Below are 70,433 nucleotides of genomic sequence, written 5' to 3'. Positions count from 1 at the left end.
GTGAACTCGAAAGTTTTCATGAGTCATACTCTTCTGGTATTTTGCCAGATAAAAAATTTCCACACTGCAACTTCATCAAACGCGAGAAGTGAATGAAAGGTTATGCATTGAAGAAGTGGGAGTCGACCTTGAACTTTGTGTTCATGCCCATGGACACGATGTATACCTTATCATGGAAGCTTCTCTTAAAATAATTGTCCCCTTGTAATAAGTTCATCTGGTATCCGTGGACGTCGTTCCGACCATGTTCTCCTTTAAATACCATTTCTCGTACAAGTTTAAGCACTTGTCTTCTGTAAGAGCAATACCCCAGTCCAACCTCTACTTTGGTTTGTCGTCGAGTATTACCCCCTGGTATCTTGAGATTATCACGGAACTGCATAACTTCTTATGAGTTCTCCATCAAGTATTACATTCACATGGATTCCAATTTTTCACGGGCTCCGAGTTATTAAACACTCAAGGACATCGATAACTGAATCGAGTCCGCATCATGATTAAACAACTCTTAATAATCTCCTTTGTTTACGAGTTCGTACCCGATCATGTCATCCCTAGCCTGCTCGGCTATGTTATTATCGTGCCGATTTTAACTGTGCTACCTGGTCTTTATTCCCGGAGCACCACCTTCGACGCTGAGCTAAGCTTACGTCGATTTTCCTCGTCATATCATTTCGCCTTGAACAGCAAGCTTGATTTCGAGTTTGTGTCGTACCCCTGGTTCCAATAACTTTTCGCTTCATCATTCCTTTGACTTGATGTCATCGCCGATCGATTACCTCTTCATAAATTCTCGCTACAAATGTGTCGTGAACATCATCAACATTCTGAGCTCTTCCAAGATATCTATCGAATTCTGGATGAGAAATACCATCCTTGCCCTCGATGATTTGTTTTATCATCGACCATTTTATTGCCTTCCATTCAACACAAACTTGTTCGTGTTTTGTGTTGTACCTTGATTTCCTTGCTATCTAGCTTATGATATGTTCTACCTTGGAGTATTACCATCTTTTATGTCAAGTATGTCGTAAGAATTTCACCACCTCGTATGACATCTTGGTACAGTGATACTTCTCCCCATCACCATTCTTTCTTGGTCCCCGTGTTGTTTCTGAAAGGAATACCGACCAATGGTCTGTGATGTGTAAATTCTAAACTTCTAGCAACCCTATTGCTTTGAAGTTATTGGTCTATAGCTTCATTCTACGTCTATGGCTTAATGAATCATCATTCGAACATTGATTGTGCTACCTAGCCCATATTTCGGGTGCACATTTCAACCAATGTTTAACTGTGTATGTTTTCCTCGAGCATACATCATTAAGTCATTCGATCTAGTTAATGTTATCTCCTTGTTCACATAGCGGTGGAAATCCACATTTTGGAAATCTCAATGGATTGTCGCTGAGACAATCAGCCACCTCCTCATCCTCTCGTTGGTATACTGATGGACTCTTGTTTCGGAACTCGCTTCCATAGTTCGTTTCCCAAGAATCTTACAATGTCATCTCGTCAATTGGTGTTGCACCTTTCTTCTCAGGCATCCTGAGTCTGAGTTATCCTGACACCAATCAAATCTGAATCTCGGTCAGATATGATGGTTGGAACATATTTCCAAGAGTTATAACATTGGCCTATTTATGACCCGGTAAGGTGATGACATGCCGAACACACCTGGCCGGAGGACCTATTGTTATAAGCTTTCCTTTCAGCAAGGTTATCTATTCTTCCATGAGGAAATTGTAAGACTTATTCTATAAGTTGTTCCTGATGGATCCTTTTTGTTTCCAAATTCTGATCTTCACCTGTTGACCATGTCAATGCTATCTCAAAGCATGTTTATGGTACTCCGATTTTCAACAAGAACATTTGAAGCCCAATACTCAATGTTTCTTGCTCAATTATCCAAACACCGCTGTATGGGTTATGTCATGAAATTCCTCTCCCCTTACCTAAATGGTTTTCTACTTTCTATCCTGTCATGGATATGATACGCTGCTTGTCCTTGGGAAGGATATACCCTTGAAATATGTGTTTAAACACATTTTCCTTTCCATTCTTCTGTTTAATCTGATAATCATATTTTCCTTTCCATTGTTTGGTTTAACCTTTCTGGTGATCTATATGATCTAAGCAGTAATATTCTCCTGCTTATGTAAACACCTCGGTGTACAACTCTGTCAGTAAGACCCTGTTACTATTGTTGAGGACATTTCGGTAGCCACCGATGGATGAGAACTTGCCTATTGGTCCGCCTCGTTTCAACGAGCAGGAAAATAGTTCTCTTCGTCCCTCGCCCTTGGTACCAACGTGTTGCCGACATAACTGACAGGGTACTCTCTGACATGCCTTGCTATCATGACCGTGCAAGATGTCACTGCTCCAACAAAAAAAACCACATGGTGGGCCCATAACCCACAGTTCCATAGGATCGGAACCTGACTCTCTTGTACACCCCCTGTTCCCAAGGTTATTTCTCATGTTTGGCTTCGTATGTAATTCACGTGCCACCTTTCGTGAGATCATCAATTTTGGTATCAGACACAATACTTATTCCCGTTGCTTTGAACCCTACAGGCATCGAGCGATTGCCTGCCCGCTCGAAACTTCCCCACGATACCTCCTTACTTTGCTCTCGATATTGTCTTAAATTTCCATTCGAGAGTTACTTTCTGCCACCTTCCCCGATGTTATCAACCAGATAGTCAACCATTCAGAGGTCTGTTATTCCGAAGTTACCCCTTGTCCTTCGTAAGCACGATGGAGTTCCCGAAGAAAGGATGCCAGCTTCATCATGATTACCTTAAGCATCAAAAATGAAGACCTCAACGTAATGGATCGACCTCTTCGGGAAGAGCAACCAAGACCGAGAAGAATCGTTAGAATTTCGTAACCAGGACTTTCCCCCTTACACCCCTCTTAAATCTCGGGACGAGATTTCTTGTAGTGGAGGAGAATTGTGACGCCCGGATAATTAGGCTACAGTAATTTCCTGCTAATGGGGCCACATCACCACGATCACTGTTGTTATTCTCCCGATGATTCAATCCCGTTCAAATTCAAAATTCAAAATCAAGGCAAACGATAAAAGTTTTCAAACATTAAAACTAAAATGTTCAAATTGGAACAAATAAATCCTAAGTAATAATGGAGGAGAAACCACACTTTTATAAAATGTGTAAATACTCTAAAATGAGCAAAACAGCAGCTAAAACCAATAATTAAATGCTTTTTATAATATATAAAATGTTAAACTAATTTATTTGGGAGCCCAAGTTATTGTGACAATAGAATAAGTAGTAACACTATTTTAGGAACTAATTTAGCATTTTATAAAACTATAGTAAATAGAAAGTGAGATAAAACAGTAAAAAGGAAATAGATAAAAGAAAACCAAACCAATAAATAAATAAAAAAGACCCCCGGGCCAACCGACCCAACAGGTCGGCCCAGTCAGCCACCAGGCCAGCCCACCCCGTCGCCTTATCCCCGCACCCCCCTCCTGTGACCTAAAGCCACGTCCCACTCTCCCCCCCCCCCCCCCACGACTCTTCCTCCCTCGCACGCTCCCTCCCCTTGTTTCCAGATCGGGCGCCCCTGGCACCGATCGATGCCGCCGCCCACGCCCGACATCCTCCCCGCCACCTCAGACTACGCCGGGAGCACCGCCTCCGCCGTCTTCGTCAACTACAAGGACGTATCGGAGCTCGGGACCTTTGCCTCGCGCCGATCGAGCCGTTCCCTTCCCCGGATCGCCGTCACCCGCCGCCGAACCTCGTCGCCTTGCCGCACGTCGTCCCCGTCGTCCTCACCACGCCCCGCTGCCTAAGACCCTACAACCCCGGTGAGGCCCCCCGGCCTCTCCTTCTCTCCCCGCGTCGTCGCCCGTTACCGCCCCATCCCCGCCGTGAGTCTCGTCCGCCCCCCTCTTCTCTCCCCGTCATCGGATCCGGTCCGCGCTCGCGCTCACCACGCGCCCGCACGCGCGCGTCCGTGCTCACCGCGCCCGCACCGCGGCCGTCGTCGCCCTGCGGGCAGACGCGCGCCCGCGCCTCCCCGCTAACCCAGCTGCGCCCTCTTCTGGCTGCCCCGCTCTCGTCGCTCACCTACCGCCGTGCATGCGTCCGCCTCCGGCGCTCACCCCCCCCCCCCCCCGCACCGTCGCCCCGCTCCCCCCCCCTCCCACGATGGCCCTGCCGCTGCTCCACCGGAGCTCCCCGCCGTTCGCCGCCCCGCGTGCCCAGCTCGCCGGCACACCGGCGCCCGCGCCCGCCAGCCGCCCCGTCGGGTGCGCCCCCGCGGGCCAGCGCCCGTTCGGGGCTATGCCCGTTAGCGCCCATGCCTGCTATGGCCTTTGGGCCAATGACACAAGGGGCCCACGCCCCTGAACGTTTAAAAACAAGAGAATTAAAAATATATATATATATAAATATAATAATAATAATAATAATATTTTAAAAATAATTAATTAATTAAAGAATTAATTAACCTAATTAATTTTTTGATTAATTAAACTAATCTAATAACTAAACTAATTAAACTGTTAGTTAATTAATTAATCAGTCAATGACAGGTGGGTCCCGCACGTCAGTTTGACCCAGTCAACGCCCTGTTGACTGCTGACATCATGCTGACGTCATGATGACGTCAACAGGCACTATTCTGGATAATGTTGAATTAAATAAATTAAATACATTCTAAAATGATTTAAAACTTTAGAAAATCATATAAAATAAACCGTAGCTCAGATGAAAATACTTTCTACATGAAAGTTGCTCAGAACGACGAGACGAATCGGGATACGCAGCCCGTTCGTCCGCCACACATCCGTAGCATAGCAAACCTGTAACATTTCACCTCCGGTTCATCTGTCCGAAAACGCGAAACACCGGGGATACTTTCCCGGATGTCTCCCCCTTCACCGGTATCACCTCATACCGCGTTAGAACACGTCTAGCTCTGCCTGTTGTCCTATTATGTACTTGCTTGCTATGTATTTACTGTTTCTCCCCCTCTTCTCTTCGGTAGAACCCGTGACGATGCTGATGCCCCTGTGATCGACTACGTCACCGACGAACCCTCCTTCTTGTCTGAGCAACCAGGCAAGCCCCCCCCCTTGATCACCAGATATCACCTATTCTTCTCTATACTGCTTGCATTAGAGTGGTGTAGCATGTTACTGCTTTCGGTTAACCCTATTCTGCTGCATAGCCTGTCATTGTTGCTACAGTTGTTACCTTTACCTTCAATCCTACATGCTTAGTATAGGATGATAGTGTTCCATCAGTGGCCCTACACTCTTGTCCGTCTGCCATGCTATACTACTGGGCCGTGATCACTTTGGGAGGTGATCACGGGTATATACTATATACATTATATACATGACACATGTGGAGACTAAAGTCGGGTCGGCTCGAGGAGTACCCGCAAGTGATTCTGATGAGGGGGCTGAAAGGACAGGTGGCTCCACCCCGGTAGAGGTGGGCCTGGGTTCCTGACGGCCCCCGACTGTTACTTTATGGCGAAGCGACAGGGCAGGTTGAGACCGCCTAGGTGAGAGGTGGGCCTGGCCCTGGTCGGCGTTCGCGGATGCTTAATACGCTTAACGAGATCTTGGTATTTGCTCTGAGTCTGGCCATTTGGTCTATACGCACTAACCATCTATGCGGGAGTAGTTATGGGTATCCCGGCGTCGTGGTATCAGCCGAAGCTCTTTTGACGTCAGCGACTGAGTGGCGTGCGCCGCATTGGACCGTAAGCTCGCGCTTGTATTAAGGGGGCTAGGTCTGCTTCCGGCCGCGTACGCAACATGCAGGTGTGCATAGGGCGATGGGCCCAGACCCCTGCACGCATAGGTTTAGACCGGCGTGCTGACCTCTCTGTTGAGCCTAGGTGGGGCTGCGACGCGTTGATCTTACGAGGCCGGGCATGACCCAGAAAAGTGTGTCCGGCCAAATGGGATCGAGCGTGTTGGGTTATGTGGTGCACCCCTGCAGGGAAGTTTATCTATTCGAATAGCCGTGTCCCTCGGTAAAAGGACGACCCGGAGTTGTACGTTGACCTTATGACAACTAGAACTGGATACTTAATAAAACACACCCTTCCAAGTGCCAGATATAACCCGGTGGTCGCTCTCTAACAGGGTGACGAGGAGGGGATCGCCGGGTAGGATTATGCTATGCGATGCTACTTGGAGGACTTCAATCTACTCTCTTCTACTTGCTGCAAGATGGAGATGGTCAGAAGCGTAGTCTTCGACAGGATTAGCTATCCCCCTCTTATTCTGGCATTCTGCAGTTCAGTCCACTGATATGGCCCTTTACACATATACCCATGCATATGTAGTGTAGCTCCTTGCTTGCGAGTACTTTGGATGAGTACTCACGGTTGCTTTTCTCCCTCTTTTCCCCTTTCTATACCTGATTGTCGCAACCAGATGCTGGAGTCCAGGAGCTAGAGATCCCGAGGATGATGCTACATGGAGTTCGGCTTCGAGGAGTAGTTAGGAGGTCCCAGGCAGGAGGCCTTGCCTTTTCGATCGTTGCTACTTTTGTGCTAGCCTTCTTAAGGCAAACTTGTTTAACTTATGTCTGTACTCAGATATTGTTGCTTCCGCTGACTCATCTGTGATCGAGCACTTGTATTCGAGCCCTCGAGGCCCCTGGCTTGTATTATGATGCTTGTATGACTTATTTATGTTTTAGAGTTGTGTTGTGATATCTTCCCGTGAGTCCCTGATCTTGGTCGTACACATTTGCGTGCATGATTAGTGTACGGTCAAATCGGGGGCGTCACAACACATCATTATAAGCCTTGCAAGCAATGTGACTAATGAGTTAGTTGCGGGATGATGCATTACAGAACGAGTAAAGAGACTTGCCGGTAACGAGATTGAACTAGGTATTGAGATACCGACGATCGAATCTCGGGCAAGTAACATACCGATGACAAAGGGAACAATGTATGTTGTTATGCGGTTTGACCGATAAAGATCTTCATAGAATATGTAGGAACCAATATGAGCATCTAGGTTCCGCTATTGGTTATTGACCGGAAGTGAGTCTCGGTCATGTCTACATAGTTCTCGAACCCGTAGGGTCCACACGCTTAACGTTCGATGACGATAGGTATTATGAGTTTATGTGTTTTTATGTACCAAAGGTAGTTCGGAGTCCCGGATGTGATCACGGACATGACGAGGAGTCTCAAAATGGCCGAGACATAAAGATTGATATATTGGACGATGTTATTCGGACACTGGATGAGTTTCGGGGGTCACCGGATAAATATCGGAGTGCCGGGGGTTATCGGAAACCCCGGGGGGAACTAATGGGCCTCTATGGGCCTTAGTGTGAAGGGAGGAAGGGCCAGGAGGGGCTGGCCGCGCCCCCCCCCCCTTGGGTCCGAATTGGACTAGGGGAAGGGGGCAGCGCCCCCCTTTCCTTCCCTTCCCCCTCTTCCTTCCTTCCCCCTCTCTTCCTCTTGGTGGATTCCTACTAGGACTTGGAGTCCTAGTAGGATTCCCCTCTTGGGGGCGCGCCCTAGGGGCCGGCCGGCCTCCCCCTTACTCCTTTATATACGGGGGCAGGGGCACTCTATAACATACAAGTTGATCTTTTAGCCGTGTGCGGTGCCCCCCTCCACAGTTACACACCTCGGTCATATCGTCGTAGTGCTTAGGCGAAGCCCTGCGCCGGTAACTTCATCATCACCGTCACCACGCCGTCATGCTGACGAAACTCTCCCTCGGCCTTAGCTGGATCAAGAGTACGAGGGACGTCACCGAGTTGAACATGTGCAGATCGCGGAGGTGCCGTGCGTTCGGGACTTGATCGGTTGGATCGCGAAGACGTTCGACTACATCAACCGCGTTACTAAACGCTTCCGCTTTCGGTCTACGAGGTTACGTGGACACACTCTCCCCGCTCGTTGTTATGCTTCTCCTAGATAGATCTTGCGTGATCGTAGGAATTTTTTTGAAATACTACGTTCCCCAACAGAGACCCCCGAAGCTTCGTGGAAGGACCAGAAGGTGAAGGAGTAGGGCACAAGACACCGGGGCGCGCCCGGGCCCTTGCCCGTGCCCCGGTGGGTTGTGCTCACCTCGAGGCCCATCTTAGCATGAAACCAATGCCAAAAATTCCTATAAATACAGAAACCCCCAAATGTTAACCTAGATCAGAAGTTCCGCCGCCGCAGGCCTTTGTAGCCACCGAAAACCAATCTAGACCCTGTTCCGGCACTCCGCCGGAGGGGGGAATCATCTCCGGTGGCCATCTTCATCATCCCGGCAGCCACCACGATGAGGAGGGAGTAGTCCACCCTCGGGGCTGAGGGTTTGTACCAGTAGCTATGCGTTTAATCTCTCTCTCTCGTGTTCTTGAGATGTCATCATCTTAATGTATCGTGGGCTTTGTTAATATAGTCAGATCATATGGTGTTTTCCCCTCTCTATCTTGTGATGAATTGAGTTTTCCCTTTGAAATTTCATTTTATCAGATTGAATACTTTTATGGATTTAAGAGCACTCGATATATGTCTTGCAAATGAATACTCGTGGTGACAATGGGGTATTATTTTGATTCACTTGATATATGTTTTGGCACTCAACTCGCGGATTTCCGAGGTGACATTGGGGTAATCTACGCATAGGGGTTGATGCACGTTCTTGTCTTTGATTCTCCGGTAGAAATCTTGGGGCACTCTTTGAAGTTCTTTGTGTTGGATTGAGTATTACGAATCTGAAATTATTTGGTGTTATTTTAGTACGAACTCTTGGATAGATCGATCGGAAAGAATAGCTTCGAGGTGGTTTTGTACCCTACAAACGATTTCTTCTTATGTTCTCCGCTAGATAGGAAATTTGGGGTGATTCTTCATCGCACTTTGAGGGGTGGTTATATGATCCAATTATATTAGCACTATTGAGAGATTGCACTAGCGAAAGTACGGACCCTAGGCCTCATTTTCAAGCATTGCAATACCTTTTTTGTGCCCATTTATTATTTGCTACCTTTCTGTTTTTATTTATTTCGATTATAGAAATATATTTCTACCATCAATATTACGCTTTTATCACCACCTCTTCGCCAAACTAGTGCACCTATACAAATTACCATTGTATTTGGTGTGTTGGGGACACAAGAGACTTTTTATTATTTGGTTGCAGGGTTGTTTGAGAGAGACCATCTTCATCCTACACCTCCCACGGATTGATAAACCTTAGGTCATCCACTTGAGGGGAAATTGCTAATGTCCTACAAAACTCCGCGCTTGGAGGCCCAACACGTGTCTACACGAATAAAGTTGCATAGTAGACATCAGACAATGGTCAAAATTATCCTTAGTGGAATAAGGATATGTTTCTCGGTTATGGAGGTGACAAAGAGTTCGTCGTAAAGGGTTATGTCGATGTAAGCTTTAACACTGATCCAGATGACTCTGAGTCTCAATCTGGATACATATTGAAAGTGAGAGCAATTAGCTAGAGTAGCTCCGTGCAGAGCATTGTAGACATAGAAATTTGCAAAATACATACGGAATGTGGCAGACCTGTTGACTAAACCTCTCTCACAAGCAAAACATGATCACACCTTAGTACTCTTTGAGTGTTAATCACATGGCGATGTGAACTAGATTATTGACTCTAGTAAACCCTTTGGGTGTTGGTCACATGGCGATGTGAACTATTGGTGTTAATCACATGGTGATGTGAACTAGATTATTGACTCTGGTGCAAGTGGGAGACTGAAGGAAATATGCCCTAGAGGCAATAATAAAGTTGTTATTTTAAATTTCCTTATTCATGATAAATGTTTATTATTCATGCTAGAATTGTATTGACTGGAAACCTTAATACATGTGTGAATACATAGACAAAACACTGAGTCCCTAGTGAGGCTCTACTTGACTAGCTCGTTGATCAAAGATGGTTAAGGTTTCCTAACCATGGACATGAGTTGTCATTTGATAACGGGATCACATCATTAGGAGAATGATGTGATGGACAAGACCCATCTGTTAGCTTAGCATGTTGATCGTTCAGTTTTATTGCTATTGCTTTCATGTATGTCAAATACATATTCCTTTGACTATGAGATCATGCAACTCCCGGATACCGGAGGAATGCCTTGTGTGCTATCAAACATCACAACGTAACTGGGTGATTATAAAGATGCTCTACAGGTATCTCTGAAGGTGTCTTGTTGGGTTGGCGTGAATCGAGATTAGGATTTGTTACTCCCAGTATCGGAGAGGTTCTCTGGGCCCTCTCGGTAATGCGCATCATAAGAAGCCTTGCAAGCAAAGTGACTAATGAGTTAGTTGCGGGATGATGTATTACGGAACGATTAAAGAGACTTGCCGGTAACGAGATTGAACTAGGTATGAAGATACCAACGATCGAATCTCGGGCAAGTAACATACCGATGACAAAGGGAATAACATATGTTGTCATAATGGTTCGACCGATAAAGATCTTTGTAGAATATGTAGGAGCCAATATGAACATCCAGGTTCCGCTATTTGTTATTGACCGGAGAAGTGTCTCGGTCATGTCTACATAGTTCTCGAACCCGTAGGGTCCGCACGCTTAACGTTTGATGATGATTTCGCATTATATGAGTTATGTGATTTGGTGACCGAGTGTTGTTCGGAGTCCCGTATGAGATCAGGACATGACGAGGAGTCTCGAAATGGTCGAGAGGTAAAGATTGATATATAGGATGATGGTATTCACACACCGAAAGTGTTCCGGGGGGTACCGGGTACATATCGAGTCACCGGAAGGGGTTCCGGGCACCCCCGGCAAAAGATGTGGGCCTCATGGGCCAAGAGGGGAAACACACTGATAACCCACAAGTATAGGGGATCGCAACAGTTTTCGAGGGTAGAGTATTCAACCCAAATTTATTGATTCGACACAAGGGGAGCCAAAGAATATTCTCAAGTATTAGCAGTTGAGTTGTCAATTCAACCACACCTGGATAACTTAGTATCTGCAGCAAAGTATTTAGTAGCAAAGTAATATGGAAGTAACGGTAACCGTAGCAAAGGTAATATTTTTGTGTTTTGTAGTGATTGTAACAGAAGCAACGGAAAAGTAAATAAGCGAAGAACAATATGTGAAAAGCTCGTAGGCATTGGATCGGTGATGGAGAATTATGCCGGATGCGGTTCATCATGTAACAGTCATAACATAGGGTGACACAGAACTAGCTCCAATTCATCAATGTAATGTAGGCATGTATTCCGAATATAGTCATACGTGCTTATGGAAAAGAACTTGCATGACATCTTTTGTCCTACCCTCCCGTGGCAGCGGGGTCCTAATGGAAACTAAGGGATATTAAGGCCTCCTTTTAATAGAGTACCGGAACAAAGCATTAACACATAGTGAATACATGAACTCCTCAAACTACGGTCATCACCGGGAGTGGTCCCGATTATTGTCACTTCGGGGTTGCCGGATCATAACACATAGTAGGTGACTATAGACTTGCAAGATAGGATCAAGAACTCACATATATTCATGAAAACATAATAGGTTCAGATCTGAAATCATGGCACTCGGGCCCTAGTGACAAGACTTAAGCATAGCAAAGTCATAGCAACATCAATCTCAGAACATAGTGGATACTAGGGATCAAACCCTAACAAAACTAAGTCGATTACATGATAGATCTCATCCAACCCATCACCGTCCACCAAGCCTACGATGGAATTACTCACGCACGGCGGTGAGCATCATGAAATTGGTGATGGAGGATGGTTGATGATGACGACGACGACGGATTCCCCTCTCCGGAGCCCCGAACGGACTCCAGATCAGCCCTCCCGAGAGGTTTTAGGGCTTGGCGGCGGCTCCGTATCGTAAAACGCGATGAATCCTTCTCTCTGATTTTTTCTCCCCGAAAGTGAATATATGGAGTTGGAGTTGAGGTCGGTGGAGCGTCAGGGGGCCCACCTGACATGGATTCTTCTTCCAGTATTTTTTATATTTTCCAAAAAGACGTTCTGTGGAGTTCCAGGTCATTCCGAGAACTTTTGTTTCTGCACATAAATAACACCATGGAAAGTCTGCTGAAAACAATGTCAGTCTAGGTTAGTTCCATTCAAATCATGCAAGTTAGAGTCCAAAACAAAGGCAAATGTGTTTGGAGAAGTAGATACGACGGAGACGTATCAACTCCCCCAAGCTTAAACCTTTGCTTGTCCTCAGCAATTCAGTTGATAAACTGAAAGTGATAAAGAAAAACTTTTACAAACTCTGTTTGCTCTTGTTGTAAATATGTAAAGCCAGCATTCAAGTTTTCAGCAAAGATTATGACTAACCACATTCACAATAACTCTTAGGTCTCATGTTTACTCATGTCAATGGCATAATCAACTAGCGAGCGATAATAATAAATCTCGGATGACAACACTTTCTCAAAACAATCATAATATGATATAACAGGATGGCATCTCGCTAGCCCTTTCTGAGACCGCAAAACATAAATGCAGAGCACCTTTAAAGATCAAGGACTGACTAGACATTGTAATTCATGGTAAAAGAGATCCAATCATAGTCATACCCAATATAAATTAATAGTAATGAATGCAAATGACAGCAGCGCTCTCCAGCTAGTGCTTTTTAATTAGAGGGTGATGACTCAACATGAAAGTAAATAGATAGGCCCTTCGCAGAGGGAAGCAGGGATTTGTAGAGGTGCCAGAGCTCGCGTTTGAAATAGAAATAAATAATATTTTGAGCGGCATACTTTCATTGTCAACATAACAACCAAGAGATGGCGATATCTTCCATGCTACACACATTATAGGAGGTTCCCAAACAAAATGGTAAAGTTTATACTCCCCCTCCATCAACAAGCATCAATCCATGGCTTGCTCAAAACAACGAGTGCCTCCAACAAGCAACAGTCCCAGGGGGAGTTTTGTTTGCAATTATTTTGATTTAGTTTGCATAAAGCATGGGACTGGGCATCCCGGTGACCAGCCATTTTCTCGTGAGTGAGGAGCGGAGTCCACTCCTCTTGAGAATAACCCGCCTAACATGGAAGATATGGACAGCCCTAGTTGATATATGAGCTATTCAAGCATACAGAACAAAATTTCATTTGAAGGTTTAGAGTTTGGCACATACAAATTTACTTGGAACGGCAGGTAGATACCGCATATAGGAAGGTATGGTGGACTCATATAGAATAACTTTGGGGTTTAAGGGATTGGATGCACAAGCAGTATTCCCGCTTAGTACAAGTGAAGGCTAGCAAAAGACTGGGAAGCGACCAACTAGAGAGCGACAACAGTCATGAACATGCATTAAAATTAATAGACATTGAGTACGAGCATGAGTAGGATATAATCCACCATGAACATAAATATCGTGAAGGCTATGTTGATTTTGTTTCAACTACATGTGTGAACATGTGCCAAGTCGAGTCACTTAAATCATTCAAAGGAGGATACCACCCCACTATACCACATCACAACCATTTTAATAGCATGTTGGCACGCAAGGTAAACCATTATAACTCATAGCTAATCAACCATGGCATAAGCAACTATGATCTCTAATTGTCATTGCAAACATGTTTATTCATAATAGGCTGAATCAGGAACGATGAACTAATCATATTTACAAAAACAAGAGAGGTCGAGTTCATACCAGCTTCTCTCATCTCAGTCAGTCCATCATATATCATCATAATTTCCTTTCACTTGCACGACCAAACGATGTGAAGATAATAAGAGTGCACATGCATTGGACTAAGCTGGAATCTGCGAGCATTCAATAAACAGGAGAAGACAAGGCAATATGGGTTCTTGGTTAAATCAACAATAATGCATATAAGAGCTACTTCAACAATTTAATCATGATCTTCTCCTATCGACCCCCAAAGAAAAGAAAAGAAATAAAACTATTTACATGGGAAAGCTCCCAACAAGCAAAAGAAGAAGAGGAAATCTTTTTGGGTTTTCTTTTTAATTATTACTACTACAGCAAGAAAAATAAACTAACTAAAAGCTACACTAATTTTTTTTGGTTTTTCTTAAGGTTTATTAAACACACAAGAAGAAAACAAGAAAAGAAAATAAACTAGCATGGATATTACAATGAAAGAGTATGAGCACTGTCGTGGAATTGTCACGGCAGATGTCCTCGAGCTAGGACTTAGTCGTGGAGCCATCGCAGCTAGGAAGCTTGAAGGGGTTAAACGGGACAAGGAACACGAAGATTATACTGGTTCGGCCCCTTATGGTGAAGGTAAAAGCCTACGTCCAGTTGAGGTGGTATTGATTAGGGTTTCGCTGACCAGGGAGCTTAACTGCTATGCCTGGCTCTCGTGAGATCTTTTTTTGTCCCTAAACCGCCACCGGGTCGTCCCTTTATATAGAGAGGCTGACGCCCAGCGGCTATCAGAGTCCCGGCCGGCTCATAAGAGTGTCCAGCTCGGACTCTCAACTATCCTTGCCTTACACTACAAGTTCTATCATAATGGCGGTTGTAACTACGGGCCTTAAGCCATCTCCGGGTCTTAAGCCCATCTTTGGCCCACCGTCTCCAAGCTTGGCGCCGGGCTTCAGGCGATGACCATTATGAGTAACCCGGCCCCTCCTGGCAGGTGACTCTAAGGTTTATATCCTCAACATTAGGACCCAGATTGATTTGAGCCGGCTCACGTCAATCTTCAATCCTTTCGACAGAAAATCTCCGGCTTATAATTGTGTGAAGGCCATAACCCGCCGTGACGTCATCTTCTGGATTCCGGGTAACCCGTCGTGACGTCATCTTCTATTAAGTCCATTTTTTACTCCACCATATCCGCAACAGATCTTATCTTTAACTGCCGTCCCAAAAATCGAGGCGTTGTTACGGTGAGATAACCGCGCCATGGCCTCCTCGTTTCTCGTGCCCACTTATGAGCCTCACCTTATAAATAGCCCGGCCCGTTGAGCCTCCAGCCACTCGTCTTCCTCCTCTCGCCACTGTTCTCCCGCTCGAGCTCCATCGCCGCCGCCACCGCGGGTCTCCTCGTCCTCACCAACTCCGGCCGCTGCATCAACCTGTCGTGTCCAGAGAAAAACGGCGGCGATCTCCGCGACTCACCAGCACCCGCAAGCCATCGCCACTCCATAGAGTAGATCCACATTAGGTTCTTGCTGTTCTTCCCGTGTTCTTCACAGTTCTTCGCGAGTTCTCAGTAGATTTGATTTTTACCACCTTTGTTGATCTTAGACTGTATAGAACTGCTGCGGTAGTTGTTTCACGCCCGTTTCCAATGTACATAGATCTCCTTTTACTGCATAGAGGCTCCGTTCGAACCCGCAAACTTCTTCTGCGTCTGTTTTTAGGTCTAGAAACTTTCCTCTTTAGTCGACCATTTTGATCCAAATTAGTTATTGCGATGTGTGAAACCTATTTTCACCATACTTAGTAAAAACTGCATCTGTTGAGTCATGGCGGCTTACATGTCCGGCTCAAAGAAGCCACGCGCCGTAAAATTTTCCGGCTCATTTATGATAAAGCTGTAGACAATTGAATTACTCTCAATACCACCAGCGGCTTATATAACCCGATGCATTTAGCTATATGTCATTAGGCCCCTTTCATAAGCCGCCACTTTAAACATTGAACTGTAAATTTCCTCCGGCTTATAATTAAACCGGACATTTCCTTTTATCATAGGCTTCCGACTTTCACCATGCCTCCCAAAGCTCCCAAAGCACCCATCACATGCAACTGGATGAGGTCCAACGTCACTGACGAAACCTTAGCAGACTTTGTGAAAACGGGTTACCTACCCAAGAAGGACGTCATGTCTTACCGCGCCCCTGACCCGTCAGAGGAGAGACCACAGCCAAGGGACGGGGCGGTGGTAATATTTGCGGATCACATGAGCCGGGGCTTCGCACCGCCCGGCTCAAAGTTCTTTAGAGATGTGCTGAATTTCTTTGATCTGCGGCCACAAGACATAGGACCCAATTCTGTGTCAAACATATGCAACTTCCAAGTATTCTGCGAAGTCTACCTTGGAGAAGAGCCCAGCCTTCTGCTCTTTAGAGCTATTCTATTTGAACCGCCAGAATGAGTGCGCCAACGGACCAAGCCTGGAACTTGGTGGAATCTCTATTCAACGCCGGAGAGACTGCCTTTTTCCTTACGCCGAGCCGCCAAGCCACCCAAAGGACTGGAACCAGACGTGGTTCTACTGCCAGGACACTTCGCCGGCTGACGAGAGCCCGCTGCCCGGCTTTCGTCCCTCGCGCCTGGAACCAACTCACCCTCTGTCAGACAAGCTATCACAGGCGGAGCGCCAACCTCTGATCCCCACCATCAACAAAATCAAGGCTCTCCTGGGAAATGGCCTCAATGGAATTGATCTGGTCCGGGTCTGGATCTCATGGCGGGTGATCCCCTTGAGCCGCCGACCCGGCTTAATGTGTGAATACACAGGCCCGAAAGATGACCCCCTGCGACATAGCCGCAACGATCTTCCTGAAGACGTTGCTGAAGACATGACCAAGGCCCTCTTGAATGAGAGCCTGGCAGACTGCGGGAGGACCGGCTTGAGCCCCTTCTGCAAGACCAACCCGGCTCCAGCGGTAAGCCGCTGATCTAAACATCTTATTTTCTCCTTTAAATAGTTTGCCTCTGAACCTTAAGAAATCTTCATTGTACTTTTTCAGGCTGATGATAAATTCTGGAAGGTCAAGTATGACCATGAGGCGGCCAAGAAGGCCAGGAAGGCTAAGAAAGCCGCCAGGAGAGCCGCTCCCCGCAAGAAGGGAAGCAGGCCTACTGCTTCAGATCTACTCCAACTAAGCGACAGCTCCGAGTCAGAGGTAACCCCTGCACCTGCAAGCTCTTGTTGTATTTCTTGTTTATTTCTGTCCACCTTATCCATACTATTCATCAACAGGATGACACCGGAGCAAGTAACCCGGTGATTGAAGAGGTAATGACACTTTCCTCCGACTCGGAGTCCTTGCCAAGGCTGAAAGTCCGAAGAGTAACCCGGAAAGTAAGATTTTCACATCCTTTAGCTTATCAAGATCCTCAATTTCTTTTGAAGCAACAGATTCATGAGAGCCGGCGGCACACCCGGACCAACAAGGATGTTGATCTCTCCTCCGGTTTACCTGAGGCGTCAAGGAAGCGCCGGATCGAGGTTATCTCCAACTTATATCCTTTTCATCCTTTGGCGGGTGTTATACGTTAACCGCTCAATTCTTCCGATTCGAATTATCAGGAAACTTCACCCTCCTCTGGCGACTCTATGCAATCGAACCTTCCAGCTTTCAAGACAGTACCCGGGTAATGATGATCCTCTCTTGTTGTGCTTATCTTTACTCATACTTTTGTACTAACCTTTTTGTCCTTTCAGTGCCCAGGCAAAGCTCAGCAAGAGGGCGAAGAAGAACAAGCCGGTCGAAGAGCCGGACTTGCCTGAGCCGGAGGTTGCAGCTCAAGAACCGCCAGTTGCCTCTGCTCCTGAAGCCACCGCTCCAACCAACAAGCCAATCGCAGAGACTTCTGCTAACCCGGAGACCTCCATCCCGGCTCAGCCGGCCGATGACCCGGACGTGGTAATCACCCGGACGGAGTTTGTTGAGCCGGGGAGACCTACTGCGCTGGCCAAGTGCTCCGCCAAGGAAGAGTTGCTAGAGCGCCGCCGGGCCAATCTGGAACCAACTATGCTCACTTGAGCATCGGAGAGATCGTCTCCGGCTATGTTAGTCAGGTGCACAAGAGCCGGGATTTGGAGATCGACATGGTGAATCAGATACAGCAGAAGTCTGAGGTACCACTCTATTGCTTACCGCATAGTTATCTTTACCATACTCTAGCCCCCAAGTCTACTACTTATGATAGAATATGTTGTAGACTTAAGTTCCGGCTTACTTCCATGAACCGTTAATTTGTAGATGGAAACTTTCAACATGCATTAGCCCCCAAGTGCCAAGTGTCTTTGCTTGGAAAGTGCTTGGGACTTTAAAATCGCATAATAATTGTTCGGGCTATAACCCGGAAATTGTGCAGGCCGCTTGCAAAAAAATTGAAACTGATATCTCTGAGCTGAAGAGCCGCCAGAAGACTCAGGAAACTGAGACCCGGAAGGCCAACGCCAAATTTGAGTCCAGTATTGCTGCTCAAGAGAAGTTGAAGAAGAACTTTGAAGCTGAAAGGAAAACTTGGGCCGAAGAGAAAGCTACTCTGGTGAATCGGGCTGAACAGGCGGAGAAGGCTCTGTCGGAGAGAACAGCCGAACTCTCCGGCTTAAAACGCCACGTGTCACAGATGGTCGCCGCAATCTTCGGTAAGTCATTCCACCGGCTCTCGTCAAGTTTATAATCTTGATGTCTCATAACTCCCATCATTGCCAGCGGCTTATCTTACTCTGTTAAACAGGCCCCAGAAGCGCCAACCTCAATCAGAGCGTGCTGACCAAGCTGAAGGCCGTGTACACCCTGGTGGAGCAACTCTACACCGGGTCACAGCGCGCCTTGGCCGTGGTGGCCCTATCCAATGAGGTTCCGACTCACCTGGCGGAAGTACTTCGCCGGCTGGCCGTTCTTCCTCAGCGTGTTCAAGATCTGCGACGGGCCTCTACAAGAGCCGGAGCCATAGCTGCTCTGAGCCGGGCCAAGGCTTTCCTTCCAGAGCTAGACCCGGCGGACATTGCCCTTGGCTACCCCAGCTTGAAGGAAGATGGCACCCCTTTCGACCAAAAGGACTTCGCTGCTTGTGTGAGGATCGTGCGCCCGGTGGCCACCCTGATTGGGAATGACACTGATCTGACCAAGTACCAGCCGGGCTACGATGCAGAGAATCAGAGGATCCCCACTCCGCGTTATGAAGCCATCAGCTTAGTCCCGCCGACTCGTAAGCACACCTTTGCCCCGGACATTAACCCAGACGGGTTAATTGACGAGGAAGCTCAGTTTGAAGCTTTGAGCGGCATTGACTGGAAATCGTCAACCTTCCAGGTCTTGGGAACAGCCGGAGGAGCGGAGAGGGATGAGCCGGAAGCTTCAACTCGACAAGCATCTTAACTTGTAGGCGGCTTATGACTACATCTTTAAAACAATGCCTCATCTTTTGGACTCGGGGAGTCTTGTAATAGAGTAGGATCAATATTTTAACTTTGTCGTGCCATCGTGCACCTGTTGAATGCTTAACTCCATTTGAAGTGGCTTCCTTATATTCTTCCGGGTCATAATTGATCATTCATTTTCCTTAAGCTCAAATAATTGTCTTTAACTATCCTGCATAGAAAAACAAATCACAAGTCTCCTGGCGGTTTACCATACTGAGAAATCATCGTCTCATATATATAACCCGGAATATGAATCTAAGTCACCCAAGACCGGTCCTCAATTAAATCCTTGATATAACCGTAATAACATACTTACAGGCCTTCAAGTCCGCTTCTGGTTTGTATAACCCGGATAATAAGGTTGGTACCTCAACTCCGGTTTACCTGTCTTGATAATACTGATTGCGTGTAACTAACCTTGTGAATCAAAGTTAAGTCGGCGGAATAAGAACCGCCGTGTACACTGTTGATACAACCAGAAGAACTTGTTGTAAGCCAAAAAATCAAAACTTAGGGGCTTCCGGTTCGAATACGACCAGAGACCCGTCCCAAAGGGGTTAAGCTAAGATTCGAATGCGATCACATAGCCCCCAGTGGGTTTGACGATGCCAATCAAGAGGGTACCGACAGCTATGTTCTCTTGGGTTCGAATACGACCCATGTTTGAACAGGAAGCCCCCAAATGACCTTGAGAATTGTTTAACGACGCTGATTCGAATACGATCCACGTCGGTTCCCAAAGGGGGTTGAGCCATGATTCAAATATGATCAAGGAAAACTCCCCAATGAGCTCGGCACTTTGCCAATCAAATGGGTATCGACAGCTATGTTCTCTTTGGTTCAAATACGACCTATGTTTGAACAGGAAGCCCCCAAGTGACTATATTACGTACGGCTAGATTCGAATACGATCATAAGCCGGATCCACCTCCAAGTTACCATGTGATCTTGTAATGGAAACAACACATTTACCTTTGTAGGAGAAAAAGGACAGAGGCCCTGCTTTATTGCTTATCATAATATATATGTACATTACGAGAGAGCCGGTGGCTCAAGTGTAATAAGGCCGAAGCTGAGCTATGTTCCACGGCCGACGGGTCTCCTCCTCCGACTTGCGTGAATCTTTGTGCTCCCGAATGTCAATGAGGTAATATGACCCGTTGTGCAAGTTCTTGCTGACTACAAAGGGTCCTTCCCAAGGCGGGGATAGCTTGTGCGCATCTGTTTGATCTTGGATGAGCCGGAGCACTAGGTCACCTTCCTGGAAGACCCGGGACTTAACCCGGCGACTGTGATAACGGCGCAGGTCTTGTTGGTAAACCGCTGAACGAGCTGCGGCCACGTCACGCTGTTCGTCCAACAAGTCAAGAGCATCTTGGCGCGCCTGTTCATTATCCGCCTCAACATAAGCCGCCACTCGAGGCGAGTCATGACGGATGTCACTGGGGAGGACTGCTTCTGCTCCATAAACCATGAAGAAAGGCGTGTAACCCATAGACCTGTTAGGAGTAGTGTTGATGCTCCATAACACGGAGGGTAACTCCTCCACCCAACAACCCGGCGTCCGTTGCAAAGGGACCAAAAGCCGAGGCTTAATGCCCTTCAAGATCTCCTGATTAGCTCTCTCAGCTTGACCATTGGATTGAGGATGAGCCACTGATGAAACATCAAGTCGAATATGCTCTCGTTGAGAAAACTCCTCCATGGCGCCCTTAGACAGATTGGTACCATTGTCAGTTATAATGCTGTGTGGAAAGCCAAAGCGAAATATCACCTTTTTCATGAATTGAACCGCTGTGGTCGCGTCACACTTGCTAACTGGCTCTACTTCAACCCACTTTGTGAACTTGTCAACTGCCACTAAGAGGTGGGCCTTCTTATCCTTGGACCTTTTAAAAGGCCCAACCATATCAAGCCCCCAGACTGCAAACGGCCAAGTGATTGGTATCATCCTCAGCTCCTGAGCCGGCACATGAGCCCGTCGTGAGAACCTTTGGCAACCATCACATTTACTGACCAAGTCCTCCGCATCAGCATGAGCCGTCAGCCAATAAAAGCCATGACGAAAAGCTTTGGCCACAAGGGATTTTGAGCCGGCATGATGGCCACAATCCCCTTCATGAATCTCACGCAAGATCTCTTGGCCTTCCTCAGGGGAGACACAACGCTGGAACGCTCCCGTAATACTGCGGCGATGCAACTCACCATTGATAACAACCATTGACTTAGACCGTTGGGTTATTTCTCTGGCCAAAGTTTCATCCTCAGGCAAATCTCCCCGGGTCATGTAAGCCAGATAGGGCACTGTCCAGTCCGGGATGATGTGGAGAGCCGCCACCAATTGTGCCTCCGGGTCAGGGACAGCCAAGTCTTCCTCTGTAGGCAACTTAACAGAAGGGTTATGCAAGACATCCAGGAAAGTATTAGGCGGCACCGGTTTTCGCTGAGAGCCCAGCCGGCTTAAAGCATCACCCGCCTCGTTCTTCCTGCGATCGATGTGCTCTACTTGGTAACCCTGAAAGTGTCCAGCAATGTCATTAACTTCACGGTGATAAGCCGCCATAAGAGGGTCCTTGGAATCCCACTTGCCCGATACTTGTTGTGCCACTAAGTCCGAGTCGCCGAAGCATCTTACCGGCTCAAGCTCATCTCCTTAGCCATCCGAAGACCATGGAGCAAGGCCTCGTACTCAGCCGCATTGTTAGTGCAAGGAAACATCAACCGTAGCACGTAATGGAGCTTGTCACCTTTAGGGGAAGCCAATACAACTCCAGCCCCCGAGCCCTCCAATTGCCTGGACCCATCGAAGTGAATAGTCCAATATGTGTTATCCGGCTTTTCTTCGGGCACTTGTAACTCTGTCCAATCGTTGATGAAATCCACCAAGGCTTGAGATTTAACCGCAGTGCGTGGTACGTACTTCAGACCATGAGGCCCGAGCTCTATAGCCCACTTAGCCACTCTTCCTGTAGCTTCTCTGTTCTGGATGATATCTCCAAGGGGAGCAGAACTAACCACAATGATAGGGTGACCTTGGAAGTAATGCTTAAGCTTCCGGCTTGCCATGAACACACCGTAAACAAGCTTCTGCCAATGTGGATACCGCTGTTTGGACTCGATGAGCACTTCACTGATGTAATAAACCGGGCGCTGAACCGGATGCTCCTTGCCCTCTTCCTTGCGTTCCACCACCACAGCCACACTGACGGCCCGTGTGTTAGCAGCTACATACAGCAATAAAGGCTCCTTGTCAACCGGAGCAGCAAGGACCGGGGGCTCAGCCAGCTGTCTCTTCAAATCCTCAAAAGCAATATTAGCAGCATCATTCCAGACAAAGTTATCAGTTTTCTTCATCAACTGGTACAATGGCATGGCCTTCTCACCCAAGCGGCTTATAAACCGGCTTAAAGCAGCGATACGACCCGCCAGGCGCTGGACGTCGTTTATACATGCCGGTTTAGCCAGAGAGGTGATTGCCTTGATCTTCTCCGGGTTAGCTTCAATACCTCTGTTAGAAACCAAGAAACCCAAGAGCTTGCCTGCAGGAACACCAAAAACACACTTGGCCGGGTTAAGCATCATCTTGTAGACCCGGAGATTATCAAAGGTTTCCCTCAGATCGTCTATCAAGGTTTTCTTTTCCCTGGACTTAACCACAATATCATCCACATAAGCATGAACGTTGCGCCCAATCTGGTTATGAAGACAGTTCTGCATGCAACGCTGATAAGTCGCCTGTGCACTCTTGAGCCCAAAAGGCATAGACACATAGCAGAAGGCTCCAAAGGGAGTGATGAACGTCGTCTTCTCCTCGTCCTTAACTGCCATTTTAATCTGATGGTATCCAGAATAAGCATCCAAGAAACTTAAGCGCTCGCAACCCGCCGTAGCATCAATGATTTGATCAATACGGGGAAGCGCAAAAGGATCAGCCGGACATGCCTTGTTTAAGTCCGTGTAGTCCACACACATCCGCCAGGTGCCGTTCTTGTTGAGCACGAGCACTCAGGATGGAGGTCTCCGGGTTAGCTAACCACTCTGGGTGAAAGACTTCAACAATAAACCCGGCCGCCAAGAGCCGGGCCACCTCTTCACCAATGGCTTTTCGCCTCTCTTCATTAAACCGCCGAAGGAATTGCCTGACCGGCTTAAATTTTGGATCAACATTGAGAGTGTGCTCAGCGAGTTCTCTAGGTACACCTGGCATGTCAGAAGGTTTCCATGCGAAAATGTCCCTATTCTCACGGATGAACTCGATGAGCGCGCTTTCCTATTTTGGATCCAGATAGGCACTGATGCTAAACTGCTGAGATGAATCACCTGGAACGAAATCAACAAGTTTAGTCTCATCAGCCGACTTAAATTTCATTGCCGGCTCATGCTCCGTAGTCGGCTTCTTCAGAGAGGTCATATCTGTTGGGTCAACATTGTCCTTGTAAAATTTTAACTCCTCTGTTGCACAAACAGACTCTGCATAAGCTGCATCGCCTTCCTCACACTCCAAAGCCACCCTCCGGCTGCCGTGAACCGTAATGGTCCCATTGTGACCCGGCATCTTGAGCTGTAAATACATGTAACACGGCCGAGCCATGAACTTGGCGTAAGCCGGCCACCCAAATATGGCATGATACGGACTTCTTATCTTGACCACCTCAAAGGCCAATTTTTCCACCCTGTAGTTGTACTCGTCTCCAAAGGCCACTTCCAACTTGATCTTGCCAACTGGATAAGCCAACTTACCAGGCACCACACCATGGAAAATAGTGTTTGACTGGCTGAGGTTCTTATCAATCAACCCCATACGACGGAAAGTCTCATAATAGAGGATGTTGATACTGCTGCCTCCATCCATGAGCACCTTAGTGAACTTATATCCTCCCGCCTAAGGAGCCACCACCAAGGCCAAGTGACCCGGATTATCAACCCGAAGGGGGTGATCCTCCCTACTCCACACAATAGGCTGCTCAGACCATCTTAAATAGCGTGGAACCACCGGCTCAACAGCATTCACAACCCTCTTATGAAGCTTCTGATCTCGCTTACACAGACTGGTGGTAAATACGTGATACTGTCCACCGTTAAGCTGCTTTGGATTGGTCTGATAACCCCCCCTGCTGCTGTTGATGACCCTGGCCAGACTGCTGATTAAAGCCCCCCTGACCATTCTGAGGATTAGAATTTGAGCCGCCGCCCGGGCCATGAAAACCGCCAGCGCCTGAGCCGCCGCCCGGGCCATGGTTGCCATTAAAGGCATTGGAATTCTTAAAGGCTTTCATGATTGCGCAATCCTTCCACAAATGAGTAGCTGGCTTCTCCCTAGAGCCATGCCTTGGACAAGGCTCATTCAACAGCTGCTCCAGCGTCGGGCCTGACCCGCTGGCTCGGGGAGGTGGCCTCCCCTTGCGTCGCTGGTTATTACCCTGTGAGCTGGCGTTGGCCACGAACTCTAGGCTGCCGTCGGCCTTACGCTTGCCACCTCCTTGGTTCCCTGGGTTATGCTGAGGACCCTTACCATTGCCGTTCTTCTTTCCCTTCCCTGTCCTTTCATCATCTGAAGCGGGGTCCTTGGTACTATCAGAGTCGGCATACTTGACGAGAGCCGCCATCAGCGTACCCATATCATTGCAGTCGCGCTTCAGCCGCCCGAGTTTCATCTTCAGGGGCAGGAAACGACAATTCTGCTCCAACATTAAGACCGCAGAGCCGGCATCCATCTTATCAGATGAATGTATTATCTCCTTAACCCGGCGAACTCAATGTGTCGTAGACTCACCCTCCTGTTGTTTACAGTTAGTCAAATCCACAATTGACATAGACTGCCTACAGGTATCTTTGAAGTTTTGGATGAACCGGGCTTTCAGCTCAGCCCAAGACCCGATGGAATTCGGTGGTAGCCCTTTCAACCAAGTGCGGGCAGTCCCATCTAACATCATGGTGAAGTACTTGGCCATTGCCGCTTCGCTGACCTCCAGCAATTCCATGGCCATCTCATAACTCTCGATCCAAGCTCCGGGCTGTAAATCAGCCGTGTAATTAGGCACTTTCCTAGGCCCTTTGAAGTCCTTGGGTAGACGTTCATTGCGGAGAGCCGGCACTAAACAAGGGACACCTCCAGTCCTTGTAGGGATACCCACGTCGACGGAAGTTGTCGGATAAGCCGGGGGTGTCTGGTAAGCCGTCAACTGAGGCGCCTGCTCCGCCTCTTGTCGCGCTCTGTCTTGGTCCGCTGTGTGAAAGACTCCGTTATGAGCCGGGCCATGGCCAGGGGGCGGGTCATGGCGTCGGACATTACTTGAGCCGGTCGCAGAGACCATGTGTCTGCTGTAACTCGGACTCCGGCCTTGACGAGGGGTTGAGTGGATTCTGTCCCGGCTGTAAGAATACGCCTCCTGTTGTGCCAGCGCTGTCTGAAGGAGTTCCCTGACCCGGCGGGTTTCAACAGCTGTTGGAGAGTCGCCGTCAATTGGGAGAGCCGCCAGCCGTGCTGCTGCGCGACCATGTTCTCCAGCGGGTTAGCATAATGACCCGGTGGTATTGGCACGTACTGAGGCGGGGCAGGGTTCACTCGGGGAGGCCCCATCACTTGTGGCTGAACAGGGGTCCCAGACCCGGGCACTATGACCCCCGGCGGGTTACTAGACCCTGCACCTGGCGTGTTGAAGAGGTTTCGAGGATCGTATACCGGAGGGAGTCGAGATTGGGCCTTTTGATGCCTCCTTCTCATGACCTCATTGGACGCGTTCCGATCCATCGTGAGCCGGAAGGACTGCACCTGAATCAGCTGAGTCTGGGCGTCGAGAGCCGCCCTCTCCGCAGCCATCCTGATCCCTTCCGCTGCCAGATCCTCCTTGGCTTTCACTAGATCTAATTTTAACTGCGCCATCTCCGCGTCATGCTGAGCTTGATCCGCCGGGTCGACCGTGGCGGTCAACAGGGCCGTCATCTTGTCCGTGAGATCCATCAGCACCTGAGCCGGCGAGGGCACCGGATTTCCTGACCCGGCCGCAGGGTTTTGAACAGGCTATGCACCGGCCATGAAGATTCCAACCCGGCTCGGTGGCTCAAAAGGGTCCGGAATACTGTCACCATCGGAACAGCCCCTGAGCCTGCCATCTTGAAGTTGATACAACGAGTTTGACTCATCTGTGGACGACTCGCCGTCAGAGTCGGCGGCCGTCTCATCACCAGATCCATCAGAGATCCCTCCATGGACACATCCCACAAAAGCATGCCTCAAGGCAGGCAGGGACCGGACGGGTCGTGCACGCTGAGCCGTCTCGATGAGATCGGCGCAAAGATCCGGCTCGGGGCCCGGCTCACCAATCTTGCCAATGAAGACATGAATTCCGCCGAAGGGGACCCGGTACCCGTACTCCACTGAGCCGGCGTCGGGGCCCCAGTTTGCATCGTCGATGTAGAGCTTGCCGCGACGACTCTTGGTCATCCGGCCCACAGCGTATCCCTTGAGCCCTTTGAAGCTGCCCTTCAAGAACTCAAATCCACCGTGCGCTGGCCCCACGGTGGGCGCCAACTGTCGTGGAATTGTCACGGCAGATGTCCTCGAGCTAGGACTTAGTCGTGGAGCCATCGCAGCTAGGAAGCTTGAAGGGGTTAAACGGGACAAGGAACACGAAGATTATACTGGTTCGGCCCCTTACGGTGAAGGTAAAAGCCTACGTCCAGTTGAGGTGGTATTGATTAGGGTTTCGCTGACCAGGGAGCTTAACTGCTATGCCTGGCTCTCGATGAGATCTTTTTTGTCCCTAAACCGCCGCCGGGTCGTCCCTTTATATAGAGAGGCTGACGCCCAGCGGCTATCAGAGTCCCGGCCGGCTCATAAGAGTGTCCGGCTCGGACTCTCAACTATCCTTGCCTTACACTACAAGTTCTATCATAATGGCGGTTGTAACTACGGGCCTTAAGCCATCTCCGGGTCTTAAGCCCATCTCTGGCCCACCGTCTCCAAGCTTGGCGCCGGGCTTCAGGCGATGACCATTATGAGTAACCCGGCCCCTCCTGGCGGGTGACTCTAAGGTTTATATCCTCAACAAGCACCGACATCTAGTAATGAGTGTGTGAACATAAATGTAATGTCGGTGAGAAATACGTACTCCCCCAAGCTTAGGCTTTTGGCCTAAGTTGGTTTATTGCCACGGATGGCCTGGCGGATATCCATAGTTGTAGCCGGGGTCGTACTGAGATGAAGAAGACTCTGACTGCCACTGGTTGGCAATCATCTCCGGATCCCACTGGTAGTTAGACTGTCGTGGAGGTTCAAATTGTGGTTCCGGCTCCGTGGCTGGTGTAGGGTTCCGGTAGGCATGAATGGCCGCCAACGGAACGAGATATGGACTTTCAGATAAATTAAACAAGGAGGGAGCAGGCAAGGTAATAGTCTCAGGGTGATGTTTATCAAAGAACAATTTGTATTTAAGCACCCCTTCCCTATTCTTAACAATAAAGTCATGCGCTACCATACTCTTATAATCTAAATAAGCAGTGGGCAGCCATTTTTCTTCTTTTTCATAGTGCCTAATAGGTATGTTATAGTGTGCAGCAAGGCGTGAAGCATAAATACCTCCAAAGATGGGACCCTTTGTACGGTTCAAACTTAACCGTTTGGCAACAATACCGCCCATACTAACAGTGTTATCGCAGAATAAACCATGGAACAAAATGATAATATCAGGAACACTAAGGTTTCCACGCGACCAATTAAGCAACGACTAGCAAATATGGCAAAGTAGCGTAAAACAGGAAAATGTATGCTAGTGATTCTTGCATCGGAAACCTTCCTGGTTTCCCCCACAGTGATAGTGTCAATAAACCCATCCACATCTTTACGATGTGGTTCATCTAAAGTACCCTCAAAAGGTATTTTGCAAATCTTGCAAAATTCATCTAGTGGCATCTTCTTAACCACATCATATAAATGAAACTCTACTAAAGGAGGAGATTCCTTAGGATAATAGTAGAAGTTTTGCACAAAAGTATTGGTGAGTAAGAGATACTGTTTGCGTTGGTCGCGGAGGAAGTCGGTGAGGCCTGCATTCTCAGCCAATTCATAAAAATCATCATAAATCCTGGCTTCTCTCAAGAAATCATCGGAAGGCCATTCACACGGCCGAACCTCCGCAGTGCGAGGCAGATTATATTTGGGCCTCTGTGCTTCTTCACTTTGCTTTTCCTTCGAGCTTCGGCTCGATGAGCCCCTCAAAAATCTCTTCATTATTTTCTGAAAAATTCTGAAATTTTTAGTAACTTCAAATAAAAGTGAACCAAGCTCAACAAAATTTATAGCAACTACTCCTACAAGTGCCTAGAGACTATAACATGCATTAGAACTACTTGGAACCATATAAATTTGACTTGCAAGCTCAAGAACATGGTCACCTAGGCAGCAAAATTTTGCAATGAATAAAGCACTAGAACAAAAACTAATTGGACCAATGGAGGAGTCACATACCAAGGAACAATCTCCCCAAGCAGTTTTGTGAGAGGTGCTTTGAGCAAGGAGATCAAAAATCGCAGCAAAATGAGCTAGAACTCGTGCTTGAGCTGGATGGTGATTTTTTTGGGAGGAAGAAGAAGTGTGTGGGTGCAGGAATAAGTGGAGGGGGCCACCATGGGCCCACGAGGCAGGGGGGCGCCCTGTAGGGGTGGGCGCGCCCTGGACCCTCGTGGCCAGGTGCTTGCTCCCCTGTTGTGTTCTCAGTGCCAGATATTCTCAAATATTCCAGAAAAAATCATATTCCATTTTCAGGGCATTTGGAGAACTTTTATTTTCGGGGTATTTTTATATTGCACGGACAAATCAGAAAACAGACAGGAAAATACTATTTTTGCTTTATTTCAACTAAATAACAGAAAGTAAAGAGAGGGTACAGAAGGTTGTGCTTCTAGTTTCATCCATCTCATGCTCATCAAAAGGAATCCACTAACAAGGTTGATCAAGTCTTGTTAACAAACTCATTCCGAATAACATGGAACCGGAGAAATTTCGAATAACACTATGTTACCTCGACGGGGATATGCACATCCCCAATAATAAGAATATCATATTTCTTCTTGACAGTAGGTAGAGGAAATTCAAAGCCTCCAAAAATAATCGATGGAATTTTTCCAATAGAGTTGATGCTGTGGACTTGAGGTTGTTTCCTCGGAAAGTGTACCGTATGCTCATTACCATTAACATGAAAAGTGACATTGCCTTTGTTGCAATCAATAACAACCCCTGCAGTATTCAAAAAAGGTCTTCCAAGAATAATAGACATACTATCGTCCTCAGGAATATCAAGAATAACAAAGTCCGTTAAAATAGTAACGTTTGCAACCACAACAGGCACATCCTCACAAATACCGACAGGTATAGCAGTTGATTTATCAGCCATTTGCAAAGATATTTCAGTAGGTGTCAACTTATTCAAATCAAGTCTACGATATAAAGAGAGAGGCATAACACTAACACCGGCTCCAAGATCACATAAAGCAGTTTTAACATAGTTTCTTTTAATGAAGCATGGTATAGTTGGTACTCCTGGATCTCCTAGTTTCTTAGGTGTTCCACCCTTAAAAGTGTAATTAGCAAGCATGGTGGAAATCTCAGCTTCCGGTATTTTTCTTTTATTAGTAACAATTTCTTTCATATACTTAGCATAAGGATTCATTTTGAGCATATCAGTCAAACGCATACGCAAGAAGATAGGTCTAATCATTTCAGCAAAGCGCTCAAAATCCTCATCATCCTTTTTCTTGGATGGTTTGGGAGGAAAAGGCATGGGTTTCTGAACCCAAGGTTCTCTTTCCTTGCCGTGCTTCCTAGCAACAAAGTCTCTCTTATCATAACGTTGATTCTTTGATTGTGGGTTATCAAGATCAACATCAGGTTCAATTTCTACATCATTATCATTACTAGGTTGAGCATCATCATTAACATTTTCACTAGGTTCATGTTCATTACCAGATTGTGTTTCAGCATCAGAAATAGAAATATCATTTGGATTCTCAAGTGGTTCAGCAATAGGTTCACTAGAAGTATGCAAAGTCCTATCATTTTTCTTTTTCTTCTTTTTAGAAGGACTAGGTGCATCTATATTATTTCTCTGAGAATCTTTCTCAATTCTCTTAGGGTGGCCTTCAGGATACAAAGGTTCCTGAGTCATTTTACCAGTTCTAGTAGCCACTCTAACAGCATAATCGTTATTCTTACTATTTAATTCATTGAGCAAATCATTTTGAGCTTTAAGTACTTGTTCTACTTGAGTGGTAACCATAGAAGCATGTCTACTAACGAGTTTAAGTTCACCTTTAACTCTAGACATATAATCACCCAAGTGTTCAAGTGTATCGGAATTGTATTTCAATTGTCTACCAAAATAAGCATTGAAGTTTTCTTGTTTGACAATAAAATTATCAAACTCTTCTAAGCATTGTCTAGCAGACTTATAGTGAGGAATATCACCTTCATCAAATCTATAGAGAGAATTTACCTTTACTACCTGTGTCGGGTTATCAAGACCATGAGTTTCTTTAATAGGTATTGGATTGAGATCACAAGTTTCTTCAACAGGCGGTAAATTAAGACCATGTATTTCTTCAATAGGAGGTAAATTCTTAACATCTTCAGCTTTAATACCTTTTTCTTTCATAGATTTCTTTGCCTCTTGCATATCTTCAGGACTAAGAAATAGAACACCCCTCTTCTTCGGAGTTGGCTTAGGAATAGGCTCGGGAGTTGGCTCAGGAAGTGTCCAATTATTTTCATTTGTCAACATATTATTCAATAGAATTTCAGCTTCATCCGGTGTTCTTTCCCTAAAAACAGAACCAGCACAACTATCCAGGTAATCTCTGAAAGCATCGGTTAGTCCATTATAAAAGATATCAAGTATTTCATTTTTCTTGAGAGGGTGATCAGGCAAAGCATTAAGTAATTGGAGAAGCCTCCCCCAAGCTTGTGGGAGACTCTCTTCTTCAATTTACACAAAATTATATATGTCCCTTAAAGCAGCTTGTTTCTTATGAGCAGGAAAATATTTAGCAGAGAAGTAATAAATCATATCCTGGGGACTACGCACACAACCAGGATCAAGAGAATTAAACCATATCTTAGCATCACCCTTTAATGAGAACGGAAATATTTTAAGGATATAAAGGTAGCGAGATTTCTCATCATTAGTGAACAGGGTGGCTATATCATTTAATTTAGTAAGATGTGCCACAACAGTTTCAGATTCATAGCCATGAAAAGGATCAGATTCAACCAAAGTAATTATACCAGGATCAACAGAGAATTCATAATCCTTATCAGTAACACAGATAGGTGAAGTAGCAAAAGCAGGGTCAGGTTTCATTCTAGCATTAAGAAATTGCTGCTTCCATTTAGCTAATAATTTCTTAACATCATATCTATCTTTGCAAGCAAAAATAGCTTTAGCAATTTCTTCATCCATAACATAGCCCTCAGGCACAACAAGCAATTCATATTTATTAGGGAGAGAGTCCTCATCATCACTATCATCAATGTTATCAGTTTCAATAATTTCATTCTCTCTAGCCCTAGCAAGTTGTTCATCAAGAAATTCACCAAGTGGCACAGTAGTATCAAGCATAGAAGTAGTTTCATCATAAGTATCATGCATAGCAGAAGTGGCATCATCAATAACATGCGACATATCAGAATGAATAGCAGAAGCAGGTTAGGTGTCGCAAGCTTACTCAAAACAGAAGGTGAATCAAGTGCAGAGCTAGATGGCAGTTCCTTACCTCCCCTCGTAGTTGAGGGATAAATTTTTGTCTTAGCGTCTTTCAAGTTCTTCATAGTGACCAGCAGATATAAATACCAAGTGACTCAAAGAATAGAGCTATGCTCCCCGGCAACGACGCCAGAAAATAGTCTTGATATCCCACAAGTATAGGGGATCACAACAGTTTTCGAGGGTAGAGTATTCAACCCAAATTTATTGATTCGACACAAGGGGAGCCAAAGAATATTCTCGAGTATTAGCAGTTGAGTTGTCAATTCAACCACACCTGGATAACTTAGTATCTGCAGCAAAGTATTTAGTAGCAAAGTAATATGGAAGTAACGGTAACCGTAGCAAAGGTAATATTTTTGGGTTTTGTAGTGATTGTAACAGTAGCAACGGAAAAGTAAATAAGCGAAGAACAATATGTGAAAAGCTCGTGGGCATTGGATCGGTGATGGAGAATTATGCCGGATGCGGTTCATCATGTAACAGTCATAACATAGGGTGACACAAAACTAGCTCCAATTCATCAATGTAATGTAGGCATGTATTCCGAATATAGTCATACGTGCTTATGGAAAAGAACTTGCATGACATCTTTTGTCCTACCCTCCCGTGGCAGCGGGGTCCTAATGGAAACTAAGGGATATTAAGGCCTCCTTTTAATAGAGTACCGGAACAAAGCATTAACACATAGTGAATACATGAACTCCTCAAACTACGGTCATCACCGGGAGTGGTCCCGATTATTGTCACTTCGGGGTTGCCGGATCATAACACATAGTAGGTGACTATAGACTTGCAAGATAGGATCAAGAACTCACATATATTCATGAAAACATAATAGGTTCAGATCTGAAATCATGGCACTCGGGCCCTAGTGACAAGACTTAAGCATAGCAAAGTCATAGCAACATCAATCTCAGAACATAGTGGATACTAGGGATCAAACCCTAACAAAACTAACTAGATCACATGATAGATCTCATCCAACCCATCACCGTCCAGCAAGCCTACAATGGAATTACTCACGCACGGCGGTGAGCATCATGAAATTGGTGATGGAGGATAGTTGATGATGACGACGGCGACGGATTCCCCTCTCCGGAGCCCCGAACGGACTCCAGATCAGCCCTCCCAAGAGGTTTTAGGGCTTGGCGGCGGCTCCGTATCGTAAAACGCGATGAATCCTTCTCTCTGATTTTTTTCTCCCCGAAAGTGAATATATGGAGTTGGAGTTGAGGTCGGTGGAGCGTCAGGGGGCCCACCTGACGTGGATTCTTCTTCCAGTATTTTTAATATTTTCCAAAAGACGTTCCGTGGAGTTTCAGGTCATTCCGAGAACTTTTGTTTCTGCACATAAATAACACCATGGAAAGTCTGCTGAAAACAGCATCAGTCCGGGTTAGTTCCATTCAAATCATGCAAGTTAGAGTCCAAAACAAGGGCAAAAGTGTTTGGAAAAGTAGATACGACGGAGATGTATCACACACCAGCCACAAGGGGCTGGTGCGCCCCCCATATGGGCCGGCCTAAGTGGAGAAGGAAAAGGGGAGGAGGAAAGGAAAGAGAGGGAATAGGATTCCCCCTTCCTTCCCCCTCTCCCCTCTTTCCTTCCCCCTTCCGGTTAAAAGGAAAGGGGGAGGCCAAATTGGGAGGACCTCAAGTAGGATTCCTCTTACTTGGGGCGCCCCCTTGGCCGCCTCTCCTCCCCTCCAACCTATATATATGTGGGGGGCACCGTTAGAACACACACCAACAATTGTTAGCCGTGTGCGGCGTCCCCCCTCCACAGTTTACGCCTCTAGTCAAATCTTCGTAGTGCTTAAGTGAAGCCCTGCGCGGATCAGTTCACCATCACCGTCACCACGCCGTCGTGCTGACGGGACTCTCCCTCGACACTTTGCTGGATCAAGAATTTGAGGGACGTCATCGAGCTGAACGTGAGCAGAACTCGGAGGTGCCGTACGTTCGGTGCTTGATCGGTCGGAATGAGAAGAAGTTCGACTACATCAACCGTGTTGTCAAGCGCTTCCGCTTTCGGTCTACGAGGGTATGTGGACACACTCTCCCCCTCTCATTGCTATGCATCTCCTAGATAGATCTTGCGTGAGCATATGAATTTTTTTGAAATTGCATGCTACATTTCCCAACAGCCGACGGCGTCCCCGAGCATGCTCACGCAGTCCCCTGTCGCCTCTGCGGCCACGGGCAGCAGGCGTCCGGCCGCCATGCCCCTCATGGCCGCCGTCGCGTTCCTCGCGCCGGCGAGGGTCACGTTCAGCGGCGCACAAACACACACCCATATCATGTGAAGCTTAAGACACTCGTGCCTCTTTTTTCCTTTAAACAAATCCTCGATCCATTGCCTCTCGTCAGACCAACAAACCTTGCTCCTGATCAATTAGCTCACAACCTACTTCCAACATCTATCAGCCCCGCCTGCTTGAGTGGCTCCCATCAGCCCCACATGGGCCTCATGCCACAGCAAGCTGCATCCCGCCAACGTCCGGCTGCTGCCTCCAATCGGTCTCATCATGTAAACCCTCTAGTTTAATCCGCCGAGAAGTGTCACCGCTCCCAATTGCTTCACCATGCCGATATCATCGCAGGCACACCGCGCGCAGTGTCAAACCCATCGCCTCTAAATGCGATCTCGGCTCCTCTCTGCTTCCATGCGAACCATACGAAATTGGCACACCTCCTCTAGATCAACAATCCATGACCTTAGAACATCGAACCTTGTGTTGACGCCAAATTTTGGCATTCACAGAAACATAATTAAGAAAACCTCAAATGGAAAAGTTCTCAAAGTGAGAAAGTTTTGTATCATCGAAAGGAGAAACTTTGATATTTGGGTCGTAGCCATCCGATCTCATCTCTAAGGCCGAAGTTGTGTTCGAAGTACTGAGATTTTGTATCCAGAACACTTTTCGGCTGATTACACCCCCAAGACGGCCCCATATGGAAAACTGATCTACATGAATTGTCTTCATCTCGTTGAAGCGATCAATTTTAATGTAAAGATCGTCCCAATCCGAGGTCGTATACAAAAGTTAGAGACCGCACAGCACGACCCTTCAGTGGGCAAAATATGACGCCGGGAACCAGACACACGTGTGGGTATGTCTGATGAGCTGCGTGAATATTTAGCTGTTTTGCGCGAGCGATTTGGCCCTGAAGATGGTCTCAAATTGAAAAACGATCAACATGAAAGTTGTTCGTCTCGTCGAAACGAGTAAACATGCTTTTGGGCACATTTTCATCGGAGGTTGTTTACCACCAAAAAAAAGACCCGTAAGGTGCAGCCAGTTTTAGACCGAACAGTTTTGGAAAGTTCGGATAAAACCAATCGGAATTTGGCTAGGGTTTTGGACGTGAATTCAAACATTTTCCTTGCACGGGAAGTCCAGCCGCCTCTTATATACCCAAGGGGTGACGGCCGATTGAACAACACACAATCGACAAAATCATCTACCAATTTTTATCTTTTCTCCTTAACCCTAGTTCCTCTTCTTCCTCGTTCTTCGTCTGTTCTTCTTGTTGCAGGGCAGCGAACCTCGAGGCCCTAGGGGCGATCAGGTCGACCTAGGGCAGCCCATAGCCGCCCCACGTCCAAACGGGGTCCCTCCCGGACGCGCGGGGTTTCGGGTGTACAAAAGCGCCCGCCGGATTGCCTGCGTACGGTGCATCCGGCCGGGTCTCCTTCGACGTGAGCTGCGGTGCATCACCCCCGGCGTCGAGGGTACACGGTGACGTGTTCGTGTGCGAACACACTTTTTGGCGACTCCGCTGGGGAAGAAGCTTTAAACGGTCTCCGGCCCGTTCTTGCTACGAAGAGATCGTCAACAAGTTGCTGCAATCTACAAAGGTAATATGAATACCCAATTCCCCTTTGTAGATGCAAATAATCCATATGTTATTGTTGGATCATCTAATGAGCATAATGTACCGGCTAGCCCTAGTTTTATCAATCATGCATCTAATTATGCGCAAGGGCCGATGCAAAACAATATTCATGCTTCAAATTCTTATGATTTTAGCAACGTACAACATATGTATCCAAACTCTCATGCATCGGCAACCCCACAAATCCATATGCCGATGAACAACATGATGGGTTTGGTTAATCAATTTGAAACACCTCATGTTAAAATTTCCAATAGCATACAAGAAAGTGTTTCACCTTTTTATTCATCGGCAACTAATTTGCAATATGTGAATCCAACCTTGCCGATGGATGGGAGAATTGGCCATGCTACTACTAGCTATTCGGCTAGTTACTCTCAACCATCATATGCTACACATCATGTTAGTAATTTTTCAGCACTGTATGCAACTGTAGATGTTCATAATTCGGCCCCGCATCTTCATGGTCATAGCCGAATAAGTGAAAATTTTACAGGAACACATGTGCCGTCATCAAATATTGTAGCATATAATGCATACTCTACGCAATTCAAGAATTTCGGCAACACTCATGAATCATTGCCGAAAGAATCTGAAAATATTGCGGAGCAATCCCTTCCAGAAGTGGTTGTGGCTGCATTGAAAAAGAGCTTGGCACAAAACAAGAGAATTAGTGATCTTTGCCTTGAACAATATGAAAAGGGGTTGTTTCCTGATTATGCTTCAATAAAGGCTAGAGTTTTGCAGGAAGATGAAACTTCATCAATTGATAGTATTGGTGAGAGAGCATATGGTTATACAGCAGTGCATACACCTCCACCTAGTACCGCAGCATATTATACACCCCCTACACAATTGCAAAATTTCGGCAACACTAACACTTCATTGCCTAAAGATCCTAAAAGCATTGGGGGGCAAACTAATCTAGAGCGGGCTGAAATTAAGAGGGGAGTTAAAGCTTTGCGCGATAGGGTGCAAGTACTTCGCCGGGAGAGAATTGATAGGGAATTAGCTCAAATAAAAGAAGCCTTGCCAATTGATATAACCGGTGAAAAGAATGATGATTCGGAAACTAAAAGTGCTTCAGTTGAAAAAGGAGAATCAAGTAGTATATATGCCGAATCCATCAAATCCAAAGATGCAAACATTGTTGAGAAGGAGCATGGAAAGTATAGCAAGACAGCCATACTTCATTTTTCTGAAGTTAATGGAACCTACTTCCTGCCCTATGAGTTTCGTGCCATAGAAATTGACGAGCTTCAAGAACAAGAACAAGTAGCCGAAGAAATTTTGGTGGACAAATATCTTCAAACTAATGATGCACGAAATCAAGAAAAAGATGATGACAAGGCGTTGGGGAGCTATCCGAAGGCGGAGCAAGATATTCTTCAAATCACACCACCATCATGCTCTCCCAACATATTTGAAGAGGTATGTCTAGCAATTAATTTACCTGTTTTCAGATTTGGTCATGACTTAGTTATTGATGCATATATTAGAAAAATCTTCATAAGAAATATTGAGAGACCAATGAAGAAGGGTAATTTATTTGTTAGCAATCAGATTGTCACAAAGCATATCGGTCAACCCATTGCACCATTCAGAAAGACCGATAGCGAAAAATTATTGCAGCCAAGGCCTTCCCCATTGCTTTATCTAAAGCTCATATATAATTGGGTAGCTTTGCTTATTTCTTACTTGGCTTACACTTGGTCTCAATTGAGACATGTATGTTCTAATTATTTTCGTTTCAGAAATTTAAAGCCAAGGTTAAAATCTTCTGAGCAAACCGATGCCAGTATAGTTTCTTATACAAAGACATCGAAGATAGAGTGCAAAACACAATGCATAGCCGAATGGGGTGATGCAAAATCTGAACCATTCGTTTGCTTAACTCCAAAGCCGTTCTCACAACAAGATCGGCTAGAGAATAAAAAGTTTACCTTCAATTCGAGCATGTGTGATCAAATATTTGATTTGTTGTTGAGAAATAATTATATTAGAATTCTTGATCACCATGTTGAGCCATCTATCCAGGGACGAATGTATTGTAAGTTGCATGATTCGTCCAAGCATAATTTTGAGGATTGCAACATATTTCGTAAAATAGTTAAATCGGCCATTGATAAAGGACGATTGAAATTTGTTGAGACACCAAGAGATGACCAGTCTATTCCGATTGGTCCCGATGGCAGAAAGTTTTTGCATCGGCTGCTTCAAGCTGATCCATTTAAAGAGAAGGTAAAAACTGCAGGTGATGGGATCAAGCTTTCAAGTAAAGAAGTTGTTGAAGAGCATAATGAACATAATCTTGAGGGCGAAAATTCCATCGAAGTTACAATTGAGACGCCAAGGACTGGGGGGGCAGCAAGCAAATCCAATGATCGATGAAAGCAAACCAAAAGAAAACAAAGGCCGAAATAAGTGCAAGTGTAAGAGATCAAAAATCACCTTCGCTGAACTATTGGATAAATATCAAAAGAAGAGTGAAGAGAAGAATGCTTATCGGCCAAATCATGTAAAGAAACCAAGATCACCCCCAAGGCGCAAATATGAGGATCGGTATTGGCAAAGTGAGAATTTTAATGCAACATATTCATATCCTTATTTTGGGCCGCCAATGCCAATGCCGTGGATGCCTCCCTATGCTCATATAGATCCATATTCATCATGGGACAGGTATGATACAAGGGCACATTCTCCATCTTATTTTAGACCATCTCACCAATACTATGCAGCTCCAAGAAGATCAACATTTGAATAATCACACGTCAAAGACCGTTTCAATCATAAGGAATCGGTCCAGAGCTCAAGGAAGAAGAAAGAGGTGGTAAAGCAAGTTTACCGCGTGAAAAGAGATGGTCGTAAGTGTGCTACTTCAGATTTGATCTCAAATAACAAAGAGCCAATTAAAGTGTTGACATTGGCTACAAAAGGCAAAGAAGTGAAGCAATCAATTGATAAAAATCAGAGTGCCAAATCTGAAGAAAAGAAGTTGAGGGTGCACAAGGCCCAAAAAGAGTTGTCATTGGTTGAAACAAAATCACAGTCGAGGTTCTCACTTGGCTTATCGTATTGGCAAAAGAAGGAGTTACAAGAGCTTAGTGCACAAGAACTTGGAGAAATGAACATGGCATGGGTTCCCAAAGGAAGTACTCAAAATAATTATTATGTGCAAGCTTCCATTACAAGAAGTACGGCGAAGGTGAAGAAGGAAAAGAGTGAAAACTATGAAGGACCAAGCCGAAGGTTTCAACATCTTCAGTCTACACATTATCCATATTCTTCAACTATGACATTAACGCCTATGCCATGGAATTCGTCATCAGGTATGATTGGTAACCCTCAATGGGATTATTTTAATCCATGGATGCAATATAATTTCTTACATCATGAAAGGGTATTGCCAAATCACTATACATTTGATTAGCTACAAGTTTGTTGCTGATCCAAAGGGCCAAAATACTTGATTTGTCATTTCATTTGTTTATTTCGGCTATATGTGCTTTGAATGAAGTTTACATGGTAATGGCCGATATTTATCTATCCTCCTAAGATTATGTCAATGCATGGCCGGTGTAGTACTCTAACATCGTCCTTAGTTTGATTGGAGAGCGAGATAAGATACGTGCTCATGGAAATTTATATGTATGCCTATATTATGATTGAATGGAATTGAGACATCATGACCGATGTCATTGAATATATGCTGCATAGGCCAATTCATCGTTGCAGAATTGGCTAGTGGGCTTATACTTTGTTTGGATATGATTTGGCTTATGCATGTTTGAGATCTATAAGAGGCCAAATCATAGCTGATTTTATTACTGAACATCGGATTAATGACATGCATAATGTTGATATTAGCCTTGTCTTTCTAGTACTATGGAGATTATATATTGATGGTTAAATTTGTAGTAATGGCCAAGGTGTTGGTGTTGTTTATCTATCTCCTCATGGTGCTGTTTTTGAAGCCTCATGCCGTTTAGAGTATTTCTGCACAAATAACCGGGCCGAATATGAAGCATTGTTATTCGGTTTAGAGATGTTGTTTGCCATAGGTGCTACACATATTGAGGCTTTTCGTGAATCGTTATTAGTAGTGCAACTAATATCCAAAGTCTTTCAATGTTTTGACGAATCACTTCATGTTTATCTTGATAAATGTCTAGATATAATTTCTACTTTGGATTATTTTAGTATTGCTCATATATCTAGACATGATAATTGGAGAGAGTTGGCATATTAAGCATCAGGCTACCACGTCGGTCATGGTGTATTGCACATCTATCAATAGCCGATGCTTATTCTTGTCATGGTGTATTACCACGTCGGCCACTAATGAAACTTTTATGCAGGCGAAGTAAGGATTAGAGGTGTTCATTATTGATTATCTGCAAAATCCTAGCGAAAAGGTGAACAATATGGTTCGGAGGATGGTTTTGATCTATGGAACCTTATCATCGGATTGCTATGGAAGTTGAGAAGTTTTCACCCAAGTTTGCATCAAGAGGTTCAAACAAGCAATAGCCGATATGTACTTATCGTCCTAAGAACATGCAAAATGGACGATAGAGTGTTGACATCGTCCTTAGAATAAGCTATGTGCAAGTTATTTTTCGGCACACAAGCTTTGCCGAAAAACAGGGGGGCATGTGTTAACGCCAGATTTTGGCATTGACAAAAACATAATTAAGAAGGCCTCAAATGGAAAAGTTCTCAAAATGAGGAAGTTTCGTATCATCGAAAGGAGAAACTTTGATATTTGGGTCATAGCCATCCGATCTCATCTCTAAGGCTGAAGTTGTGTTCGAAGTACTGAGATTTTGTATCCAGAACACTTTTCGGCTGATTACACCCCCAAGACGGCCCCATATGGAAAACTGATCTGCATGAATTGTCTTCGTCTCGTCGAAACAATCAATTTTGGTATAAAGATCATCCTAGTCCGAGGTTGTATACAAAAGTTAGAGCCCGCACAGTGCGACCCTCTAGTGGGCAAAATATGACAGCGGGAACCAGACAGACGTGTGGGTATGTCTGATGAGCTGCGTGAATATTTAGCTATTTTGCGCGAGCGATTTGGCCCTGAAGATGGCCTAAAATTGAAAAATGTTCAACATAAAAGTTGTTCGTCTCGTCGAAACGAGTAAATATGTTTTTGGGCGCATTTTCATCGATGGTCATTTACCACCACAAAAAAGACCCGCAAGATGCAGCCAGTTTTAGACCGAACAGTTTTGGAAAGTTCGGATAAACCAATCCGAATTTGACTAGGGTTTTGGACGTGAATCCAAACCTTTTCCTTGCACGGGAAGTCCAGCCGCCTCTTATATACCTAAGGGGTGACGGCCGATTGAACAACACACAATCGACAAAATCATCTATCACTTTTTATCTTTTCTCCTTAATCCTAGTTCCTCTTCTTCCTCGTTCTTCGTCTGTTCTTCTTGTTGCAGGGCGGCGTACCTCGAGGCCCTAGGGGCGATCAGGTCGACCTACGGCAGCCCATAGCCGCCGCACGTCTAGACGGGGTCCCTCCCGGACGTGCGGGGTTTCGGGTGTACAAAAGCGTCCACCGGATTGCCTGCATACCACGCATCCGGCCGGGTCTCCTTCGACGTGAGCTGCGGTGCATCACCCCCAGTGTCGAGGGTACACGGTGACATGTTCGTGTGCGAACACCTTGCTCATGATACCACTTGTTATGCAATCCCAGGTCCGCTACACCAGCGTTTCCGACCCACATGCGTCAACCAGGCTCAACCGCAGAGCAACACCGACTTATGAGAGCCTCAGGCCCTCTCACCCCAAAAGACTAGCCTGTTAGGAAGGGACACTCTCACCCTTATAAATCGTGTTATGCCTCCTCCCACAACCGATGTGGGACTAAACCCAACAATCTCCCCCTCACACATCGGTCACCCATGGGCCCGCTAACACCAGCGTTTCCAGCCCACCAACCATGACTGACCACCCGCAAGTCCACAGAGATTCATTTCAGGCACCTGGGCTCTGATACCACTTGTTAGGATAAATCCGAGGCCACCGTTGATCATCTGAGGACCAAGCAATCACACGAGCACGACACCGAGATTTGTTAACGAGGTTCACCTATATGGCTACATCCCCGAGGCCTGACTATGGGCGCTCCTCCCCATGACACCGCTACAATACCGCACCCGGTCGCCCTGGACGCCGGCACATGCCGCCGGCTTCCCCTGCGTTTCTGTGCTATTATGTTGGCATAGGTTACATCATGTGTCTACCCCCTCATATATAAGAGGCCTAGGATATAAGTGTCCTATTTGGACACGACCCCATATCCTATCTACACACTGTACGACTCAGCGTCCAACTGTAACCTACCTTGTACAATAATATTCGACACAATTCTAACAACCACAACTGTTGGTTGTCGATCCTCCGCAAGTGCAAGGATATTCTGAATAACACGCAATGGGCCTCCATTATCAGTAAGGTGAAGACATACATCCTCCATCTCCAATGCACGCCACGGATGTTTTACCTCTTTGCAGTTGAAAAATAGACTAGATGATGACGGGCGCTTTGTCGCGCCGTTTCTCGCTTGTGAGTTAATTTTTTGTGGCTATTACGATTAAAGATGAGCACTTTTACACTGGAAAAACGAAGAACCAAACTGAATTGATTTGAGAAGTATTCTGATTTACTTGGTTTATGGTGTTCGTATTGATGTTTTCATCACTAGTTGTAAACCAAATTAATTATCAAACCATTTACGCAGAAATAGACCTCTCTTTTCTCTAACTCCCCTACCTTGCGCACGTGCAGGCATAGTCCTAGACCCATGTACTCCCTCCGTTCCAAAGTACTCGTCGTGGTTTTAGTTCAAATTTGAACTAAAACCACGACGAGTACTTTGGAACGGAGGGAGTACATCGCACGCCCCATGCACCCCAGGTCACTCGTGCCTCTGCTCTCAGAATCACTCCTCTTACATTGGTTTTTGTCCCCAAAAAAACTCTAATGTCACTACTAGTTGCCTCCCAAACTTGAGGTAATGAGGTCAGGTTTAGTGCCATGAGGCATATCTACAATGGCTCTCCGACATGTGCCCATGTTGTCTTGACTCTTCAACGTTTGATCTTTTTGTCCTAGCTCTCCTTAGCGCTAGCACAATGTCAGTCTTTCACAAGGAATCTATTGCCCGGAGAGCCCAACGGGGAAGACGGAGAAAGCGGTGACCCAATTACTTGCCGCGGAACCAACAAGCTGGCACGAGCCCCTCACAAACGCGCAAAGCAGAAAACTAGTTTGCCCCTTCCACCGACAGCGAAATAGCCCGCACGCACAGGAGGTACCATTCAGCATGCAAGGCTTCGAAGGGCGACCAGGACGTTCGCTTCGGTTGGCTACCAGTCCCCCTATTAGGCCTCAGCCCACCCAAAGAAGCGGAGAAAAAATGAAAGAGAAGAAAAAACTAAAAAAAAGTTGTCAAGATATTTCAAATGTTCAGAAAAAAATAAAAAATATTCACAAATTTAGAAAATGATCATGAATTTAAAAATGTTTTTAGATTTGAAAAAAAACTGCTCGGGAATTCCTAAGATATTTTTAAATTTAGAAAATGCTTGTGAATTTCAGAAAATGTTACTCGCAATACAATCTTGAATTAAACAAATATTCATGAATCCGGAAAATGTTCTCAGATTGCAAAATAAGTTCCCGAAATTCAAAAATGTTCATAAATTTTAAAATATTAATGAATTTAAAAAAATTCACGGATTTAAAGATTTGTTTATCGATCAATATAGTAGCGCCACGTCAATGTGTGAATAAAAATCCAACTGTAGCCCACAATCGATCCACTTTCTGACATGTAGGGCCACAAATGCAAAAACCACCTTGCACTGGCAGCGGTCTGACATGTGCGACCACAAATGCAAAATCCACTTTACACTCGGCGACGATCGGCACCGGCAAGACACAGGTTGCACACTTGGGAGAATGCCAGATGTGTGCATGTGCAAGAGTTAGGTCCGAAGGCAGCGATTTAGTGTCTCGACCTTGGTGACTTCACGTTTGGACTTAAAATGAAATACGAATTGATAAATCTTGCACAAGCTACACACAAAACATACTTTTGGATCCCGATTGAACCCCTAAGAAAATTCAGTTTAAACCAACGCTTACTCCCATTAACCAGTGGGGTCAACCATGAGGCCAAAGCCTGGATCGCTCACAGCTCCCTATTTCCAGGGAGCTTAGGGCAACTTCAACGCACGATCTCAAATCGTCCGCCCACATTCGTTTGGGGTAAACAGACACAAACCACGGCCCAACACGCGGGAGCAAAACGGACAAATGTCCATTTTCGGTCTGCTTTCGACCCATTCTCGGCCCAAGTTTGGGCCGCGTTTGCAGCCAAACGGACAAAGCGCGGATGGGCAGGACGTGCGCCCTTGCCCTCCCCTAGCCCGCCTGTCGGGGACACACCGTCCCACTTTCCCTCCATTTCCTCCTAACCTTCCCCGCGCCCCCTCCTTTCCCTCCTCCATGGACGGTGACCCGACAAACCCCGGCGATGCGGGTGTGGCCGCGCGCCCTGTGACGAAGAAGAAAGGTCGCGTGAGTGGCCTTGGCATTGGTGACTTGGTATGAACATCTTGCCTTTTCATTTTGTGTCCATTCATGTTGGCATGCTTTTTTCGTTTTCATACATGTTGTGTCCTTCGCTATTACATTAGCATCAACATCAATGATTGTGTAGGCATTTCAATCTTTGGAAGCATTCAAGGCCCGACACAAGAATAAGCATTGTTGGACGCTCATTAAAGATTGTGCCAAGTTCAAAGACCAATATACCGCTCGTAAGAATAAAGGAGGGAAGAAGGGCGTGGCTGATGAGGGAGACTTGCTCAAGAGGCCGAGGGGCAAGACAAGCTCGAAGGCCGATGAGAGGCGTGATGCGTCTTCCATTGCCTTGCAAGGCACTTTGAAGAACATGATGAGCCAAAATAAAGTGAGGGACGAGAGAAGGAGCAAATGAAGATATATCTAGAGCTCCGAACGAAGAAACTTGCCATGAAGGAGGCTGCAGAGAGGAGGAAGCTTGAGATGGAGGAGGCAACGAAGAGGATGAAGCTTGAGATGGAGGAGGCAACGAAGAGGAGGAAGCTTGACATCGAGGAGGCCGCTCAACTCAAGAAGTTCGAGATCGAGGCCACCATGGCGGACACCAAAGCTAAAGAGGTGGCACTCGTGTTCATGAGCGTGGACAAGACCAACATGTCGCCGGAGAGGAAGGCTTGGTTTGCGAATTGGCAGAAGGAGATGTTCGCCCGCGACGGCATGAACTAGGTGAGGCCTCGGGCCGTGGCCGACGTCCGTTCATTTTAAAGGCTAGCTGGTGTGCCGGCGTAAAAAACTTGTTCATTTTGAGGGCTGACCGCTGGCTTTGTTGCCGGCGTGAAAGATGTCTTTTTTAAAAATTGGCTCCTATGTTGACCGTTGGCTTTGTTATCGGCATGCGACTGTAGGCCGCTGGCTGTATCGCCGGCTGGCGTGAACTAGCGCGAACCGCGGCAGCGGAGCGACGTCCTTCCAGGCTGCTTTCGCCGGTCGCCAGGCGCTCGATTTGGGCCACGCACCACTCACTGGCTTACCCCAGGCCAGGCAAGTCTGCGTTGATCCGACGCCGAGGGACGCCTCAGGCCAGGCAAGTCTGCGTTGATCCGACGCCGAGGGACGCCTCAGCCCAGGCAAGTCTGCGTTGATCCGACGCCGAGGGACGCCTCAGCCCAGGCAAGTCTGCGTTGATCCGACGCTGACCTGACCTGATTTCACCAATCGGGGACCTTCTTTTCAAACGCCTTGGCTGAATCGACCGCACCTGGGCGCCAGGGCCGCCGCCCGCCCCCGCCGAGCACCTCCGTCGCGCGGCACCTCGTCAAGTTTTGGCCGGGCAGGGCGCGTGCGCTGCCTCGCCGGCGACGACCGCCATGTAACCCTGCATCGCCCTTTTTCGCACCCCCGCTGCCTCCATCCGGCCGGTGTTCGTCGAGACTGACCTTGCCTCCCCTGCCCACCTCCTCGCAGGGCGTTCACGCGCCTGGAGCTGCGATGCCCCAGGGCACTCGACCCCCGCCCGAGCTGGACCCTCGGCGAGGTCCTCACCGAGCTCGACGCACTCGAAGCCACCCGCCGCGCCACGCCCCCCACGCCCCTCAAGCAGCAGCCGGAGTGGTATGTCGCATCTCTCTCGCAATTGTACGCTCGTTTGATTTGCCGATGAATTTGACTCTGCTTTTATTTTTTGGTCTATTTAGGGCTAGCGGTGGCAGCGCAAGGAAGAAGGCCTTTGTGATGCGGATTGAGGAGGAAGACGACACGGACGAGGAAGACGATAACGATAATGAGGCTGCCCGGGCTCTTGTGACCGGAGCCAGGTTCTCATGTAATGATCTCGAATGCAGGTGAGAGCTTGATACTGCAATTTGGTTCCTGCAGTTGCATTTTTCTCATGAAATTTTTGTTTCATAGTTTGTCAATATCACCTGAAACGGACCGTCTGACATCTCCTAAGCTGAAGATAGCCTTTGGTCTTAGCGGCAACCTGCAAAGTATAATGGTACCATTGAGCCATTAACTATGCCTGCATCATTCTTTTCTTGTTTGCTCTGCAGAATAATAGAAGTCTACCTCATGAGTTTATGCATGTTATGTATTCTAAGGCCCCGTTTGACACTGAGGTGGATTATGATAACCTCGTGGTGTTGAACTGCCTTTGGAAATTGAGTGTTTGGTTACCTGCCTATCTTTCAATCATTCTATAACTTCTCATTGCAGAACACATTAGATGGAGTGTGAGAGGACAATCATTAGTCAACCCAATTTATCCACATTTAATTTTATTTACAAAGAAGAGCAATGAACTTTAGGGAAATCTTATCTGCAACAGCTTAAAAAATAAGCACATCAAAGTTCATTTACCGCATACTGAGCTAAGTTATCTCATTTATTTATTCCTAGCAGCTTTGAAGAATCAGGGGATGAAATAGAATGCGGCAGTACATCATACCACCTGATGGAGAAAAGGAGCATAGAGAAAAGCATTCTGCTTGAGCTGGAACGCGATCATCATCTCAAAATTCAAGTGTGTACTGGAAATTCTACTCTGTTGTTCCTCTCTAATAAACACAGTATGCTAGTGATGTTTCCATGACTTTACCTTGATCTCTCAGTAGTAGAGCACGTTGCATTTTTGTCATTTGTCCTCATTGCAGTTTAGGGTAACTATTAGTTATACCGCGCCGAATGTTTTTTTTTTCTGCAAAGGTTTGTGTATTACAACTACCTTTTTAAGTGTTCCGGGCATGTGGGCACTTCACATCTTTTCGTCCATCTTACAGATTTAATATCTGGATGGAGCTTCTTGGTTCTGTTTAAGCTTACTGGACATGCTATACTGACAATTGATGGAACACACCTCGAGATTTTGAATATAATTTGCATAATGAGACATGAAAGTTCTGAGTGAAATAACAGGGACCCCAAAGAAGTAAATTTCTTATTATTGCATCTGGGTAAATGTTGATTTGCCTATTCTACATACACTTATTGTCTTTTCTCCTGGGTGATTTTTTTCGATCTTGGATTATAGCTGGATAGTGGAGCATAGATTTCTCCAGGATTTTAACAAAAATGTCATTTATTAAGTTATGACACGTTTGATGTGATAATAGTACACACAGTATAAAGACGCATTGTAGTAGACATGTATTTCTGTGATGACACTTCACTTGCTGATCAAACAATATCCATTATGCAACTTTATTGAATTTAGTTATTTAAATATTTTCTGAACAGTGTCATTGTCTTGCTTTGACAACGATGTACTGGGCACAGCCCTTATTTGCTACTTTAAATATTTTATTTTTCACTCATGCTGTTTGATCTTCAGGAGGAAGTTAGAAGTAAGTTATCTTCATTGGAGGTATGCCACCAAAACGAAATCCAGAGAGCAATCTCTGCATTTGCTCGACTTCAGAAATATGCAGAATCACGAAAAGAGATAGATAGAAGGCTAGATGTCCAATTCCAGAGAAAAATGTACGTACTTTTATTTTTTTTATTTCTAGTGCCTCTAAAACTATATTGCAATTTTTTAGAATCAGAGAAATTTTATATTTTACTGGATCTTTGGTTAGTATATTTAAGATGCAAGGGGAGTTCTCATACTAGTTCAGCATTAAGCTTCATATAGCATACTATCTTTTGTTACTGGTGACTTTTGGCACATAACAATCTACTGCTAGTCTATAAGTTTAATTCTCTATTTGTTTGTTTCTCCACCATACACAATGTCCCTGATTATATTTTTTTGAAGTATGCTGCTTATGTGAGCAAGGAGTGATTTTTTAAAGAAGTTTTAGGTTTCAATGTTCAAGAGCGAACTAATTTGCATAATGAGTTTGCCTTTTCTTGCTTACAACTAGTTGAGCTTGTCATGCATAATAATATGAACATACTCTATGTTAGTATGCTTGCAATGTGGAATTTGGCCAAATGATGAAGAGTAGGTTCTTGACTCTTGAAAACAGTGTTTGGTTATCTATCTGTTCGCTTTGGTACCATATCTATCTTAGCATCCCAAGAGATCTTCTATTGGGACCTGATATGATGACATCTTTTGTACCAACTGTCTCTTTTTCTTTATAAAAATGCCATTTCCCTGCTTGTTTCAGGAGTATGTTCTGTTAAACTACAAAATATATGATTATATTAATTTTCTAGTTCTGTGCACTATTGTTACAATACCTGACAATTGTACCATTTAAAGCCCAACATTCCAATTCATTCTTCTTAGTTTTATGTTTTTAATAAGAAAGATAACCTTTGGTCTTAGGGACAATCTGCCAAGTATAATGATACCATTGAGCCGTTAACTATGTGACTTCTGAGTCATCATAGACTCACAATGTCACATCATGTATGTTGTAACACTTTTAATCTATAATAATCTTTTGTTAGACTCACTATCATGTTACCTTACTGCTTCTTGTAGTGCAGAAGTACTCGATAAACACTTATCTATGGTCCAAAGGGATCATGAACAGAAATCCCAGATTGTGGAACGTAGAATAAGAGATGATGCGGCTGTTGAAGAAGCTAAAAGAAGGGAGCAATCTATGAAGGAAGAAAAAATAAAACAGGAAAGGGCCAGACAAGAAGCAGAGGTTTGTTTGCCCAGATTTGTCGTTTACCTGGTCTGTTTTTATACACATGATGTGGTATTTGAGGCCCTAGTCCATTTCTGTAACATGTGGTGTGGAGTGAGTTGTTTTGTATCGATCAAACTAATATTTTGTTGGTTGTTATTACTTCTTTCCTCCAGTTATGTACTCTGATTTTTCCTTAGATTTTTAATTAACAATTGCTATTTCGGGAAACATTTTTTCTTCAGTTAACTTCTAGTCAGTTAAAATGCCTGTGCACTTAACCTGAAAAGTTCATGAATGGTGATGCAGGCCAGGCAGAAGGCAACTGCAAAATTAGCAGCTGATGCACAGAAAGCAGCATATGAAGCTGCTCAAAAGGAAGCTGCAGAAAAGGAAGCTGCTAAATCGAGGGCAGAAGCAGTTTCCACATCTAGCCAAATTCCTCAGAACAGTGTCGCCCATGCAACAATGGCAACCAGTACTGAAATCAAATCAGAATTACCAGGTGTGTTTCATTTCTGTAGAACTGATTTGCAAACTAATTTTTTTACAGTTACCTCTAAACTCTTGCATCTATGTTTTTCCTCGTAATGAAAATACGTGCAAATGCTTGCTTGTGAATTCTCTGAACTCCATATTTTATGTCGTTTTGTGCACTTAAAGTGGAGTTAGCGCTTGCATAAGTTATTAAAGTGGATTTTCTCAAACCGGGTCAATTCACACCCAATAATGTCTCCTTTTGGTTCATTTCAAGAAGTTGTGTAATAAGTTGAAAAAATATTCATGAATCTTTATCCAGGCATAGCGTGTACACTTGCAAAAATTGATACAAACATAACAAACTAGTACAGGGCAGAGTAGTTAATAGCATGCTATCCAAGGATACAAAATTTGTTTCTCGTGTGTATGCTGCATGGAGTCATATATTTCACCAAAAATTGCAAGTGTACATATATTAGCATGTTCAACACCATCCATATGTTTTTAAAATTATTTCATAACCTTCTGAAGTAGGGGAAAAAGAGAGAATACAGGGTGTGAATCAACCTGGGTGGAGATACACACTTTTTGCAGAAATTATTTCTTATATTCTTCAGAAATTGTAAATGTGACAGCTTGTATTATTAAAATGCCAGCAAATAACGGCGCAGTACAACAGCTTGCAAAATGCTTGTTCCGGACCCGTAACTTGGCTTGTGGGATCATGTAAGGTCCACATGACGCCATGGCGCTTATACAGCGGACATAGCCATCCCACATGGAAAGTGCGTGGACAGAGTCACACGTGCGCCGGGCATGACGAGCCCACACACTCATAATCGCGTCCATTTATCCAATTGATTTGACGTACTCGAGGCAGGAAGCGAGTGGCCACACAAGGAAGGACCGGGTCCGGAATGATGATATACGGGATAGAGTTGGGGTAGCACCGATTGAAGAGAAGCTTGTCCAACATCGTCTGAGATGGTTTGGGCATATTCAGCTCAGGCCTTCAGAAGCTCCAGTGCATAGCGGACGGCTAAAGCATGCTGATAATGTCAAGAGAGGTCGGGGTAGACCGAACTTGACATGGGAGGAGTCGGTAAGGAGGGATCTTAAGGACTGGAGTATCACCAAAGTACTAGCCATGGACAGGGGTGCGTGGAAGCTAGCTATCCATGTGCCAGAACCATGAGTTGGTTGCGAGATCTTATGGGTTTCAGCTCTAGCCTACCCCAACTTGTTTGGGACTAAAGGCTTTGTTGTTGTTGTTGTTGTTGTTGTTGAGGCAGGAAGCGAGTGATACAGTGGTGACTGCTCAGCAGCCCACGATCTCTGGTGCATTTTATTTAAGTCGGGTTGTGGTTCAGGCGTTGGTAGTAGTCCTTGTCGAAGTTCCTCGTCGTCAACGAAAGTGTACACTTTCACCACCCCTCCGCTTGCACTCTGGGCTATCCACCAGCTTCCAATACAGTTTCATCCTCCTCCATCACTTGGCCGATGACGAGCCCATGGCAGCTCCAGATGATCTGTTTATGGAAGCAGCTGCTGCAGCTCCCAAGCTTCTGGCGAGGAATGGAGGCGACGAGGCACAAGGGAAGGACGATTGCGAGGTGTATTTTGGAGGCAAAGCCCCGCAAGTCAGATCGGCGCTATACACGGTGGTTGTGTTGTTTGAACTGTATGCGCCACGCAAGCCAAGTCCAGGGTGCCAAACAAGTGTTTTGGAGCTTGGACTAAAGTGCCCCGCAAGCCAAGTTGTTGTACTGCAGGCATTATTTACTCTTAAAATTCTGTGTTGGATTCTGGAAACCATGCTAAGGATTGTCCAGTGCTTGCATGAAACACACATCGTGCTCTTTGAGCACACACAGGGAAATAAAGCATTGGTATTTGCACCTTCATGCATTCACAATTTACCAATAATATTCTATTTCTATATCAAGTTTGCTATCTATCCGAACCGTTGGTTCCCAACTGCATTATTAAGTGGGGTGAGGTGTTTTCCCTCATTCGAGGAAAAGAAAATCAAAATTTTATCTGCTGTAGCTTGATTTATTGGGATTGTGTTTAATTAATTAATTAACTAATTAATCTTATTTATTCCAGGAATAAAAATTTATGCTGATAGTTCTGCATTAGAAGCGGAATCACGGAGGCGCACATTACATGACCAAGTGCCATCAAACATTTACCTCAGCAAGGTCTTATTTTCTCTGAAGGATCTTTCTCCTCAATTGCAATTTTGAACAACTTGCTGCAACTGGTTGATTTGCTAATTCTGATCTGTCAACCCTTTCCGGGTTTCCACTGTACCGCCATATGTCAGTCCCTGACCTATATTTAGCATGCTGCTTACCTGTATGGCTGTATTTGACTGATACCATGTTATATTGTGCAGGAATATAGCCGATATGACCGACAAATTGGAAAGTCTATCAGTAAACTTATGCCAACTACTGACAGTGTCAAGTGAGTATACAACTAATAAATACAATACTCCTTAAATGCTAGAGTTCAATTCAGATAAGGACACTTAAAATACAAGAAAGCTACCATTGTGACTAAAACTAATGCATAAATAAGTGCTAAATAAACTAAAACTAATGTAAAAGTATTTAGTTCCTAAGAAGAAGACATGCATGAGTTTATGAGGTGGCGTGTCTTGCATGAATATTAATGCAAAAAAGATAACTTATAACTACATGCATGACTTGATGATGTGGCATTGTTGCATGGAGAGGAAAATTAGATAGTGGGCTGCAACTATTTAGGAATAGAGGATTTCCAATGTTTTGTAGTCCTTCACAAATATTTTTGTATCACTTTGGATTAAAATAGTGGGAACAGCTGTCTCTTAGACTGATATGCAAACTTACTACCAGTAACTTGTTTTTTCAAGAAAAATGCTTGTTTCTGTTGTTCAGTGATAGAAAGAGGAATATCAAATGCAGTAACTAATTAGTTATTCATATACCCTATTTAAATCAAGTGGTAATCCTTCCTTTTTGTAAACAATTACAATGAATCTAAATAAATGCCACATCGGAAGTGGTTCAATGCTCTCACCAGAGGTGAAAGGATTTCTATTCATAGAAAATTGAGGAACTGAATTGTGTTTTGTTCATTGGAAAGATAAAATATATATATTGAAGTGATTCCATATGGTTTGGGAAATGAGAAGCTGGCTACATCACTGTTTTATATGACTACATAAGGTACCATAATGGGATGAACATGCCGCCAGAATAACCTGGAATTCCTTACCGTCATGTTAGCAATTCAAGTTGGTCCATCATTAGCTTGCACCATTCAATTATTACTCAAGTTGTGGATGCTTGCTTCTAAGCATATCTGTTCCTGTCAATTTTGCCAGCATGGTTGTTAGTACCAATTTATTGTTCCTTTGTCTTCTGTCGTTCTTAATTGCTTGTGCATGATAAATGCAAATACTAGTTAGTTTGTTCATATCAGTTGCTGGTTAGGTCATCATTTGGTATGAGCTCTTATATTTAACTTGAATCCTTAATTGTTCCTTGCAGAGCCAGGGCTAGTGAGCTTATTAAAGCTTTAGATGGACAAGATTGTCCTCGTCCAATCGCTTGTCGTTTATTTGCAGACAAGGTAGCTACATGCCTACATTTATCTGCTATATTTTCTTTTTAGAAAACATCATGGTATATGTCTGGCTTATCAAACAAGTCCACGGGCCTATAGAATGATCATGCATGCATGGTTATTGGCAGGATTGGTTCTATTTAAGTATCAATAGAGTTACATATGTAAATGAAAACCTAAACACTTGCTTTTGAAACATGAATCATTAGCAAATCATGGTTTTCTTGTTTATGTACTTTAGCTGGTGCGTTGATGGTGACACCTTCTGTTTTGGGGAGAAACATGGTATTACTACTTGATTTGTTATATTTACAGTCTTTATACTACAGTCTAGATGGTGTGTTTTCTGTAGCTGCTAATATTTTATTTTGAACATAGTTACGCACCCATGCATGAATTGAAACTAGCAATTGTGGAAAATTATGTGACTTCTACTCATATTGAACCATTCTCAATATAGCACACTTCAATAATTACGTGATATTACTTTGCAGATGATTTCAATAGTCAAAAGTCGGAATCCGACGGACAAGACCTTTGGAAAATTAGCCTTTGCTTGTGGATATGTCATGCTACTGGTCACTAATCAGGTATCTTTTTGGTTTTGTGGGGTGTTACTGCTCATTAGTCATTACCGAGTCTGAGTGGATTGATCGCTACAATTTGCTATTTTGTTTGTGTTATTTCAGTATGTAACAGGCAACATAACTATGTAGTTATGTAAATTGAAAATTCTGTTAACTTTCTGAACAGATAATGTGTGGATAATTCTTTCTTGCAGGTCTGCTACATGTAACATGTTACATATATTTGATATTCTGGTAGACACAAGTGCACATGCCGCAGTTTTGTTTACCAGGACTTATTGTGAACTTGTGATAGTCAAAATAGTCTTGGTGAAAATATAGTTTGCTTGCATGACATATCAGCTTGAATTGTGTGGAACTGAGGTTTGACAACAATTATTTTTTATTTAATTTTATGCCAATTTAAATGGTCTCTGAATAGGTCAGATACAGAAGTGCAACATGGTGCTGATAAACTCAGGGCCACTGTAGATTCTCTGTCATAAACATTCATATCCTGTTAATTTGTTTGTCTTAAAAGCAATTTTGCATCCTCATATTGCTATCAAGATGAGATTTTTCCTATTTCATATGGCTTCAGATGTGTGCAATCTTTGCTGCAGAGCTAGTATGATGATAATCAATCAGTTCTAATTCTGCGTGTAACTCATCTTCTAATGCATTTTTATGGAAACTACAAAGAGAATACAGTCAAATTTTTGTCACGTGACACATGTGAATGCTCAGGTACCAGATGCAATGGATTATCTTCTGGCCGAGTTCAACAAAGTTTGCATGTACACAGTCCCAAAGCATCTGCATGCTTTAAATGTAAGTCTTGATGTCACTGAACTTTTCAGCATTGTTGTGCTTTCTTATCTTCTTACAACAGAAACCTTATGTTTTTGGTTTGCCATTTCTTGGAATATGTGCCCAAAAGATACAATATTTCAAATCTCAGAGTTATATCTATGTTTTTGAACTGTGAATGCACCTGATTTTAGGGTTTGAAAATGTGTACTATTTTTTGATGTTTTTTGGCTCATATATTTGGATTATCTCATGATCTGTAATTGCTTAGGCACAAGCACGAAACACAGATTACTTCAGGCTTATTGGCTACCAGGAAGAAGATGGAAAACTTCAGAGCACTGAGAAGTATTTGGTAAATGTTGTTGCATACGTCAAACTGTATGCTGCCATGGTTCAGGTGTGTATAGTCCTTGTGTAGATATAATCAGTTTGGTGAAAACATCAGTCAAGTCTGATTAAGATTTGGCAGTAAAAATGTATTTTATGTTCTGCCCTTTCCGTAACAATAGGCTGTTTTCCTGTTAACTGCAATCCATTATTTTAAATTTCAGCACAGTGATAACAAGTATGTTTTGCCATGGTTTGTGCAATGACAACATATGATGAACCTTGACAAGTTATTACATACCATGTTGTATGCTATCACATTATTTAAGTAGAAGACTTGTGTTGAACAGACTGTTGTTTTGTAATAGAGCAGAAATATGACTGCATAATTTTGTCTACAGACAGAAATCAAAGGTGTGCGGCATCCACATGGCTTAGCTGAGGGATGGAAATGGCTTGCAATGTTCCTCAATACTCTTCCAGCAATCCCAGCCACTGCTTTTGCCCTTCATGCTTTCCTCAAGGTAGAAATCCGCATTGGTGCTTTGTGTTTGACTATCTGTGTATGCAGCTAACTAGGATTGTGCTCATTTTAGGTGGCTGGTTTTGCGCTTCACAAGAAATATGGATCACAGTTCATGAAAATTCTAGATGTAATATCGCGGCACTTCATACCAGCTTTGAAAGCACAAGGTTCGAAAGTTCATCCAGAGGCTATCAATAATCTACAGAATTATCTGAATGACAAAATTTATCTGGAGGAGCCAGAAGGGCAGTACCTCGCCCAGCAGCTGCTATCGAAAATGTTCTTGTGAAGATTAACATCGGATCGGCATGGAGCTACAACTATGATTAGCAGCAGCAGTTACCAGTTGGTGCATCTATTTCGTCTGAGTAAGCTGCGTGGGTGTAACTTATGAAGAAGCCTAAAATCGTCTTGAAGATTATTTTGGATGGATTTCATCATGTTAGTAAATTAGGATACAAGTGCCACTTGGTGGAGGTCATGGGATTTGTTGTATGTACTGTGTGTCTGTACTATGAGGTGCAAACCTTCTGTTAGTTTGAACTCAACGTTGTTTTGAATGCAATTCATCTGCGTTGATCAAATTATTGTTTGTAGCACAAAACACTTGCTTCTGAAGTATTGTTAGTCGCAGCACCAGGATGTTCAGTGCAGCTGTGCACGCCCTTTCCATCCATGCATCTCTTTCAGGCCTCAATATCAGTCCAGTTCTCCGGTCCCCACGAGGTCTGCAGTTGCACTCCCCTTGGCCAATTGCAGAGCCGAGTACGAGATGGGGATAAAGCTATCTACGGCTAAAAGCCTAAAACCTCCTGTCTGAGAGGAAAGCAAGAAAATGGCAGCGCCACCTCTCAGCCTCGCACGCCGCGTCGCCGGCGCCTCCTCCCCTGCCGCCGCGGCGCATTCCTCCTCCCGTTCCCGCTACTTTCGTCCTCGCCTGCTCCCTTCAAAGGTACGCGCTTTTGTCTCCTGCGTTTTCCTGTGCTCTTTCTGTGCCCTGAGCTGCCGGTGGTGCAGCGGTGGAGTGGGGTGGTGAAGATGGGGGCGGCAGTGGGGGACGGGCAGGGGGGCGAGGAGGAGGAGACGAGGCAGGCCAAGGAGATGGCCGCTGCCAGGAGGCGGTGGGAGACGCTGGTGAGCTCACCTCTCTCAACTCTCACGCCTTTCTACTCTTCTCATTTCGTTTACACTACGCGTCTACAGTACCACCGGTGGTGCAAACCTCCTCTGAAGTTACTTTATCTCGGAATCACGGCGCTCTTAGCTTAAGCTTTGTAGTTTGAATTCGGCATCTGCGTGATGCATGTATGAATCTCTAAATGATGAACTGCTGTTATTTGTATGGCCGTGGAATGCTCTGCTTGAAGATCAGGGAGCAGAAGATTAAGACCCTTACACCAAGGGAAGCTGGCTATACATTCAAACTCACGGACAAGGTCCTTCTGGATGTTAGGCCTTCAAATGAGCGTCAAAAGGTTGGTGGTAGGACCAAAAACCATTTCTAGTGTTGGTTAATCGTGGATGCTCACATTTTCCTGTCCTTTGCTTGTATCACAGGCCTGGGTGAAAGGTTCTACCTGGATTCCAGTATTCGATGTGGATACATCGTCTGATTTGAATGGCCTCAGCAAGAAAGCATTCAACTTTATGATTGGTATGCCAAATGGAGTTCTGGCTACATCGTTGGATCTGACTGTTGCTTGCACTACTGTCTTGAAGGCATTTGTTCAACTTTGTTCGCACTATTTCATTATAAAAGCTGCCATAGAAGGACCATAACATGGAGTGATTCTTCAGTATAGACAATCCAGACTGGAGACTAATCAGCTAATAGTGCATCAAACACAGTTACGAGATGTAAAACAGGCCTTTTCTTTCAACATAGATTGACTTATTTTCAACTCATACGATACCATCGTTTGTAATATGTCAACTCATATGGTACCACCATTTGCAGTTCTAGACTTCAAGTGTGACTAAACTCTCATCACTCTTGCATAATAGGTGGCTGGTGGAGTGGCAGCTCAACAATGTCATTCAATAAGTATGCTTGACATTTGTTAAAACTTGGGCCTCTCATGAATTGTATTTTAAAACCAATTTGATTGACTGACTTTACAACAAATTCCTAGGAACTTTGTACAGCAGACCGAGGAGAAGTTCTCAAAAGATACAGATATCATCCTAGTATGCCAGAAGGGACTGAGGTAATTGCTTGTTAGCTCACTTTCTAAGTTTCTGATGTTGGATTTGTACTGCTTATTAGCTCATTCTCTGACTTTCTGATGCTGGATTTGCACTGCATGACACACTGACAACACATACTCATACCTTTTCACCTTGCTGGCCTTTGTGGAACTTAAATCATCTCATCATCCTATGTTCTTCATGGAGCACTGTTTTTTATGCTGTATTTGGACTCACCATGTGACTAGAAAGGTCTCTACCGTTTGCTGGACAGCGGCGCATACCACTTCTTAAACTTGAGCTTTGTGTGGCATGCTGCTCATACACACAAGATGCTATTTCAGCTACCTAAATCTTGGACAAATGATTCTAAAAGAAATCTTGAACAAAATATCACTCTTTCAGTCATTGCACTCTTGTAATTTAAGGTTGCATGTGCCCATCGTATTGGTGCTACTGCTACATCTTGTAGCATCCATCATACAACATTTGCGATTCAACGTCCGGTGTGGATTTTTGTCTGACAGTTTTGATATCCCCAAAAATGTTTGGCAGATCAATTGCTGCCGCTGAGCAACTTTACAATGCTGGCTTCGAAAATTTATTCTGGGTACAAGGAGGATTGGAAGCTGCTGAAGAGGAGGTAGGAGTAGGAGTCATCGTATGATCTTCTATTTTGGAGTTATATTAATTTCATGTTTTTTTCCCTCTTTATAGGACTTTGAGCGGGAAGGTTCCCAAGCTTTCAAGCTTGCTGGTATTGGTGGGGTTTCTGAATTTTTTGGGTAAGTTCCAGGACCTCAACACCTATGATAATGTCAGTGTGACGGTGTTATTTTCCTCACCAAAATGTGTGCACCAAGGCCTTGTATTAAGGTTGAAGATTTTCCTGTGAGATACAAGCTATGACCTTGCCACCAATCTAAGACTTGAGCGATCAGATTACAGTACACATGTAGATAAGCATGATACTGTGTTTTCTAATCATTCTGAGATGATCCAAATATGTTTCAGCATTCCACAAAGGCATTCAGCATTGTTAGTGAAATGACATCCACTATGTTACTAATCCTGAATCTTTTCTGACAACTTGGTTTCAGCTGGACGGATCAGCAACGTGCACAGGCTGCAAAGGAAGGATGGGGATATCGGCTGCTCTTCACGGGCCGATTGGTATTCGTTTTGAAAAATATGCGTGTACTTAACTTTTGTCTGCAATGGAAAGATCTTTAAACATTCTTCTTCTTCCTCGAACCACACAGGTTGGGGCAATTGTGCTAGCAGATGCTCTGTTTGTGGGTGCCCAAAGTATTGGCCCTCTGCTTCAACAATTACAGCCTCATTAACTGATCGATTCCGAGGAAGATGCTGCGGTGTTCAAGCTAACTTGAAGGCGGCATTTCGGCCGCTCATCTCGAGAGAGACCCAAAACAACTGCACGAGGACACAGTTGCGGCCGTTCCTCAGGCCTGCTATGATAGCACACAGAGACGGAATGTTCTTTCCTAGAAGTATCTAGTTATGAATCTAGAGCCTCATTTCTGACTCAATGAATTACAGAAGTTCAGGCCGCACAGGATAATTATGATTTCGTGGAATTCTCCTGTTGAAAATTCTGTTGAGAAAACCTTAGTCTCAAAATATCACATGTGTGGATTTTTTTTTTTGAGAGTACGCAATCGCGTACCTTAGCTTTATAGAAGGCAGAAATATGTACAAGAGATGAATCTTACACTAGGCCGAGGTGACTCACAAGTAGTCACGACTCTGGTCCTCGAAACTCCACTCCTACAACTAAACTCTACTACTCATAAAGTGTGGTAACTCCGTGAGCTCCTGCCGATGCCCAAGTATGCAGATTATCAAAAATCTGACCAGTAAAACTAGCGATAGAAGAGACTTCTCTAGTTGGACCAAACACCAGCCCGTTGCGATGCTTCCAAAGACTCCAACAGATGAGCATGACAACCGAGTCGAAACCTTTCCGAGCCTCTTTTGGGATCTGCATGCGCACATGCAACCACCAATCTTGTCATCGGACGTGGGGACTAGGTCAGTCGTGATCCTGGCTCGTAGAAAGCAGCAATGCCAGACTTGCCGCGCGAAGACGCAGCGAAGCAAGATATGATCAACCGTATCCTCCTCTTGGTCGTAGATGTAGCAAGCAGATGTCTGGTCTTGCAAACCATGCCGTAGTCGTCGATCCGCCGTCCAAAGCCGGTATTGCATGGCGAGCCACATGAACAGCTTGCACGATAAAGGCGCCCAGCATTTCCAGATTGCCGCGGCTGGGGCAAAGCGCACACTGTCGTGCCACAACATGGCATAAGTCAATCTAGAGGTGTAAACTCCGCTGCTGTCCCATCTCCAAACGGGGGTGTCACTCTCCATCGGGTCAAACACCATAGTGATCATAATATCCCAAAGCTTTATAAGTTGAAAGAGCTCATCCGCAGAGAGCTCGCTCGTAATGTCATTGGCCCATTGATGCATGAGCAGGGCTTCTCTGACCGTGCGCCGATTGGCCACTTGAGTGCGGACCCGCTGTCGTATGAGAGGTGCAATCTCTTCCATAGTCGAGCCATCCATCCACCGATCCTTCCAGAATAGGACTCTCTCTCCATTGCCCAGTTTCCAATGCACCAGACTGTTGAAAGCCACCTGAACGTCAGCATCCATAGCTAACGGCAAACCCTGCCAGGGCCTCGAATCATCCGTACGTTTGAGCCACTCCCACCTTAATCTCAAGGCCAGACCATGCTTGTTCAAGTCCAAAACTCCCAGACCACCAAGCTGTTTGGGTCGGCACACTTTTTGCCACGAGACCAGACACTTGCCTCCATGGATTTGTTCAGTTCCTGCCCAGAAGAACGCACGACAGCTCTTGTCCACGCGCTCCAGCGCCCACTTTGGCGCTTCAGCCACCAACATATGGTGTGTGGGTCTAGCTCTGATCACCGTGTTGACCAGAATCAGTCTGCCCGGTCTCGTGACCAATCCGCGCTGCCAACCCGGCAGGAAGTTAAGCACCTCGTCAACCACCGGCTGCCAATCCGAGCGAGTGAGCTGCTTGATAGAAAGCTGCATGCCAAGATACTTACACGGGAAGGAGTCCATGCGCCATGGCAAAGCAGCCGCCACTCTCTCCGAGTCTGTCTCATCAGAGCGTATCATGATGGCAGACGACTTGGCGAAGTTAACGTGAAGTCCGGAAGCAGTGCCAAACATTTGTAGTGCAGAACTAGTAAAGCACAGATCAGCAAAAGTCGGTCTGATGAAGAGAATAACGTCATCTGCGTAGATCGATAACCTTTGGAAAGGCGTGCACCCTGGCATAGCACTAATCGCGCCCCATTCTTGCGCTTTCATAGTCATAGCCGTGAGGGCGTCCATAGCAATGATGAAGAGCAGTGGGGAAACTGGGTCCCCTTGTCGCAGCCCTTTGACATGTCTGAATTTCCTGCCCGGACATCCATTAACTAGAACTCGCGAGCTGGCCGTAGACAGGAGAATGGCAAGCTGAGAACACCAATGTTCAGAGAACCATTTGGCTCTCAGCACCTCGTGCAAGAACGACCAGGATAGAGAGTCAAAGGCACGGGAGATATCAAGCTTGACCAACACTCCTTTAGCCTTTCTGCGATGCAAGCTCCTGGCAACTTGTCGGACAAGCATGAAGTTGTCGTGTATGTTCCTGCCTCTGATATAAGCCGATTGGTTGATGCTGACCAGCTCATGCATCCGCAGACATAGCCTCGAGGCCATCAGCTTCGCCTTAATCTTCGGTATGCTATGTAGTAGGCTGATCGGTCTGAAGTCACGGATTCTGCAGGCATCCGGTCTCTTAGGGATTAGGGTAATAATCGCCTGATTTAATCTTCCAAATCCCCTTCCGTTTCCAAACTGGAGCTTGTGAATTGCAGCCATGATATCATCTTTGATAATGCTCCAAGCCCTATGGAAGAACAGTCCGATGAAGCCATCCGGGCCTGGCGCTCTCTCGGATGGCATGCTTTTAATCACCGAGTAGACCTCCTCCTCCGTGTAGATGGCATCCAGCTCTTGGAGGTCCAACGGTGTTATGCCCAGGAAGTCGAGGTCAATCGTGTGCTCTCTAGCCTGGTACGTGCCCAAAAGCTCCTTATATGCATTATAGAAAGCCTCCTCCTTGCCGTTTTGGTCTGTGATAACAGAGTCCTCGAGCTGCAATGCCGGTATGAAGTTTCTCAACTTTCTGCCATTAGCCACCAGATGAAACAGCTTGGTGTTAGCATCTCCTTCGCCCAGCCAGCGGATTCGTGAACGTTGCCGTGCAATCGTGCGCTCGAGCGAAGCCAAACCCAAGGAAGTGAGCTTGAGGGTGTTCCGGAGCCATCTTTCTTCTGCCGAGAGGGTGCGGTGATCCATTGCCCGATCAAGCTGTAGAATGATCCAGTTTGCCATAGCAATCTGAAGCTTAACATTGCCAATCTTTCTCAGTCCCCAAGCCGTTAGATCATGAGCTGTCTTACGAAGAAGCACGTCTAGTCTGAGGAAGGGGTCCGAGATGTTGGGGTCACATGTCCAAGCCTCTACCACTGCCTCATCAAAACCGCCAAGTTTGGTCCAAAAAGATTCAGCGAAACCTTCTATGAGGCTGTAAGTGATCCTCCATGGCAAGGTGAAGCGGACAATGGTCTGAAATGGCCGTGGACAGAGCTTGCAGCAAACCATCAGGATGGTCGAGCTCCCAATCGACCGAGACAAACACTCTATCAATCTTAGTGAGGGTGGGGTTCTCCCTCTCGTTGCTCCACGTGAAAGCACGACCATGCAAGAAGAGCTCCTTAAGACCATTGGAATCCACAAACCGTCTAAATTTTCCCATCATTCTCCTGTCAAGGTTGGCATTACTCTTATCAGCCGCGTTCAAGATGAGATTAAAGTCTCCAATCGCTAACCAAGGTCCGGGACAGAGCAATCGCCTCGCAGACAGCTCTTCCATGAATTGGATCTTCTCATGATCCTCTTGTGGCCCATAGACAACCGAAATCCACCAAGGTGCACCCTCCCTCGGTGTCACGTAAGCCGTAATAAAATTAGAGTCACGCACACCGTTAGTGATGGTCGCGATCGATGAGTCCCACACCAAAATGATACGATGGACCAAAGCTGTAGAATGGTAAATTGATCTACAACATCCAATTTGGACTCCTGAGCACAATAAATCCCCGGCCGAGTGGCATCGACGAACTCTCTCAACGCTTTTCTCCTAGCCGGACTGTTCACATGTGTGGATATAAATCTCATTGTGTGGAGAAGATATTTCCGTCTCTTGCTGGCGGTTTTTTATTTATGACGGGGTCTCTTGCTTGCGGTTGGTTGTATTGGGGAATCCGATAATATGCCGTGCGAATTTAGGTGCCGAATATTCCTTTTCATAACCCAGCTCCAACTCAGGTTAGAAAACCATACCGAGGGGTTTCGTTGCCGGATATTCCTTTCCGTAACTCAACTAGGGTTAGAAGCCCAAACCGCAGTTATATGTTTTCAATTTCTCCACAGAGTGCGTTCTGGAAGGTAGTCACCGAGCGGTGGGCCGTCGTAGCCTCTGGTCCACATGTCATACTCACAAGAGTGTACTGCTTCCTCTCGTGGGTTTAATAAACACCCAACCAATTGCAGAGGACGAGCGTGAGGCTCATGGTTTTGGCCTTCAATTGTTTGGTCCACCAAACCAAGACGGAAGGAAACAGTGATGTCAAAAAGAAAAAAAAAGACGGAAGGAAACAGCACAAGGATCGATCCATCTGACATCTGGGCCAACCTGGATTTGGTCCCACGCGTCACTCGGAGTGGACGGATAGCTTGGTAGCGAAACTGCGTGCACGAATCCGATCGGCAAAAGCACACCGCGACGGAGGAACGAGCGGTCCACGCCCCTAGCGAGGGACGCGTCTACCACACCCACCGATTCTCCTACCCACGCCTCCGCCGATACATCGCGGACGTGTGGGCCAGGTGGCTGCTCTGGCCCGCAAACCAGACCTGGCCCGAAACCGTCAGCGGCACAGCCTGTAGGCGTGTTGCCCCCGCGCCCGTCACCGCGAGCCACCTAATCTCTTTCCCCTCTCGCCATAAACTGCGGGTGCTAGGGTTAGAGACGCACGGAATTCGTTCCTTCGTTGCTGCGCACCGGAGACCAAACCAATTGGCCCCGCCGCCTTCGTCTCGAGAGCTTCGTTCGGTAGCGATGGAGTGCCTTGCCGAGATGCCGCACGCGCCGCTCGACCGCCGCCCGCGCAAGCGGCAGCGCCTTGGCTGGGATGTCGGCCCCGAGATTCCTCAGGTATACCCCCGGTCCGTACGCGGTTTTTTTTTTAACTTTTAGCCTGCAGATCTGCAGGGTAGTGGCTTGTTTGCGTTAATTAGTAGTTGCTGTCATGTCGATTTCAATCGTTTCGATAGTTAGCATATGCAGATCTCCCGAAGTAGATCCTTGCCTTTTTACTTAGATTTGAGTGTGATACTGTTCATCTGTTTCCGTATTAGGGCGTGGGTTGGCCGAATTATGCTTTAGTTTTGCTTGGATAAGATTAATAATCGTAGGTGTATATATTCCCGAGTTTCTCAATAATTTGCACACCCTTCGGATCCGTTTACGAGGGTTTGCATGCTGTTCGATAAAAAAAAAGGAACAGACGAGGATGCAGTATGTTGTTTCCACTTGATTTATGTTTGTTTCCACTTGATTTATGTCGATCTTTTATCGTTCATTATAATCTGTTGCGCTTAAGTAATTGATTGTTTCCTGAAGATTTGCATATGACTAAGTCTAACGCAATCAGATTCCTCCAGTTTTGGCCATGCTGATATTTTGTAGCAACTGCATAATATTTTGCAGTCTGTATCCTAATTTATCTCCTGAATTTCGTTGTTGTAAAATGGAATTTCTTTTTCAAACTTTCTTTATTCCTAACCTTTTATAATTGTCTTCTGGTGCAGCTAAAAAAGTTGTGTGGGGAAGAGGTTGCAAATGTAATTAGTGCTATGACAATGGGGCTATCTTCAGGTGGTATTGTTTCCTCTCAGGAGGCCCAAGGCCTTTTTCGTTTTGCGACCCCTCCCCTGAGAGAAGATGACAAGGATGGACATTATGTTTTTGCTGTGGGAGACAACCTCACATCACGCTGTAATTACCTTATCACAAGTTTGTTTGTTTATTTCTCAACTGTGTAGCGTTTTCCATATTTTTGTTCTTATGGTTTGTATCTATGTTTGCAGATAGGATTAATGCAAAAATGGGTGAAGGTCAGTTTGGACAGCAGCCTTTACATCTGTTGATATGTTGGAATTCTCAAGGCGATTCTTGCACACTGCTATTGTTGACGTCGGCAGGATGTGCTCATAATTGATTATGTGTTTGCAAATACATCAGGTACCTTTGGTCAGGTGTTGGAATGTTGGGACAGGGAACGGAAAGAAATGGTGGCTATTAAGATCATCAGAGGCATTAAGAAGTACAGGGATGCTGCAATGATAGAAATTGGCATGCTCGAGCAGCTTTGTAAATATGAAAAAAGCAGATCCAGGTGAGTCCTCAGTTTCACTTTCACAATTCCTGCCGTGTATATTGTATTCCTGTGTGTGATTTACTTTGTTAAGATTGCCTGTATATAAGCTGGTCTATTTTGCAGTTGTGTTCAAATTCGGAACTGGTTTGACTATCGTAACCATATCTGTATTGTAAGTACATCATTAGATTATGGCAGAGTTATCAACTAACCACAAGAGATAACCCTGAGCTTAAACATTGGTGAATTTGAATGAATGGTGGGCAGGTCTGTGAGAAGCTTGGGCCAAGCTTATATGAGTTTCTGCGGAAAAACAGTTACCGCTCATTCCCAGTTGCCATAGTTCGGGAGGTTGCCAAACAACTGTTGGAATGTCTAGCATGTGTGTGCACACTTCCGCTACCCCTTGTACCTGCAGTAGTATGCTATTGTAGATCATTATTCCATTATTTTAGGGTGTCATCTGTTGATGACTTTTTAATTCATGATCGCTAGGATTATCTAACGTGCTTTTGTCAAATATTTATCTTCTCTGTAATGTGTGTTGCAGTTATGCATGATTTGCGCCTCATTCACACTGATTTAAAGCCCGAGAACATTCTTCTTGTTTCTCCGGAGTACATTAAAGTTCCTGATTACAAAGTATACTTTATTCTTTTTCTAACTTGGCCTTGCAGTTATAAATTATTCAACTTTAGTTTATTGTGTATGGTGTTTGTGCTAATTCTTTGCTAATAACTGCTAGGTTTCATCCCGTTCACCGAAGGAGGGATCCTACTACAAACGTGTGCCCAAGTCCAGTTCAATAAAGGTTATTGATTTTGGCAGCACCACATATGACCAGCAGGACCAGACCTATGTAGTTTCTACTAGGCATTATCGGGCTCCGGAAGTTATCCTGGGTATCTTTCTCGTCCAGTGCAAAGGCTCTTCCCCTCAGCCAGATTTTGGGGTTGTAAGTTATTTATATTTGCCATGACGGTTGTTCAGGACTTGGATGGAGTTACCCATGTGATATCTGGAGCGTTGGGTGTATACTAGTTGAACTCTGCACGGTACGTCATTGGGGCTTACTTTGATCTGTTATCAAGTCACAAGGATGGAGTTTTTGAGTTACCAGAGGTACTGCAGGGAGAGGCGCTGTTTCAAACCCATGAAAATTTGGAGCATCTTGCTATGATGGAGAGGGTGCTTGGGCCGTTGCCATATCACATGCTCAAGAAGGCTGAGTATGTTGCCGTCCTTGATCCATACCAGTGTCATAAGCTTTCAGCCATGCGAGAGGATTACTCAAACTATGTGTTTTGTTGTTCCTTTTGTGTAGTCGACATGGTGAGAAATATGTGAGGAAGGGCCGTTTAAACTGGTCTGAAGGATGTGCCTCACGGGAAAGCATGAAAGCTGTCATGAAGCTGCCTCGGCTTCAGGTATTATCCTGTTGTTACCGTTCAAATTGCGACCATTTTTAGATTTGTTTGGCTTATGAATCGGACTGATTTTATGCAAGCAGAATCTGGTGATGCAAAACGTTGAGCATTCTGCTGGTGACTTCATCAATCTTTTGCAAGGGCTGCTGAGTTATGATCCAGCAAGCCGCCTAACGGCCCAAGAGGCCCTTGAGCATCCATTCTTGACGGAGCGGAGTGAGCGAAGAAGATGATGTGCCCAAGATCCTAGCATCTGCCATGTCGCTAACTTAACTTGTACTATGTTTGAGCCGTGACTTCCATTTGTCGTGTTCATGGAATGGCAGAGATTCCATTCTCTCTTCCATGGAATGGAAGAAATAATTAAATTAGATAGGATTTAGCACTAGCTTTTCTCGTTGCATTGCTTGTGTAACCTGCTCATTATCTGTACATATGTTGACTTATGTGTATGTAATCGGGATGAGATTCTCTGAATGAATATATTTTGATGGCAACACTAATTTTGTTGGAAATTCTTCAAGTCATTCAGCTTTTGTATTTTGAATAAAATTGGGCAGTTCAAAAAAAAATGTATAGACAGCAGAGAAATACGACTCACTTCACCAGTCTAAACTTATTACAAATAAAAATATGTAGAAATCCGCTTAAGTACAATGGCATTGTTCCAAAGGGAGCCTAGATATGAAACCTGTACAATTGCTAACGTTTTATACAATTCTTGCTGTGCTAGGTTGTTGATGATTCATCTGCACCGGTGGCTCCTCCTAACGTTTTATACAAGTCAAATGGCTTCTCTTACGTTCTGATTGATAAAGCCAAGTGAAGCAAATAATGCACCCTTGTAGCCTTTGGTTATGGCTAAGAGTCACGTGAACTATGTATGCCTCGGACCTCTTGTTGTATTGCAATGGCTTTTTAACTGCCGTTTTCAATGTCGGCATGTTTTTGCTGTCAACAAATTCAACATGGAGAAACATATGGAAATCCGTTGAGCTTTTTGGCTGCAGTCCGTTGCACAATAAAATTAACAATAGTTTTTTCTTTTCTTTTTGGGATAAAATTTGCAACAGCTAGGTGAACACTTTGTAAGCTAATTGCAGCTGTAGACAAGGAAGGCTAACTGCACTAGAAATGCTCTCCCTCAGGCTGCCACTCAGGACGCGACGCTCAGTCTGCCAATGTCTGGATGGATATGGACAGAAATGTCGACGATGATACATGTACTCGACTGGGGACGAGCTAATAGTTCTTGTTTGGAACGCAAGCACATAGAACAAAAAATCGAGATTTTTTCAATAATTAGCTCAGTTAATGACTCCTGCCGCAGCTTAATTTGCAGTCGCCGCATCTCGCTCTTCCGGACCCTCTAGAGCATCCGCTGGCCGGAGAAGACAAAATAAATAAAAACTACTAGTTGATGATCTGACTTTCGATCGTAATTAGGTTAATCAAATGGGTGCCCCGGCTCCTCGAACGCAAGAGGGATGGCAGCTCCAGCTCATGGTCAGCGCTCTCGACGTGCCTACATATACACGCTAAACCCACCCGTACTCGTCCATCTCTCCCATCCATCAAACCGCCGCAACCTTCTCTGACCGAGCAGCTGCGAGTTCGAGCCCAAGTTCCAAGCTAGAATCGCGGCGATGGCACGGTCGGAGCTGGCCATGGCGTTGCTGGTGGTGGTCCTCGCCGCCGGCTGCTGCGCGCCGGCGGCCGCCGTGGCGTACCTCTCCAAGCTGCCTGTGACCCTCGACGTCACGGCATCCCCCAGTCCCGGCCAAGGTACGTCCGTCGCATATGCATCTCACGGATTGGTGTTAACAAAGACAGAGAACGGAAACAAGGATCTTCTTAACGCTAACGACTAAATCAACTGATCCTTGACCAGTTCTTCACGCCGGCGAGGACGTGATCACGGTGACGTGGGCCCTGAACGCGAGCCAGCCGGCCGGCAAGGACGCCGAATACAAGAACGTGAAGGTGAGCCTCTGCTACGCGCCGGTGAGCCAGAAGGAGCGCGAGTGGCGCAAGACCCACGACGACCTCAAGAAGGACAAGACCTGCCAGTTCAAGGTCACCCAGCAGGCCTACCCCGGCACCGGCAAGGTCGAGTACCGCGTCGCCCTCGACATCCCCACCGCCACCTACTACGTGCGCGCCTACGCGCTCGACGCCTCCGGCACGCAGGTCGCCTACGGCCAGACCGCGCCCGCCTCCGCCTTCAACGTCGTCAGCATCACCGGCGTCACCACCTCCATCAAGGTCGCCGCCGGCGTATTCTCCGCCTTCTCCGTCGCCTCCCTCGCCTTCTTCTTCTTCATTGAGAAACGCAAGAAGAACAACTAAACTCGGAAGTCAGAACCGTGGCGATGTGTTCGTCTGTGCGCGACTTCTTGTCCTTTGCAACGTACTCCCTCCGTTCCTAAATACTTGTCTTTCTAGGCATTTCAACAAATAACTACATACGGAGTAAAATGAGTGAATCTACACTCTAAAATATGTCTACATACATCCGTATGTGATAGTCATTTGAAATGCCTAAAAAGACAAGTATTTAAGAACGGAGGGAGTACGTACAATTGTACTGTACTGTATATGTAAGAGAGTGTTGATGTTTCCTTTTTCTTTTTCGGAGACTCTCGTATATAATTGGTTATGTTGTAATACCACCGATGGGCATATCTTCTAGGAACAAAAACGGACGAGTTCTTCACATTTGTTTTCACATTTTATTTTAATGGTAGAAATGAGATTGGATCAAAAACCCTGAAAACCAATACATAAACAAAGAGCCGGTTCTTGTCTGGGTCAAGCAGTTTTAATTTTTTTTTAAAAGATTTGCCATTTTCATTAGTTAAGAGAGGAATTTTAACAGAGACCCGCAAGGCGGGGAGAAGAGATAAGTGCCCATAAAAAGGGCCTTCTCTTTGATCCTAGCGGTAACAATGGTCGCAGTGGCAACATTATTCCTAAAAATTCTAATGGTATGCTCATTTCAAAGCTCCCAGGAAACAGACATGCACAAGTAAGTGAGGGCCTTCCTCGGGGGCCCTCCTATCCAGGACAATCATGAAGCACAAGTCCTTGACCGAGACCTCGTGCCGCCAATTCGTGGTAATGTCATTGTTGAGACTGATCCACGAAGCCACATCCACCCAAACGCGTTGGGAGAATCTGCGATGGAATAGAAGGTGAGGCGCAGATTCATTAACATGCTTGCAGAGTGGGCAAATGCCACAATTGGGCCAGCCCTGCTGTTCCACTCCAAAATTGGCAACAACAAAAAAAACGATTCTTCCCCCTGACAGCTGGGACCCACCAGCTATATCTTCACACGGAAGGAAGTGCCTCCTTATCCTTCCTGACAGTTGGGACCCACCAGCTATATCTTCGCACGGAAGGAAGTGCCTCCTTATCCTCCCTGATAACTGGGACCCACCGGGTCGAACCGTACATCGGGTTGTCTGTCTGGTCGCGATCGTGTACGTACATACTGGTCGATCAGTCTATCTGCAGCGATGAACCGTGTCTGAGTAAGGAGATGCACGTGTCATAGTAGTGCGCGCGGACATAGCATGTCACGCAGTCCCGTCTATATATATATCGTGTACACGTACATACAACCACGCTGCAAAAAATTAAATACGGCTATGTACGTACATAAGGGCGGGGTCTCGAACGCGTACTCGCGCATACGTACGGTCAGGGCTCATGACATGGAGAGGCAACGGACGACAGCGACGTCGTCCTGTTCATCGGCAGCTAACCGGCTGGGTCGGAACGGAGGAAACAACGTCGTCTTCACCGAGGCCAAGTGACTGGGTCGGAACGCGTCTTGTGCATCGGGAGCGAAGCCACTGGGTCGGAATGCGTCCTGTTCATCGGGAGCCAACCGACTTGGACGGAACAGCCGAAACAAGGTCTGGCGTACCGCAGAACGGAGGAAATGAGCTTCTGTTCGACCGCA

General features: G+C 45.5%; 5 protein-coding genes across 7 annotated transcripts; 4 read left to right on the top strand and 1 right to left on the bottom strand.

Moving 5' to 3' along the window:
- The first annotated feature begins 45,491 nt into the window (after positions 1-45,491).
- Positions 45,492-55,880, top strand: LOC109748714 (mRNA export factor GLE1). Of its 2 annotated transcripts, none has more exons than XM_020307732.4 (15): positions 45,492-45,749; positions 45,845-45,991; positions 46,075-46,221; positions 46,781-46,901; positions 47,709-47,857; positions 48,813-48,984; positions 49,276-49,471; positions 51,556-51,650; positions 51,848-51,918; positions 52,989-53,070; positions 53,559-53,654; positions 54,378-54,461; positions 54,712-54,840; positions 55,172-55,294; positions 55,367-55,880. In XM_020307732.4, coding segments are annotated over exons 1-15 (1,833 nt in total). In that variant the 5' UTR covers positions 45,492-45,747; the 3' UTR covers positions 55,586-55,880. The 2 variants fall into 2 exon arrangements, with proteins under 2 accessions (XP_020163321.1, XP_020163320.1); XM_020307731.4 differs by having other exon boundaries at positions 46,778-46,901.
- LOC109748717 (rhodanese-like domain-containing protein 11, chloroplastic) lies at positions 55,455-59,124 on the top strand. Its single transcript, XM_020307735.4, has 10 exons — positions 55,455-56,248; positions 56,314-56,430; positions 56,664-56,771; positions 56,854-56,950; positions 57,301-57,340; positions 57,429-57,503; positions 58,039-58,126; positions 58,201-58,268; positions 58,584-58,656; positions 58,746-59,124. Exons 1-10 carry the CDS (start codon positions 56,132-56,134, stop codon positions 58,827-58,829), a joined length of 867 nt encoding a protein of 288 aa, XP_020163324.1. The 5' UTR covers positions 55,455-56,131; the 3' UTR covers positions 58,830-59,124.
- A 2,176-nt stretch (positions 59,125-61,300) lies between these two features.
- On the bottom strand, positions 61,301-62,350 carry LOC141026037 (uncharacterized). Its single transcript, XM_073501986.1, has 3 exons — positions 62,155-62,350; positions 61,507-62,060; positions 61,301-61,309 (listed from the first exon to the last, which is right to left on the bottom strand). Exons 1-3 carry the CDS (start codon positions 62,348-62,350, stop codon positions 61,301-61,303), a joined length of 759 nt encoding a protein of 252 aa, XP_073358087.1.
- Positions 62,351-63,505: 1,155 nt separating this feature from the next.
- LOC109748720 (serine/threonine-protein kinase AFC2) lies at positions 63,506-66,978 on the top strand. 2 transcript variants are annotated; one of them, XM_020307737.4, is made up of 12 exons: positions 63,506-63,811; positions 64,468-64,654; positions 64,747-64,773; positions 64,901-65,054; positions 65,160-65,208; positions 65,304-65,418; positions 65,587-65,678; positions 65,782-65,938; positions 66,027-66,091; positions 66,168-66,265; positions 66,361-66,463; positions 66,547-66,978. In XM_020307737.4, exons 1-12 carry the CDS (start codon positions 63,716-63,718, stop codon positions 66,694-66,696), a joined length of 1,293 nt encoding a protein of 430 aa, XP_020163326.1. In that variant the 5' UTR covers positions 63,506-63,715; the 3' UTR covers positions 66,697-66,978. The 2 variants fall into 2 exon arrangements, with proteins under 2 accessions (XP_020163326.1, XP_073357579.1); XM_073501478.1 differs by lacking the exons at positions 65,160-65,208; positions 65,304-65,418 and having other exon boundaries at positions 63,609-63,811.
- A 990-nt stretch (positions 66,979-67,968) lies between these two features.
- Positions 67,969-69,097, top strand: LOC109748716 (probable high-affinity nitrate transporter-activating protein 2.2). Its single transcript, XM_020307734.4, has 2 exons — positions 67,969-68,248; positions 68,355-69,097. Exons 1-2 carry the CDS (start codon positions 68,110-68,112, stop codon positions 68,810-68,812), a joined length of 597 nt encoding a protein of 198 aa, XP_020163323.1. The 5' UTR covers positions 67,969-68,109; the 3' UTR covers positions 68,813-69,097.
- The last annotated feature ends 1,336 nt before the right edge of the window (positions 69,098-70,433 follow it).

Source organism: Aegilops tauschii, chromosome 6, assembly GCF_002575655.3.
Source record: "Aegilops tauschii subsp. strangulata cultivar AL8/78 chromosome 6, Aet v6.0, whole genome shotgun sequence".
Classification (NCBI taxonomy): domain Eukaryota; kingdom Viridiplantae; phylum Streptophyta; class Magnoliopsida; order Poales; family Poaceae; genus Aegilops; species Aegilops tauschii.
The sequence above is the reverse complement of the archived record's forward strand: the minus strand, read 5'-3'. Positions and strand labels throughout refer to the sequence as shown.

Coding starts and splice junctions, on each gene's coding strand:
- LOC109748714 (XM_020307731.4), top strand. Junction 49,472..51,555: donor AATCAAATCAGAATTACCAG/GTGTGTTTCATT, acceptor TATTTATTCCAG/GAATAAAAATTTATGCTGAT. Junction 53,071..53,558: donor GTCGTTTATTTGCAGACAAG/GTAGCTACATGC, acceptor ATTACTTTGCAG/ATGATTTCAATAGTCAAAAG.
- LOC109748717 (XM_020307735.4), top strand. CDS start 56,132: ATGGCAGCGCCACCTCTCAGCCTCGCACGCCGCGTCGCCGGCGCCTCC. Junction 57,504..58,038: donor GTATGCCAGAAGGGACTGAG/GTAATTGCTTGT, acceptor AATGTTTGGCAG/ATCAATTGCTGCCGCTGAGC. Junction 58,127..58,200: donor TGGAAGCTGCTGAAGAGGAG/GTAGGAGTAGGA, acceptor CCCTCTTTATAG/GACTTTGAGCGGGAAGGTTC.
- LOC141026037 (XM_073501986.1), bottom strand. CDS start 62,350: ATGGGAAAATTTAGACGGTTTGTGGATTCCAATGGTCTTAAGGAGCTC. Junction 62,061..62,154: donor CACGGCCATTTCAGACCATT/GTCCGCTTCACC, acceptor TTGATGAGGCAG/TGGTAGAGGCTTGGACATGT.
- LOC109748720 (XM_020307737.4), top strand. CDS start 63,716: ATGGAGTGCCTTGCCGAGATGCCGCACGCGCCGCTCGACCGCCGCCCG. Junction 63,812..64,467: donor TCGGCCCCGAGATTCCTCAG/GTATACCCCCGG, acceptor CTTCTGGTGCAG/CTAAAAAAGTTGTGTGGGGA. Junction 64,774..64,900: donor TAATGCAAAAATGGGTGAAG/GTCAGTTTGGAC, acceptor CAAATACATCAG/GTACCTTTGGTCAGGTGTTG.
- LOC109748716 (XM_020307734.4), top strand. CDS start 68,110: ATGGCACGGTCGGAGCTGGCCATGGCGTTGCTGGTGGTGGTCCTCGCC. Junction 68,249..68,354: donor ATCCCCCAGTCCCGGCCAAG/GTACGTCCGTCG, acceptor ATCCTTGACCAG/TTCTTCACGCCGGCGAGGAC.